The sequence below is a fragment of the Narcine bancroftii genome, chromosome 14 (assembly GCF_036971445.1).
Source record: "Narcine bancroftii isolate sNarBan1 chromosome 14, sNarBan1.hap1, whole genome shotgun sequence".
NCBI lineage: Eukaryota > Metazoa > Chordata > Chondrichthyes > Torpediniformes > Narcinidae > Narcine > Narcine bancroftii.
The window spans coordinates 68,587,975-68,648,922 of NC_091482.1; the positions used below are offsets into that span (position 1 = coordinate 68,587,975).

Below are 60,948 nucleotides of genomic sequence, written 5' to 3' on the forward strand. Positions count from 1 at the left end.
CTACTTAAACCAGACACTTTTCCTCAAAGTCATCCCTCTGCCAGGTGGCAAGTGGGAACATAATTATTAACAATTAATTACATGGAAAACTCTTAATGATACCTGCCCTGCAGACAATTTTAGAATGTTGTTTGGTCTCCTCGCTAAACTAAATGCATCACTTTACTTTTGATCTCTCGCCCCAATGCCTTTAACCAAAAATAACGAAAGAGTAGTGGTGGTGAGTGGATGAAAAGATGGGAGAAAGAAAAACGTTCAGAGTTAATTTTTCCTCCTCAGGGAACAAATAAATATTTGGATATCCATTTAATTTGTCTGTCTCCGCACAGTGCATTGATTTTTTTTTTCTATCCCTGACCTATGGCTATCTTGGTTCATGTTTATTTTTGAGGGAGGAGCTTTTCTCCTGCAGTTCCTTGCACAGTCAGGCCACAGATATATTTAAAATAATCCTGGAAAAATTGCAGGGGACCTCTCAGTGGGAGTTGTTTCTGATTGGTCAGGCAAGGAGTGACCTATTCAAACCATAGCCCAGAGACCACATGGTGGAGGTGACTGCTAAGCAATGCATAGTTTGAACTTTAAACCATTTAGTTCAGTTTTTGCATTGGTTTATTCTGCTTGAATTGTTGAGTCTGGAGGTTGGAGACATTGTTTCTTGCTCAATATGATCCATGTTCATGCAAATATATGACTTTTATCCCAGCTCCGAGTTCCAAGAGTAGGATTTCAATGAGAAATAATTGCCCTCTCCCAAACACGGCCTACCCACCACCTCTCCCGTACACTGTACAAACCCATTTAGTGAACGTCAGTCTGCACAATAACTATTATTTTAAAAAAAGGATAAAAGCTTTGTCCCAGATTAAGGGACCAGAACTTTGCAATTTCACCAAGGCAATGTATATGTAACATATTTGGCTGTGTGTGGGTTGATAAATTACTAAATTTATAACCTTTATTTAACCTTTATGAGTTTTAATGCTAGCAAATACTCTTCAGGTGTATTCGACAGATGGCTATTTAATTTTGGACAGCAGAATTTCTCTGTAATTTGAACATGAAGTTGTCATGGCAACACACCATTATTTTGATGGGGGTGAATTTTTTAAATTAACAATGATTATAAATGATTAACATTGCACAGGTGGTTTAACAGAATTTTTCTCTCTTATGAAGTAATTATTTCAAAATAATATGGTAATCTTTTAACAAATACACAGTTTATCATTTAGAAAATGTTTTACTCCTGCAACTCTTTCCCGTGAAGTTTGTGTCAGTATTATGCACAAAAATACCCACCCAAGATTCATTTAAGAACAGTCTAATTAGAGACACTGCTTCAACAGACTGGTTTTTAACAACCCTTTCAATTCAATTAGACAAAAATCACATCAGCGTGCATGAAGAGTGAATGTTAAACAGGGATATTCTTCCATCCTGAGGTAGTTTATTGACCATAGTTTGTGGTCGTTGCATCTACAATAGTTTCTTTCACTTATGAGGGATGTTAACTAAAGAGGCTAGGATGAATTAATTTACAGCCAGGGAACAACAGACAAATAGGCTGCATGACCAGACTGATTTATGCTTCTCACAAGCCTCCTCTCTCCTCCCAACACTAGCAACATGTTCTATTTCCTTTACCCTACATTCATCTCGATTCCTCCTAAATGGGTCCAGGCTCATTTCTTCAGTTAATCCTTGTGCATTTTTATATTTTTGATCCTGTGGAGAACAAACATTCTCCTGGATGTTCCATCAGATTTATTAGAGACTATAAATATGACCTGTAATTTAGGATGAGACTCAAATCCTCTTCAGCACCTCAATCAAGTGATCCCTCACCCTTCACTTTTCTGAAGGCTTTTCAACTTTTCCTGATAAAATATCCTGTCTTTCAGCACCTTTGGGAATGCTTCTTCAGTGTAACACTTCTGTTTTTATTTAATGAACAGCACTTGTGGCCTAAACAAGTGCCAATGCAAGTCTAACATAATTTTCCCACCCTGCCTCAAAAAAGGGAATTCTACTGATATTTATGATAATACATATTTATATTAATGATTTCTACCCTCTATCCCTTAGTCCCTTCACCCCTCCTGTGCTTAAGCACGCCACTTCTTCATTCTCCTTACCAATTAGAGTGGCCATTCCAAAAGGAGGACATGGTCATTGGGTTACTATACACATACACACACACATACACACACACATACACACACACATACACACACACATACACACACACATACACACACACATACACACACATACACACACACACACACATATATACACTTAATACATACATACACACACATACACTTAATACCTACACACACACACATACACTTAATACATATATACACACACATACACTTAATACATACATACACACACATACACTTAATACATACACACACACATACACTTAATACATATATACACACACATACACACACATATACACTTAATACATACATTCACACATACACACACACACATACACATACACACATACACTTAATACATACATACACACACATACACTTAATACATACACACATACATACACTTAATACATATATACACACACATACACACACATACACTTAATACATACATACACACACATACACTTAATACATACACACACACATACACTTAATACATATATACACACACATACACTTAATACATACATACACACACATACACTTAATACATACACACACACATACACTTAATACATATATACACACACATACACACACATATACACTTAATACATACATTCACACATACACACACACATACACATACACACATACACTTAATACATACATACACACACATACACACATATACACTTAATACATACATACACATACATACACTTAATACATACACACATACATACACTTAATACATATATACACACACATACACACACATACACTTAATACATACATACACACACATACACATACACTTAATACATACATACACACACATACACATATATACACTTAATACATACATACACACACACACATACACACACACATACACTTAATACATACATACACACACATACACATACACACATACACTTAATACATACATACACACACATACACACATACACTTAATACATACATACACACACATACACACGCACACATACACTTAATACATGCATACACACACACATATATATGTATATATATATTCCCAAGATCGTGTTATATGGCGAGCTCTCCACTGGCCACCGTGACAGAGGTGCACCAAAGAAAAGGTACAAGGACTGCCTAAAGAAATCTCTTGGTGCCTGCCACATTGACCACCGCCAGTGGGCTGATATCGCCTCAAACCGTGCATCTTGGCGCCTCACAGTTTGGCGGGCAGCAACCTCCTTTGAAGAAGACCGCAGAGCCCACCTCACTGACAAAAGGCAAAGGAGGAAAAACCCAACACCCAACCCCAACCAACCAATTTTCCCCTGCAGCCGCTGCAACCGTGTCTGCCTGTCCCGCATCGGACTTGTCAGCCATAAACGAGCCTGCAGCTGACGTGGACTTTTACCCCCTCCATAAATCTTCGTCCGCGAAGCCAAGCCAAAGAATATATATATATATATATATATATATATATATATATATACACATATATACATACATACACATAATACATACACACACACACATACATATACATATATAACAAACACACACAGACACACAATATTTGCATTTGTTGTTTTTGCAATACCATTTAAATCTTATTAAAAAAAAGTTTTTGAAACACACTGGATATATATGGTAACCTATGACCATGTCCTCCTCTTGGAATGGCCACCCTATTATCATATAATCGTATGCACAGATAGATAGTGAGGTTTGTTTGACAGTTACAACCCCATTTGGCAGGCTTTTCTCAAAGTCTTTTATTTTTTCATATTCTTTTTAAACTACTTAATTTGGTGCTTTCCATAAATTTTAAAATTGCATGTTTGATTCCCTAGTTTAAATTACGACTGATTTCTGTGCAACAACGTTTTCCTGCCATCCATCTGAGTAGGCCACCATTAACCTCTACTCTTTGTTGTCTAATATGGTCACTTGAGTATTTGAAAAGTGATTGATACCATATACAAAAAGCCCACCTGGAACTAATCTCTAGAGACATGGAAATGGTTCACTCCTCCATGAGCAAGTGACTCGGAATTTGATGGCAATTCAAGAGTGAGGCCAACAAACAACTTTTTGAACAAAAGTTTAAAATATTCCCCAGCAAAAAGCTGTCCAGCCTGGGATAATTGAAGCTTTGGTACTCTGATAACTGAGATTGTTATTTTTAAGTCTCCCTCAACATGTGCAACCTGGGAGAGTGCAATTTTGGTGCATCTCTTGGAATTGCCCATTTTGCCCTTGAGACTTGCTTTGTCATTCAGTTAGATCCAATGACAAAGCAAGTTTGAGGACCTGAATGGCAAATATCCCAAATCCAATCTCCTTGTTTTCCCTCTACATATCCTAACAGCACTAACTCGTTGGTGTCTAGCTTGAGTCAATGGCTGCCCTCTGCAGCATTCCAAAAATGGCATCACACTTCCACTGCTTACTAATGTATTGAATAAGAGGTGTACACCCTGTCGACACAAACTAGTATGTGCCAGCATTTCCATCACACTCCAGCTGAAATTATAGCAGACAATCAAGAGGATAAGAATTGAATTCCACCAGAAAAAAATTGCCAATTAACAAATGAGAACCTATAAGAAAATATTATTTTAAAAATTACTTTCATTCATCATAATTAGCACTTGATTTGAATATGTTAAAATCAATCTTTGAGCCTGCTGTCACTCAGCAACCCACCAAAACTATGTAAACTCCAGCAATTTTGCAACAGGAATAGAAAATAAGAGCAAGGGATATGATGTGAAGGCTTGATAAAATGCTGGTGAGACCTCGTTTAGAGTATTGTGAGCAATTTTGTACTCTTGATTTGTGCTGACTTTGGAGAGGTGTCAGAGGAGATTCTCAAGGATGATTCTGGGAATGAAAGGGTCATCATATGAAGAGCTTTTGACAGCTCTTGGCCTGTACTCGGAATTTAGAAGAATGAGGGGATCTCATTGAAATATTTCTAATGTTGAAAGGCATGGAGTAGATATTCAGATTTCTTGTCAGAGTATACTTAACATCACATGCAACCCTGAGATCCTTTTTTCCTCCAGGTGAGGCAGAAATATCACTGTAGAAATAGATGTAGAAATGTAGAAATAGTGGGAGAGGCTCGGCCTGTAGTGGTTCTCAAACTATTCTTTTTTTCTGCCCACTCACATCACTTTAACTAACCCCTTACTTAGGTTGCCATTGATGCTCTGAGGTTTGTAAGGAATTACTTAAGGTGATACGTGAGTGAAAAGAAAAAGGTTGAGGACCGGTGGTTCTATGACAGAAGAGCACAACCTCCAGAATAAAAGGCATCCAGTTAGAATAGAGAAGCAGAGGCATTTCTTTAACCGGAGGATGGAGAATCCGTGGACGTTGTTGCCTCAGACGGTGGTGGAGGCCAAGACATTTGGGTGTATTTAAGGCAGAGATTGATAAGTGCTTGATTAGCCAGGTTATGGGGAGAAGGCCAGGCAGTGGGGCTGTGGGAAATGGATCAGCTCATGTAAAAATGGCGGGGCAGACTCAATGGGCTGATTAGACTAATTCTGCTCCTATGGCAGTGGCTTCTCAACCTTTTGTTCACTCACGTACCACCTTAAGTCATCCATAGGATGAAATAGGGCTCTTATGGTCTTAACGGACAATGAAACTATTTAAAATGGAAGCCAACTTGGATGAAACAGTGAAGGTTTTTTCCCCCTCTGACTCTAGCAATCAGAATTATTCGAGATCACTCCTTACCTTCCCTTTGTTTGGTGATCCGAGTCAGAGAGTTTAAAAATCCATCTTTGTGCAGGATGGAATGTTTACTTAATTACAACGGTGACTATACTTCCAAAGTATTTCATAGGCGGTTATATACATTAGGACGCTATGAGAGGAAGTTGAAAAAAGCAAGCTGTTCTTTCCAATTCAAGGGATTTAAATTTTGCTGCATTTCGAAGGGAACTTTAAACAGAGACATGTCCAGAAATGTACTTAATGTGTTTATAAACTATTGGAAAGATCACCCTGAGTATATTCTACTTTCTTCACATTATCTGCTGTTTTTTCAATATCCAGGTATCCCATTGCACATCCTGCCTGCCAGAAGCTTTCAATAATTAAAAACATGTATCCTGAAACTTAACATCATCCAGGAGCAGTTTGTAATTATTAGAAAATGTACCTTCAGTTAAAGCCAACAGTTAATACAAGATATTTAATAACAATATTTAATAATATTGATTGATTATGTTATACAAGGAGGATTCGGAAACAAAAGCTCAGTTTTAATTTTGATTCTGTTGTAAATTACTAAGGGTTACTACCAAATCATCTCCCCGAGGTATCCATGCAGATTGCACACGTTTCCACGAATAAACAACCTTGTTTTTCACATTGCTCCAATTGTGCAGAATGAAATTTTTGGCGTCTTCTTACTTCATGTCAACAGATTCCAAAGAACTAATAACTGGCATTAAAATCTTCTATTTGCTTCCCCCATTTGTCATTCTTAATACTGCCCTCCACAAGATTTCTCAATTTAAACTTCTTGACAAAAAGTATGGTGAACAATCGTTAATGATCAGACACCAGTTATGGACATCTATTTTCCAAATTTGTACAGGCCTACTAAAAACCTAATCATCTTCCATGACCTAATGGTAACTGATAAACAGAATCATCTTTTTGCTGTTTTTTTTATATATATATGAATGCCTTCCACAGGGAACTAAGCAGATTATCTCTATTATACTAGACTTCTCAGCATAGATTTTCCATTTGAAATAAAAATTGAGGAGGAAGGTTCCTTGAAATACTTCTTTCTGTTCAATCAATAAAGTGTCAGTATCTGGCATTTTTAGGTTACATTCCAGATTTCCAGCATTCAAGGCTTTTTACGTTTCAACTTTATTTCCTTCTGCTATTGGCTTGAGGGTTGCTAAGATTGTTCCGCTATTGGCTTGAGGGTTGCTAAGATTGTTCCGCTATTGGCTTGAGGGTTGCTAAGATTGTTCCGCTATTGGCTTGAGGGTTGCTAAGATTGTTCCGCTATTGGCTTGAGGGTTGCTAAGATTGTTCCGCTATTGGCTTGAGGGTTGCTAAGATTGTTCCGCTATTGGCTTGAGGGTTGCTAAGATTGTTCCGCTATTGGCTTGAGGTTTGCTAAGATTGTTCCGCTATTGGCTTGAGGGTTGCTAAGATTGTTCCGCTATTGGCTTGAGGATTGTTAAGATTGTTCTGCTATTGGCTTGAGGGTTGCTAAGATTGTTCTGCTATTGGCTTGAGGGTTGCTAAGATTGTTCTGCTATTGGCTTGAGGATTGTTAAGATTGTTCTGCTATTGGCTTGAGGGTTGCTAAAATTGTTCTGCTATTGGTTTGAGGGTTGCTAAGATTATTCTGCTATTGGCTTGAGGGTTGTTAAGATTGTTCCGCTATTGGCTTGAGGGTTGCTAAGATTGTTCCGCTATTGGCTTGAGGGTTGCTAAGATTGCCTGTGTTGCTATAAGATGATGGGAATCTTATTGCTAGCAAAATGTTATTTGGCATGAGCTCCTGCCCACTCCTTTGAGGGTTAACTTAAATGAAATAAATAAGCAAGCCTTATAAAATTTATAAAAATGTACAATTGTTGATCCATTTAAAGATATTCACACTGAATGCATTCTTGGAAGCGGCAGAAGGGAAAGGGAGCAGGCATTGTTGTGTTGCATGTGTATGGTAGTATCACTCACCATGCTCTGCTTACTGACTCACACAGAGAGAGTGAGAAGCTTCTCAAGAGACCAGAGGGGACACTCGGAGCTGAACAGGGCCTCGCCACTGAATAGCCACAGGGAGACATTGTTCGGAGCACTCTGTTCAATCACCAAGCTTATGCATGCGTGCATGAGGTGTGATGAGGTATCAATTCAGAGTGTGGGCCGCTCTGAAGACATCCATGAATGTGTCAATAGAGAAAGAGAGAGAGAGTGGGAACAGCGGGGCCCCCTCTCACTAATGATTGTCAAGCCTGCCCTTGAACCTCACCGGGCTTTGCCATTCCCAGGCTCTGAACAAGGGCTGAGGTATGCGTGAGCCCAGCTGTGTGGGGGACGCAGCTACGGCTGAAGTCAGACAGTTTGACAGGCCCTGCTTTTTCACAGCATAGCACAGGCCCGGGCATATTGCTCCTGGCAACAGAACAGTGCAGTGTCTCTGAACCAGGGCCTGTCTGAAGCACAGAAAGGCTCTGCAGAAGAGAGTAGTCTAACTCTGGCCTCCTAATTGCTCACAAACTTTGCCCGTTATTATATGAAGCCAGACAGTGCTCACACACTCTGCATAAATAATCAAGGATCATTCAAATGAAGGCCAATACTGGTGAAAACAACACTCTCCCAGTTTCCGACAAAAAATTTTACCCTCACAATCAATTATTATTTCCTTCACCAGAAGAAACCCATATTTTATGAATATTTTTCTTATCAATGTTTTAAAATTATTTTTCTTATTCATTTGTAAAGAAGTACTTATCTATTTATAACTCACATCGTGGCTCAAAGGATCTTCTTGAAAAGAAGCCTAAATCTTTGCAGCTATATTACAGCTTGACATTTTTGAGGCAGAGCTTTGTGCAATAGGAACGCTGAGGCTATTTTAGCCGAAGGTTAAGTGGCAAAGAATTGCACCGGCCGTTGATCACACTGCTGATGCGTGCAATTCTGCAAGCATGTGCGGTTTCCTTTCGGTTTTCACCAAAGTTGTTCCATATTTACCCCAATTTCCAAGTCATTCCTTTACCAGTTCTTTTGACCCTTGAAATCTGTAAGTCTCTTCCCCAATGACGCAGTTGAGACTGAAGTCAATAGAGTTTCTCTGTCAGATATCAAGGGACAATGATGTTGAGGTGACATAAAACAAGATCTAAATGCACGAAGAAATAGGCCAAAGGGGTTGAATGGATTTTTCCTGTTCCTAATTTTCCCAATTAATACAATCTTACTTTTAGTTCTTTGTATTCAAGGAAAGTAGTATGACTGCTTCTTTTGCCAGTGGTCTCCTCTACTTCGGGAGACTGGGCGCTGACTGCGAGATCGCTTTGTTGAGCTCCTTGGCTCTGTCCGCTGCAATAGTGTGGATCTCCCAGTGGCCACCCATTTCATTTCCCCACCCCATTCCCATGCTGATATGACTGTCCACTGCCACGTGCACTGACAGACTGAGACCACCTGCAAATTGGAGGAACAACACCAAATCTTCCAACTGGGCCCTCTCCAACTGGGTGGTATTAACATCAACTTCTCTGACTTTTGTTAATCCCCCGCACCCCCCCCCCCACTTCTTCCCTCATTACCTTCCCCCCAGCTCTGCCTCTCCCTTTTCCCTGTCTTCTTTCACACAGACATGAGTTCTCACCTCTCCCCTCATCATATCCTTTTGTTGGTCTGGACTCCTTCCCCAGCCGGCACTCTCTGAATTCTGAGATTTCCTGCTTCTGGATCATTCTGCTTATTCCCCGAAGAAGGGCTCAGGCCCAGAATGTTGACAATATATCCTTGACTTTTCTGGATGCTGAAAGACGGGCTGAGTTCCTCCAGCATTTTGGTGTCTTTTTACTACAGTCAGTGTCTGCAGACTTTCATGTTTCACATAATTCAGCTTAATTCAGTTTAAGTTTTGTCATCTGATTGTACCAGAGCAACCCAACGAAACAGCGTTCTCCGGTACACAATGCAAAAAACTTTGCATGCATTTGAGATGAGACCCTTTGTCAAGATCCAGTTGTACCTGGAATATTTTGCTGCCTTCATCTCTGAGCTGCTTTTCATCTTCCTTGCAAAACTGTGCTTTGCTATGAAGTGGCATCTTGTTTCAAACTTAATGGATGGATATTTTAATGTGCTAGGCCCTGATGTTACTCTGTGGGGTGCAGGCATGCTCCTCTGAAGCTCTTCTCTCTGCTATTTTAATGCAGCCCTTAACCCATTTTACAGAGAGAAGGCCTTCCATTAACCATCCATGAGACTGTGTCCCATGGTGTAGTCTCAGGTTCTGTGGTTTACTGATGAATCAGTGCCAAGAGCCCTTTCCTAATGGCCATGCTAGAGTGTGCTTCCAACATTATGCTGGCATTTTGCGGCGTCTATTAACTGTACTGATTTGCATGATTGCACTTGCTGACGACTTCAAAGCATTTGGGGTTACACTGGGGGGCGGGGGGGGGGGAAAATACATACACAAATGTCAAGCCCCCTCTGATGTGCACCTCATGCTCTCAAGTTTGAGAAAGGAACTATCCAGGAGCAACATCAGTTTTAAGCTGTTCCCTTTTAGAGGGGAATGGGGCATTGACCTTCTGAACACTTTTGTCCCATGCTCTAATTTATACTGCATGTCTAGGACACAATGTTACACAGGCCTTTTTTAACCTGCAGTCTTTAATCTGTGCCTGGCCCCAGTGCCCTCTGATTTAATTATCACCAAACCCCTTTGTTTATTGTACTTTCACAGCAATCACTGAGATCCATTCTTTCACCACATTCTCGTGCACTTGAGATTTTTCCAGCCTTACATCTTTGGAGAAAATGATTTTTATTTAACGGAATCTCACACATCGCAGTCCCTGTGGATTCAGCAAAAGGAGTTGTTTTAGTGTTCTAAAAAATCAAGATGGATCAGATCAATTGAGCAAGTGCTTCTCTTACACAGTAGCACATGCTTCTTACAGGAAGGTTTTTTTATTTTATTCCTCCTTTTGTGCATAGAGAGAGAGCACACAGCACAACAAAGAGAAAAAGGAAAGATAAAAGCAAGATTCTTGCCAGGGAGAGCAAAAGAGATGCAGTAACATGCCCAAAAACGTATCCGAGGCATTGAAAAAAATCAGGACAGCACCACCACAAAGACAGCATCAAAGGTTCCTTGTAGCCAATACAAAGCCTCAACAACAGCCATTCCTGGGATAATCATGCTTATCTGAAGATTAGGAGTTAGATATGCAGCTGAAGGGAGTCACATGAGTGAGCCCAAGGAAATCTACTTTAAACAATCCCTTCACAGGCATGACCTCTCACTTTGCTTGGCCCAAGTACGAAATGATAGCCCTAGTTGAATTTCCACTTCTCCACAATGACAGGGCACATCAGGGCCACACAGTCAGATTATCCTTTGGCCTAGTAGCTGGATTGGGCTTTCTTTTTCCTTAAAAACAATCGACATGCACTGCAAATCTTCAGTGCACAGTGATTGATATTGGTCGTTTTCAAAGGAAGGGCAGAGAGACACAACTTGCTACATTTTTTTATCACCCTTTTTCCAGAACATCCTTTCCAGAAACAAAGCTTGTGCAGAAGGACACCATTTGCCACAAGTTAATCATTCAGTGGATAGCATGAGACGTCCTCCAAGCTCTGCGATAAACGAGGTGGCTGGGTTTTTTCCCCACAAGCAGATTGTCCAAGTCATTTGTCACAATCTTGCATCTCAGACAAGCACTTGGTTGGTGTCGATCAGAGCCCTCCTGGTCAAACCCTTCTTGCATGACTGGCATCTTTAGTGCCAACAAACAGTGCCCTCATGGTGGCTGTTGTTGGCAGTGAGGTTATAATGCATCATTATCTGGAATGCATAAATGCCAAGAAAGACTGGAAAGAGATGCAACTTTTTTTTTCTTGTTTGGGTTCATCCAAACACTCAATGGGCTGCTCACAAGGACACGACCCCTCACTAATACTGAATGACTATCAATTCAGTGAAAGATGCTTTTATGTTGGCCCAAAATCTGCTGGTCTTCTGGAATAGCCACTCTCAACAATCCCACTGGGGGTCACAGCACATTTAAGGGGTGCACAGACTAAAATCATAAAATGTATTTTATGTTTTTATGTAGGAGAGAAGTTCGGAAGTAACCAACTAAACTTGACTGCTTCACAGGGTAAGGAGCCAAGAACTTTGAGCAGAGTTCTGAAGGGGACACAGCCAAGATAAAGTTGAGAATGACTTTTCCCAGAATAAGGAGCCTGTGGACAGGCCAATTCAAAGATTAGGAATTTGTATTGGGGAGCACATTGAAAAAAATTGGTGCAGCCACAACAAAGGCTGTTGAGGGAAGGACTGGAGTTTAAGATTCTCCAACATTTGCACCCTTAGGAAATGGAACGTCTGTAAAGATAAAATTCTCACACTGCTTCCTCGTGAACTTTGTCCTGATACTATGTAATGCATTTTTAAAAAATTTAGACACAGCATGCTAATAGGCCATTTCAGCCTCTGTGCCCATGTTTCCCAATTACACCTATTTGACCTACAACCCCAGCAAATTTTGGACCATAGAGCACCTGAAGGAAGCCCACAGAGACTCAGGGAAAATGTACAAACTCCTTACAGATGGCACTGAATTGAAACCTCAGTCGCTGGCACTGTAACAGCGTTGTGCAAACTGCTATGCTAAATGTGTCACCCTGTGCTAACCATGGCATCATGTTAAAGACATTGCACATTTTACAAATAGAGCAGTAGATCTGAATTAAAATATTTCCCCTTGTCAGCATTTAAGCTATGAACATATGCAGATTTGGCACTTTCAACTAGAAATCTATGGTACCAGAAAAACCTTTCATTGAAATAGATTTTGAGAGTCATCTTCTCAATTGGATCTTCACAGCATTTTCCCTTTGAAATCATTAGGAAACTGGCATTCTGATCAGGAGACTGACCTCTGGGATAAACAGATCCATCTACTGATGGCCAACCACTTTGTTGTTGCAGTAAGTGAAACAATTGAGACAGCACATTACAATTCCAGAGGGAATTTATGGACATTTTCAAACCTTTGAGAAGTGTTAAGTTTGCTGCACTAATAGGTTCTGGAGAACAGACATGGCTTTGAAACCATACAGGGAAGAAAGAGCATTGGTGATGACTACGGTAGAGAGTTCGCCACTGTGACACTCACATGGTTACCAAAGTGGAAGCTTCTAGAATTTTTACATTTAATGAACAGAGATAAGTCTATATAGGGGCTCTGGACAAAGTGGCGACTGTCTGCCTTGCGGTAGACAAAGGTTAAAGAATTTCATGTAAGTTACATTCTAAATGTAGTATTACATGACAATGGTGGAACTTTTACCTTTATATACCTACTCCATCATCAATCTAACCCTTCCCAGCCTCATACCTATAACCTTCCTTTCTTTTACATGTGCCTGTCTAAGAGACTTTTAAATGTCCCTATTGTACCTGCCTCCAGCACCGTCCCTGGCAAGACATTCCAGTTACCCACAACTCTGAGTAAAGCAAAAACTTTCCTCTAATGTTCTTAAACTTTCTTCCACTCACCTTAAATATCAGAGAGACTTTGGACATTGACACAAGAATACAAGATTACTTATATTTAAATTAGAAAATTCAGATGGAAAAAAAATGAAAAAAGTGGGAGATAAGAATTAATAAACCTGGAAGTATTGATTAGGTTAATACCAAGTGGTAACTGCACCTCATGTGGTCCAAGACCTTGGAACATGCCAGTCCATAACATTCAGTTGCAGACAACTCCTTGCTTTGAAAGACCAGTGAGATTCAAGCAGGCAAAGTAAGCCAAGGAGGAAGCAAAGTATTAGGGAGGTGAGACTTTTCTTAATTAAGCAGTTTCAGGACAGAATAAACATTCATATATCCCAAATCTATCCTAATGTTTTTCAGGAAAAATCCTGCAAAAGCAAGTGGCCTCATCCCAGTATCACAGGAAAAACTCTCCCTCATGGAACATTGCTGTCAGAGACCAACATCATTTATCAAAGATTCGCATCACCCAGGCGTGTCCTGTTCTCACTGCTGCCATCAGGAAGGAGGTGCAGATGCCACAGAACTTGTATCACCAGGTTCAGGAATAGTTGCTACCCCTCAACTATTGGGCTCCTGAACAATAGACCCATTCAGAGACTCATTTAAGCCCTCCTATTTTGCTCATTTATTACTGTATATTTATATCCACAACTGCTTTTGCACAATTTATTTCCAGTTCTTTCTTTTATTGAGTATGGTTTACAGTTACTGGTATAGAAATTCTGCCTGGCCCACAGGAAAAGAATCTCAGGGTTGTATGTGATGTCATGCCTGTACTTTGACAATAAATTTGTTTAAATGATCAGATTATTTTATCTCGCAACCTTTAGACTTATCGACATGTCATTAACTATTTTTGTAAAAATAATCTGAATTAAGACTAATCCATTTAATTTAATTTCTGACATTTCTTGCACAAAGTTTCTAAAACAATAGACGAGTTCACAAATGACAAGAGATTTCCAAACCTGTAAATTTGATTGTTCACCAAGATGTTCATAGAGCACAGTTTTAATGAATGCCATCCCTTCCTATCAACACAAACTAAGATCAATGATTTTTCTAATCTGCTGAATAATTTGTTTCAATGGCAAGTTTTTTAAAAAAATGCTTCCTGTACTAGTGTAACTATTTTTCCATTTTGCATCCAAAATTTTATTAAGCTCAGCTGCTCAGACTTTAAGGACTCTGGGTGCTAATGAAGCATCAGATTGGAACAGGGCACCTTGAGCAGGAGAACTCCTTTCACCTTCCCATGCCACCCTCCCACCACAATCACCAAGAAGTAGGAGCTTTAGTCAGAATCCTACAAGGTAGGAAATCACAGCAGAAGACCAGACTCCAGCTCAGGACTTAGACCAGAAGCTCTCCTCTACATTGGAGAGACTGGGCGCAGATCGGGAAATCACTTTGTTGAGCACCTTGACTTTGTCCACCACAATAGCACAGATCTCCCAGTGGCCACCCATTTCAATTCCTCATCCCATTCCCTTGCTGACAAGATCTCATGCACCGCTATGCTGAGACCACCTGTAAATTGGAGGAACAACACCCAATTTTCCATCTGGGCACCCTCCAATTGGATGGTACTAACATCGACTTCTCTGGTTTCCATTAACACCCCACCCCAAATCTTCATCCCCCTGACTCCTTTCACAGATCCCAAATCAATTTTCACCTTTCCTCTTGCTATACTTTTTGTTTGTTAGTCTGGACTCCACCCCCTCCCATCTTTCTCTCTCAGTCTTTATTGAGACATCTGCCTGCTTTTTGCTTATAGCTTGAGGAAGGGCTCAAACCTGAAATGTCAGTAATACATCTTGACCTCATCTGCACACTGTGAGACCAGCTGAGTTCCTCCACTATTTACTGTGTGTTTTTACCACAATGACATCATCTGCAGACTTCACACCAGGCCAAAGGCCAGAACTGACTTCTGGGAACTACATGCCAGGCCCAAGATTGGTGAGGGTACCAATGACCGGCACATTTCCTAAAGAAACGTGTGGACAGCTTCCTAATGCTTCAGGGTCAAGGAGGAGCAAATGGGTAGCTCGAGCTCAGGTTCACCGCTGGAGGTCGGATGACCACAGAGTTACAGGAGGAGATGGCATCTGAGGAAGTGGGGGAATCTGGGGTCACGAAGTCCCTGAAGGGACTGTCTTTGGCTTCCCTTTCTTGTCTTGATAGTGGTACTGTATCGCTAACACCTCTTGCTGAGTAAACAAAAGGAAGACTTTGTGTATTTCGTGTACAAGACAATAAATTTGTTTAAATGATCAGATTATTTTATCTCGCAACCTTTAGACTTATCGACATGTCATTAACTATTTTTGTAAAAATAATCTGAATTAAGACTAATGAACAAAATCTTAAACTTGACCTTGAAGTTGCAAGAACAGGGAAGGTTGTTGGAATGGAAGATACACAATGCAGCTCACAACTCATGCTTTTAGCATGGTTTAAATGTGTTCTCCAAATCTCAGTTCCTTCTGAATCATCCCTGTCTTGACTCTTTATACTTCAGTACAAGCCCATACTGCATCAAAGCTGCTCCACGCTCATTAACCATCAGACACAGTATTGAGAGAGTGTTTGGATCTTGTCAATCTGGATTGAAACTCAAAACACATTGGTGAATGGTGAGTGCACAATTCACCATTAATTATGTAAAAATCCTAAAGCTGAGTATACGAGGTAGAGTTGGGATAAAAAGTTACACCTTGAACATTCCTCAAGCAATCAGTCTGGTGTATCATTTGCTAATCATCAAATACAATATATGACAAAACAACTTGAGGTAGAACAATACTCTTGTGTAGAGCAGATCTAAGGATAGCAGCATAGATTACGTCACTAGAAAATCTCGTGTGCTTCAGTTACTCAACTACTTCTGCATAAGTGCCAACAGTTGGGAAAACCAAGAGAAAAACAACCAAAAAAAGTTATGATATTTAAAATTGTTTCTCTTTAATTTAAACAAAAAATCCTGTCTGACCAAAGCACCAGGAAATAAACCTACAGTAACAAATATTGTTGCCAATGGCCAGTTCACATCACCCACTTAGAACTTGCCATCAATGCATTATAATGCAATTTCCATATCACATTAATAATCCATTAGCTTCTGTTCAGCAATGGGAACGGTGTGTTCAGGAAAAGAAAAAGAATTTGACAAATTTTGTTTATCATATTTGCACATTATGGCTAAATTGAAACTCATGGGAAGGAAAAAATGGAGTAGGAAAGGGAATTCTAAAACAAACCACTTTTTAATGATATATAAAAATCAGATTTAAATCTTTGGTTCACACATTTAAAACATATGGAGCAGTTCACATGGGCTACTTCTCTCAGAAAAACCAAAAAACATTTTACTTTGCAAAGCACTCTTGTCACAACTGTTTATTTCTTTGCTCCATGTACAATTAAATATATTTTCCAATTTCCAAGCTCTTCTTCCAAGAGACCTGGATTCCTTTTAAATAACTTATCAAATCTGCTTCAACAATTGTGATACAAAATCTCATGTTCAAATAGAAATTCTAGCTTTTTGTTTTCTTTTTGTACTTACCTTAAATATTGCTCCCTCTTTTCATAGTCTTACAATAATCTCTCAGTACTTGTCCTAACCCTCTGTCAATCAAACTGCTTTTCAATCCCAAATGCAATTAAAAATAATCTAATGTATCAAAAAAACAGTGAAGGGTTTGAAATAGGATGGAAGTTGTTTCAAAGTCTCAGAATGGTAAGTGTTTGGAAAATTCTCCCACTTGCACTGTTGAGTCACAGATTCAAGATTCCTTTATTGTCAACTAATTGTACATAGCATATAATATTACACAAAATTGCATCCTGCCTGCCGTAAGGCCATTAGTGTTGCCTGGTGTCCCTTACAGTAAGAGAGGAAGAGAAGCAAAATAAAGGTCTCGCAGAGACTCTGTGTCCGTGGACTTGCCTCCACATTTTAAAGAGGAAATTACATGAAGTAGGGTGGGGTTGGAAGGAATATACATACTATGAGATGGTATGTGAATACTGGGAGTATGAACCATTCAGACTAAGTATCTTATTTCATTGAATATTTCAACTGTTTGTATGTAATTGGAGCTAATCATCCCAGATAATAAAGAATGATAAAGAAAGAGGCTCTTCAACCGATTGTGTTTGTGCCAATGTTGAAGGAAAATTTCAACTGTCCCAAAATGCAACCCTTAAACTGGGATGTAATGCTCTTCTAGCACTGAAGTAATTTTTCCATCCAAATTTTCAATGAATCTGCTTCCACTTCCCTTTCAAACAATGCATTCCAGTTCACAACAACTTCCTGCTTAATCTCTTTATCATTATGAACCTTTAGCTCTGTCTACCCTGGATGCTATTCTTCTGGATGCAAGTAGTTTCTCCCATTTTTTTCCCTGTCAAATCTCATCATGTTTTTGAGCACCACTGGCAAATCTCTCCTTAACCTTCTCCGTTTTCAATGAATGTGTTCATGAATTTAACCAGTTCAACCACAACAACTTACATTTATCTTGAGCCTTGAACACAATAAATCATCCCAAGGGGCATCATGAAAGTTCAATCAGACAAAACTGAAACCGAGCAAAGGAACGTGTGATTTAAAAGCTTGGTCAACGAGGCCATTTTTAAAGAGCATCTTACAGCCTATATTGTCCAAAACTATACACAATACTATGACTCCAATCTTTGCGTTTGTTGAATTTACTTTCCTGCCTCCAGCTATAAACCCAAGACTTCTCTCTACGTTTAAATGGCCTTTTATACTTGCCCTACTGTTTCGACGAGAGTCGAGAGGAGGAGTATGGAAAGAGTGCCCCATAGGTCATTCTTCGACCAGAAGTAGTATATTAGAAATAGCAGGAAGATATTTAGTGAAAGTGTGCAGTTGAGCATGTATGTCTGCAGATAGATAATAGGCATTAAAAACCCAGTAATCTCGCCAACTGATCACGGTGTTAAAAATGAAAATACAAAATGTGAATGTCTCAGAAATAGATTCTGCAGCCAAATCTGCACAGGCTGGCTCCCAGTTTATCATTTCTCCCTCTGTTTGACATATGTGCTGTCAATCTGATGCCAGTACTGTCTGTCTGCCTGATAGAGGCCCTGCACTTGATTTTTCCCTGCGGCCGGCATAGCTCCTGCCGCAGAAAGCACAAGTTCAGTCTCCATCACATCACGGACAAAGATTGTAGAATAGGAGCCTCTTGGAAATTATCCCGTCACGGCACTAGGCTGTGGCAGCAAGAATAAATCAAGCTTGTTTTGTTACTTGCACAACCTTTTGCTAATCACAGCTTGACTGTTTAAATATAGTGATGGTCTGCACCACACTATTGTCAATCATCTCCCTGTCATTTTCACACTGTCTCTCCTTTCAGCTTATTCCCTGTGAATCTTTCCTACTATTCCTTCCATTTATGCTCTGTTTTGAATAGATTTTTTTTATATTTCTTTCCTCTGCCTCACTCCAAGTCATTTTTTTGGTTTTTGTATTCTCAGTAACCCTCTCCTTCAATCTGCTCAACTCTGATCATTAGTTAATCAGCTCTGTAAGTAATGCTGTTTATCGCCCAAGTTTCTCACTAGCTAACACATTCTTGGTATTTCCTAAACTGTTTTTATTTTACTTTCTTTCTAATATACAGTTGGGAAGCTGCAGCAAGACTTCCACTGCTTCGGCACTCTGTACTCGTGTATTACAATACATTTTCATTCATTCATTCTCTCCCTCCTTTGATTCAAGGTGTACAACTGTACTGATCAAATCAGGCATGCATGAGATACTATTGTTAGTGTATGTTTTTTCCTGCCTACATACAAATTAAATCTAGCAACCTTCCTGCTGCCCCAACAGATCTAGGGCTGACTACGGACAGAATCTAGGTTCCTGGCTCCATAACAAAAATGACTCAGCTGGCAGAAACAACTTTTTCTATTTCAAATCTGTTAATCAAAAACAATGATATGTTGAAACACACAAGATGGCTGAAGAGGGGAAATATAATCTCTCTATCATACTTGGATGCCAGTTGTGTTGTGCCCATCTGAATCTCAGGATATAAAACGTAGCAGATTAGAGCACACACTGGGCTTGGAGGCCTGTCTGGAATATATTTGCTGCAGATCTGGCTCTAAACTGCCATATGGGACATGGGAGAGTCTTTCTTAACTCTAAGCTGTCGTCGTAATAAATTAATTTGCTTTGTTCCTTTCTGCATTTGGAATCAAACAAGCCATAAATTCAGAAAGGCCATTAAATTTATTACTGGGTGTATAAATGGAAATGCTATCCCTTTTTTCCTCACACATCCATCTTGCTTGCTTATAGACCTGCTTTCTGCGATTATTTTATAAATTATACTGTTACATTTCACAAAAGAACTTTTATAGGATTTTAATTTTTAAGTATTTCAAAGAACTGTCCAGAGAAGCAGCCAAATGCTTCCTTTGTTAACGATGTTTTCAAATTTAAATATCAACACAAATCATGTAACAATACTAGTGTAAAAAGTTAAAAAGGAAAATGTGAAGATTTCACAAATATAATGCTTATTGCTGAAACAGTTAATATCCAAGTGCGTTATTATCTATTGATGCTTAAGACAGAAGTAGGTAAGGGGAAAGGCATCAATGGAGAAACAAGCAGGCACTAAAATCAGACACAGAAACAAACAAGAGGGCAGACAGACAGAGGGACACACACACACACACACACACACACACACACACACACACACACACACACACTCATGCACGCAGAGAACCATACATGCATGCACACACACAAGCACACATAAACACGCACATGCAGACAGAAACACACACACTCCGATACAAAGACTCAATCAGTCTCACATGTACACATGTAAACTTGCATCGCAAAAGTAATTAACACAGGCGCATGCACACAGACAGACCCCAAGATAGCTTCACCAAGGAACAAGGAAGCCCTTGTCTGTGCCAACACTCAGTGCCTTTGTCACTGATGGGCATCTGTTTGTATTCGACCTCAGCCGTGGTCACAGCCGTTTCCCAGCTCCTCCTGACAATGCCAAAGCTGTCTCTCCAGACTACGAATGAGGATCCCAGCACAATACAGCCATTGTCAGAATGAGAAGAAGGGAAGGGGTGGGATAATGATCTGGGCACAATAAACTGTTTACTAACACAACTGCTGGACCTCCTCTTCAAAGGTTGTTTGTGCTTTTCTGTTCTTATCCTCTTTATTGGATGGGGAAAGATCAACATTTATTTAGAGACTGGAGAGTCACTCTCTATTAAAAACTGTGGTGCTGTTTTATTGTCCAGTTACATTTGAAAGCCAAGTGCTCAAAAAAAGATAGACATGGGAGTTTTTATTATCTAATGAGCACTGAATTTAACTGACTTTAGTTGCAACAAAATCTGAATACAAGCAGGACACAGGGAGGAAGAATATGATTATTTTTCTTCACAGGATGTGTAATTTAACTGTCCAATGCTAGTTTGCTAGTGAATAACTGCCTTCCTATAGCTGAACAACTGTGCTCTCATCAATTAACTGTCCTAGTGCGAGTTTTTCTCAATTCTATAAAGGTTTCATCTCAGCTTTCTTAATTAGTTATGACCAAGGATTTTCTAAACCTGACTGCTTCTCCTTCCGGATGCTTGTGCAACTGATTAGTTTCATGTTGAATTTTCTGCTGATGTCAAAGTAGGTTTTCTCTTTAGTTTAACATCTTCCTCTTCCTATGGGGCTTTCTTGCTTATTGGAACATAAAGATGTAAACTCTGAACAGTTCATAGAAAAAAGATTTTTTTTTCTTGATAAAGTTTACCACCGCAGCGTGGGTCCAAAAGCAAGGAGTCAAGGCAACAATGAGCATCTAACTTGTTGATGCCACTTCATTAAATGATCATTTCTTACGGTTCCCAAACGTAGCTTTATTTACATGCTTTGTTGCAAAATTAATTGAAGAGAAGTTTGATTTTTGGATAGTTGGATGCCTTTTTAATGAGCTTCTTTTTTTTGGAGAGAGAACCATAAAAAGGCAAAGAAAATGTGGGAAAAAAAAGGTTTTCATCTCCACCTGAAACCTTTAACCTACAGCTCTCAGCTCAAAGAAAGATTAAGCTGTGACACTCACCAATGGCTTGATCAGTTTATCCAACTTCTACACTAGGCAGACCTGAGAATCTTGACACAAGTCGAGTTGGCGCTCTGTAACTGTCTTGCTGAGGCCAGTATGAGAACCTTGAGGGTCATCCGGAAATGTGGGAAGAACTGTTTCAATAATAAAATCAAACGGCATTTCTTCTCCTGAGCGTTAACTAAGGCTTTGCTGGAAAGAAGATTTCTGCAGACCTTCAGTGATGTTCAGTTTTGATCTTCTCACAGACAAATAGCCTTGAGCATAAACAATGAAATATTTGAATGAGATCATGAGAAATCAGCCCAATCCCCTTGGGAAGAAGAAATGACATTTCTTTTGCTTAATTGCCCATTTTGTCCTTCAAATTAATTCTATCAGGACACAGTGTTGGTAGCACATTTATGTTTGCTTTTGCACATTAAAAGTTGGCAGCTTATCCTAATCCAATTTTACCTTTGAAGTCAACTGAAATAAAACTCAAGATTCACAAGATTTACATCTTCATGTGCTGAAGATCTTCCCCAATATTTGGTGACATTGTCAGATCCATTCTTGTGCAGAGCACACGATTAACTGTCCACCAGTCTCTCTAACACAAGCAGCACTTCCTTTTGAAAGGTGCAGTAAACACTCACAATCCAGATCATGTGAATGTCTTGACCAGTCTTGAACAGAATTTCCTTTGCATTCTCTTTCTATCACTAAGATGGCCTAACTTCATATCATACAATAATGGCCCCTGTTCCTACCTTAGGTTATCCTTGGCAGAAACTCTCATCTCCAGATTCTATGCTTGTATGACCAATGCATATTTAATTGTATTGCTACCTGAAGTTTACTTCATCAATTTCAACTCACCTCAGTTTATAGCCTTGATCCTATTCTACTCACACTTAGCCCTGGCTTGCCTAAACAAAAAAGTGTTAAATTCCCTGTACCAGCATTTGTAATTTAAATTTCTCCTTGATCTTGCTCATCCTGACTAACAACATCTTCCCACCACCTTCACCAAACAATTCTGAGCCAAGACCTTTGCTGTACCCACACACTAGTTTGTTTATATCTTCAGGTATCCAGGCCTTGAGCACGGAAACCTCTCTCGGTCCCCTGCCTCTCCTGTTCCTTTCCTCCTTCTGAGACTTGCCTTGAGATATCTTCATGTGCTTTTTGGCTGTCCTTCCTAATATGGTTCAGCAGACATTTCCCTTCGTCCCTCCTCTGTCATAACTCAGTGGACATGGGTACTGCCTGACACAGTACTCAAGCACAGGGTAATGACAGGCTCGGCCTCCATAAGGATTTAAAACCCTGTTAATTACAGAGTGATCCTTACATGAATGGATCGTGGCTAAAGACAGGGGCCAAGACAATCTGCTGTAATTAAATGCCTTCACACGTTGACTTTCTGCAACCAAACTGGGTAATGTGTGAATCTCAGAATTCATTGAAAAGTGAGTCAGTTGGATATGAGGTCTTTAAAATAAAAAAATGAGGTAAAAAGAAATGGTATAAATTTACAAAATAAAATTTGAAATGTAGACAACCTCACGGTCTCAAAATTTTAAACCAATCAGAGCTATCCTCAGGTAAATCCTAAGTACTTTATTTTCCTAATATCCCATGAGGTTTACTCTTTAAAATAATGGGAAGGAAATTTATGAACACAAAAAGGCTGCATGTTGTATTGCTACCTGAAGTTTACTTTCAAGTGCCTGCCTGTCTGCTTTTAACTTGAGGGAGGGTCAGGCCAGAAACATCAGTAGTACATCATTACCTCTTATGGACACTGTGAGATCGGCCGGGTTAATCCAGCATTTCTGGGTTTTTACTACAATCACAGCGTCTGTAGATGCTTGTGTTTCACTTCTCTTTTGACAAAGTCAAACGCATATTCCTACCCTCTTATTTAGTTTGACAGAAGCGCTATTTTCACCTCATGAATAGAAAGATGGAGGCAAAAAGGCTGAACTTTTGAGTCTGGCTCTGTTTTCCACAGGCTGAGTTCAAGTCTCACTAATGTCTTTAAGACATGGATCAAAGTTCTGCCCAAGGCTCCTGGACCTGAACAAGGTCTCAGACGGAAATGCTTAACTGTTTCTCATTCACACACAGCACAATTGGTGTAGCATATAGTGCCGTAGCCGACAGCGCTGTGCTGTTGCAGCGCCAGCTACTGGGGTTCAAATTCCACACTGTCTGCACAGTGTTTGTACGTTCTCCCCCTGGCCTGCGTGGGTTTTCTCAGGGTGCTTCAGTTTCCTCCCACCCTTCAAAACATAGGGGGGAGGGGGTTTTAGGTCAATTAAATTCATTTGGGTGACACGGGCAGAAAGGGCCTGTTACCATGCTGTATGATTAATTTTTTTTAAATTAGACGTGGCTGATCTGCTGAGTGTTTACAGCTTGTTTTTGCTTCAGATATATCCCCAATATTCTGGCCAGTGTAAGCTTCATTAAAAACAAATAATCTCCCTTCTTTACAATATAGTTCATGGAAAATTGCTGTGTGAACATTGGCTGACCGTCCAGTGCAGTAACAAGGATACTCTGCGATGTTAAAGGTGCTACGTTTTGGCTGCAGTATTAGAGATGTGTCTGCTTTCCAGTGGGCACAGGAAAATACCAAGATGCAATTTCAAAGAAGAGAAAGGAATGGATCACTAATGAAAACCAAAAGATCTGAAATAGAAACAGAAAATGGTGTCACACTCAGCAGGTCAGATAGAATCTGTGTGAAAGGGAAACGGTTAGTATTTCAGCCTGAAACCTGGATCTATTGAATGCTTTTCTTTAGACAGATGTTTCCTGGCCTGGTGAGTGTTTAAAGCTTTTTTAAAAATATATTTTTAAATGAAGCCATAAAGGCTCTTTTGGCCCACGAGCCTGTACTGCCCAATTACACCCAATTGACCTACCACCCCAGTATGTTTTTGGAAGGGTGGGAGAAAACTGGAGCTCATGGAGAAAAACCACGCAGACGCAGGGAGAACGTACAAACTCCTTACAAACAGCGCTGGATTCGAACCTGGTCGCTTTGCCCTAACTGCTCCACTAACAATGCCTCCCCTATTGGTTCAGACATACCCTGGCCAGTATAAGCTTTACTAAAAAGAAATATTCTCCCTTCATTACAGTACAGTTGATGGGAAATTGCTGTGTGAAAATGACCCACCATTTCCACGCCGTAAACAGTTATATGGTTATGTTTCCTATATTGCAACAATAACTTGACTTTAGAAATGTTTCACTGGGTGCAAAGCATTGTGGGATGTCCAGTGGTCAGGAAAGGTGCTATATAAATGCATGTCTTACCAAATAATGACCCACCAGGTTATCTGGAGGCTCGGCTGTGATCCCCTCCAAAATGGAATAATTTGCAGGGGATTACTGTCTAGACAGATCTGAGGGTGCGAAATGGGTAACTGCCAGCTGTGAATTTTAACCTGGTAGAAACTAACACCTTCAGTGGAGGAGGGGAAAATTGGAGCAGGGATGAAACAACAGGCGCCATAAAGAAATACTGTAGTAATGTAGAAAGTCCAGAAAGCACTTGCAATCCCAGGGAAAATAATAAAGCACCATGATCTTGGTGCATTATGAATCCAAGTGCATATAAATGCAGCTGTCCCACTGACTGGGTGAGCATTAATCTGTTGCTATGCAACCAGCTGTAAAAGAAATCTGGTCCAGCAGAGAAGGAGTTAACTATGCAGATCAACGCTCAGTGACGGCCTTGTTAGCCATCTTGATTTTTGTTAAATCACTCCTGCAGGGTTACAAACAGTAAGCCTTGGCATTATAGCGAACAGAAGACCAGATGCCCATCAGGGGCATCGCTTCTCTCTGCCTATGTAAAAATTCATGATGCTTTAAATCATTTAGCAAAAGAAATATTTCAAGATATTTAAATAATAAAGTGATTCAATGACAGAAATATTAAAACACCTTCCATTTCAAATTTCCACCTACCATCCCCCATGCCACGGCAAATAGAGCAATCTTATAAATGGTCATCTGTAAATCAGTGGTTTGAACAAATCATCTCAAGCACAAAAGTTAAAAAAAAAATATTTGATTCTATTATTCCAATTAAAATGCAGAGGAAGCATTTTAAAAATCTGATTTTGCACTGTGAATTTTTTGGTGTTACAAACAAAGCAGGAATGTTTAGAAAGTAGTGTAGTTGAAGCTAAGTGTTCACATCCAACAAAATATTGGTGATATTTACTGCAAAATTATTCTCAGTGCCAAATGACACTGAGAGTTAGTTACTACAGAACGATTACTCAAATCAATGAATGCAAATGAATTACCGTGGGGATAACTCTGGGCTTTCTTTTTGCAGGTGATCAGGTACTATTTTCTCTTAGTTTTGCTTCCAGTTAAAGCTTTTTTATTACTGAATCCGGATCTTGGAGTGAAAATGACAAAGTTCTCTCAAGGTATCAGACTTCTAGTTGTGATTTAAAAAGGATCAATACAGACCCAACCCACACACAATTGAAACCCATGCATCAAATTGCAAACTACCACCTAGCAATGCTCTTATGCCCTTTCATGTAATAGTCCTCGTGTAGTTACATCTGAGATATTTTCAGCCAGCAATAATCTATTATGTCGTTTCCCAGACAGCCTTCTCCATCTTAACTATTGTCCAGTTCAATCTGTAATTTTACATCAAGCCAACAGCAGGTAATGTGCATTTTATTTCATGGTTTTTTACTTAAAATAATAATTTTCATTGTTTTATCATCTGAAATGTCTATCGTCAGGGTTTCCTTTGAACGGGAAGTCCAGTTCTGTTTTTGTGCAAATCCCAGTCGACAGAGAAATTTAAATACAGTATCAACAGCTCATCCCCCCGAATGATTGTGCATTTTAATTGCAACTTAATCCTAGTTTTTATCCATCCAATAATGTTGAAGATATCACCTGATGAAAACAACAACCACTCTTAAAAAGGTGTAGAACAAAACACTCTTAACTTGCCAAAGTTCCAAGCAAAGATTCTTTGAGGCAATAGTAAAATGTCTAAAATATTAGTGATTAGAAATAAATAGATGCCACCAAGCTGAACTGCTTCAAACATTCTCCATAATTCCTTCTCCTTCCCTCCTGAAATATATTATTTCTGGAATCACAAGTGCAAAGCTTACCTCATTAATCTATTTCTAAAAAGCTCAAGACAATGGTAATATTTTGAAAATTTGTCTCAGAAAAATTCCTCAGTAGATGTTACATAAAGAAACATGAAGACATGTTTGATTGCCTTCAGAATGCTTCATTTCCTTTACCATATTTATTTGTACTCTGATCGCTTAGTGGTTGCAAACCAGGGGTTGCAAGTTCATGCCTTGCTGAGGCCTCATTTCTGTGCTGGCCAAAGTGGTAATGCAGTATTACAATACAGGCGTAACTGCCTGTGAGGAGGTTGTGTGTTTTCAGCAGAAAAATACAGGGATTAAAGCCCTTACCTTAGTGAATCGTTAAAGCCTGAGACTATTTAATAAAAGACACGGTTTCACTGGTGTTCATTCAGCTCACCATTGGTCAGAAGTTACTTTGGTCACGGTGTGGGATGGGTCACTGAATCACGAGAATCCACACTCACGTGTAACTCCATAAATATGGTGCCTTATTCACCTAAATCATTCCATTCTGTCCATCTCTGTATCCGCACAAAGATGGACAGAGAGACAAATTGCTATCCTAAAACAATTCAACAGCTTTTTCAACTATGAGAAAAAAAATGTCCTAGTCCTCAGTCTTTTGATTAATCAACTCTAAATGCAAAAGCAAGGGACTGATATTCTGGGGCAGAAGATAGTTTGATTTATTTTTCTCCTGTGAGGAAAAATAATGAAGTTTACACATCATCTGCTGAAACAGTTCAAAAAAAAGATCAAATGCTGGTGGATGGAATGGGGGGGGGGGGGGGGGGCGGGGGGTGTTGGGGAAAGCCTCACAGCATTTGCATAATAGTTATAAGGGAATATGAAAAGCATAGAGGCAGCAGGAGCATCAGCTGCTTTAAAACTAACAGTAAGAGCAGGCAATTAAGAATAATTATTCCTAATGATTACAGGGAATCGATTGGGAAGGTGGGTTTCACTGCTTTGTGCTGAAACCAATAGGTTAGAAAACTCGGGGCTTAAACAGCAGACCAACAGTTCGTCTTATCATAAAGCTACATTCCATGGATATAGTGTAGATTTAAATGGACAAAAAGGGATTTTATCAAGAAAAACATTCCTTTCCAAAAGAAATTACAATAACCCAGTTTGGCACAAACCAAACTGCATTGACTTCCTTTTGCAAACATTCTTCCAGCTTTTAATCCTGACTTTAAAAAAATGTTAAATCTTTTTCCAATCACAAATTGTTTATTGTAAAGACCTTTCCAGCCTCTATTTATTCTAAAATATTTCTGTCTTCTATTACTAATGTCTTTATTGGTTAGGTTCCCAACAGTAGAAGATAAAAAGAAAATAACAGCTTTTATTTTTTGAAAAATCTATTTTCACATTATTATTAAAATTTAAATTTTAAATAATTTCAGAATAATGCAGTGCTCTAAAAAAATCATATTTGCCAAGTTTATATGAAAAGGATGACAAAGGAGGTGCTGTTGTTTTAATTGTTTGTGCACAATCTGCTCACCGGGGCTCCAAGCTCTCACTCCATGTAATTATGTTAATGTACAGCAGCTTGTCAGGATTCTGTTCATTAGAAGCAGTTGTTTCATTGCTTATATTTCTCTCTCTCTCTCTCTCTTTCTCCCCCTCCCTCTCTCTCATGATAATCTCCGTGAGATCAAGGCCGATGTTTACAACCTTGGAACACGGATCAACGCTTCGTCATCCCCGTTCGTGCTGGGAATTCTCGCCACCAGGATTGACATTCATTAGTTTTCCATTTCTTTGTTTAACAATTGCAACAAAAATAAATTCCTGCTCCCCAACTAGCGGCAAAAGAAATATGAAAATGTGCGAATTGTTTTCGACTCCTTTGCAGACATTTTATTCTTTATTTGCTATGATTCTATTCCAACTTAAAATGTTACGTTTTATGGAGAAGCTGGGGAGTGGACAACAAGGAAACTCCAGAGAACACAGACTCAATGAATCTGTCCGTTGCTACCGACAAATGGGGAAAGGTTTTGTCCATTTCACTGAAAGCAAAAATTTTGCAAAATATTTCAAGTGCCTTATTGGCCCAATCTTTTTGACGCCTCCACATCGTTCCTTGGAGCTATCAGGTGGTATTTACACGGAAACATATGCTGATAGATACTGTCTAATATAAGAAAAGGTGAGGTTATTGAAAATAGAACTATGCCCCAGCTTCAACCTTGGCATTTTCGGGGGACATTTTAAAAAGCTTGACAATGAAAGATGCTTTAAAAATCACATATGGAAAGGTTGATGGATACTTGACTCCTGCTGAATCAGACATGCAGCAGTTTGGTTTCTAGTGGATCTGTAAATTCTATCTATAACATTGCACCATAACTAATGGAGGTAAATTCAGCTCTCTGGCATAATCAGATTCCCACTGACCATTTATTAATTGTAAACAATTATCAATGAATATTATAATTCATTAAAATAGAATGATAGCTGCTATAAATAGAGAAAAATTCTGAGCACCACGGTTTGCAAAAATTGATAAAGCTTAATGTTGGTCATTTCTATGACTTATGACAGATTTTTGCTACTGGGAACCTTAACAGATCACACACACTATCTCAACTGTGCCATCTATGATGACAATTACCATGCAAATAAAAATAAATTATAATCAAATTGTTCATGAAATGATCAGTGCTATGAAATATTTCCTTTTGTGAATATGGAGGCTTCAGGCCAGCACAGTTAACGCAACCCTATGACAGAGCCAGTGACCCAGGTTCGAATCTGGACCTGTCTGAAAGGAGTTTGTACATTTTCCCGTGTCTGCGCAAGTTTCCTCCAGTACTCCAATTTCCTCCCACCATCCAAAACGTATGGGGTTGTAGGTGAATTTGGGTGTAATTGGGTAGCATGGGTTCAAAAGGCCGGAATCGGCTTCTACCATGCTGTGAATAAAATTAAAAAATTTAATCTCCTGTGTATTTTTTCCAACCTCTAAAATGTTACTTTTGTAGAAAAATATTTTCTCAGTAATATCAAAACTCTAGTCAGTCAAAGACTGTAAAACTTTAAATCTATGGGTGCTGATGTAAAGATAGAATTGTTCTATCTGTCTAGATTTTGAATCCTATTATTTACACTGAAGCGACATGCCAAAATGCTCTGATTCATCAAAAGGAGGTATTAGTTGATGAAATGTAAAAAAGCAGAGTACCCCAACTTTTTGAGCATGGTAAACCTTTGGCTCTTACAGACAACTGATCACGAAAGCAAGTTGGATTATATTAATCCTACAACAACATAGAGACACAAGAAGGTTTCTTCCTCTTCAGAAGATTTTCTCTTGCTTCAGTAGGTAAATCACAAATTATGGCCAAAATCTTAGAAGGGTCTTCCTCAACATGGGTCAAAAATCACAAAACTATGAAAATGTAGAAAAATCTTTTCACATTAATACTGTCAGAGCATGAGTCGAGTTCAATCCCCATTTTCATTCACAAAATATTGAAGGATTATGTAAACTCTTAATAGTGTCAAATTTCTATTTAATTTTAAGAATGATGACATTTTGTCTTCCATGGATTTTAATATAAGGTTTTTCACAGCAATGCTCCATTTGAAAGGAGTGGGCCGATAAATTAGGATGATTCAAGTTGGTTGAGCTTTCACCATTTTCTATATAGGCCGAACCAAACGTGCCAAGACACAGCAGGGTACACTTTGCAAGCAGCCTGTTCCTGATATTATCATTGTGCCCTACCCAGATTGAAGAGTCTGACATTTATTTTCAACTCCCTGTAAAGATTTTGTTGATATGACACATTTGTTTCTCTTAGATTACAAATTCTCTTTCTTGAAGGTGATAGCTTGTTCTGACTGTGGTTCCAAGGCAACAATCTCTAGTACCTCCTCCAAATAGGGAGCTCTGGAACAGAGCACTGTCAACCAACTAATTTTTAGACTGAATCCAATTCTTTGCTCACCCACCGCCCACATGATGTACCCTGACTCTTCTTCTGAGGGCAAGATGTTATTTCTGTTAAAGCCAGCCCGAAGTTGCTTGAAAGCAAACGCAAATGCAGCTGCAAACACAAACTTTTAATCACTTTGCAAAGAGTGAAAACTCTGTTACAGCAACAAGCACTGCCACGAGCAGCTAGTCTTACTCCAAGAGAGTCTGCCTCATGGCTTACAAGTCATGAATTTCATACCTTCAGATCCCTAGGTCCTTTTGAACAGACTACTCCGCACAAGTACACATTGCTGAGAATTCTCTTGGGATTCATTAATCCAGTGGTTAATAGTCTTTTACTACCTTACCAAATGAAGAGGTTCTTATCAGCTCCGGCTGACAACAAGAAAGAAGAGAATGCAGCTGGTTTCTATCTTCCAGTCAGCATTTTAGAATTTACATTCTCACTTCCTAAATGCATAGGAAATTCACATGGAGAATGGACATTTGAACAAGGTTCTACAGACGGTTCCCCTCATGAACTAACCCTTTCCAAAGAGATGTGGCAAAAAAAGAGAGCAAGAAAACCCCAATAAATTTAGCAAAGTTCAGGACATAACTGGAAAACTTTGAAACAATAGAGAGTCACTATTTGTGAAAATATGACCCATAACTGAGTGTGATTTCTAAATGTCCATAAAATAATGGGAAACCATTCATATTTTCACTGTGCTAAAGTCAGCAATATTTAAGTATGCTCCCCCCAAAATATCAGTCGGTGCAGTTATGGGTCCTTCCTTCTATAAACAGACAGTTATCTCTGCTCAAGGTTAAGTATTCAAAGAGTTAAAATTGACAGCAAAACAGATGATTAAAGTTAACAAAGAATTTCAGGGGGAACAGAATCCATTTTTTGTTCAGAATCTTAGTTTTGATAAAGGGTTCAGCCCCAAATCACAGACTGACCGTTTCTACCAATGGATGTTGTCTGACCTGCTGAGTGCCTCCAGTAATTCTTGGTCTGCACAAGACTTCACCACCTGAAGCTTTTGAGATTCTTGGCATGATTAAATCAACTTAGTTCAATACATTCTGTGGAATAATTAATTGTTGTAAATGTTAAAATCCAACAATTTCATAAGAGAAGGAAGGAAGAAAACAGCATTACAAATTTAGGAAGTGGGACATGCAAGTCAGGGCTGGAATGGCGACAGAGCCTCGCAGTATTCCTGACTTTGTTCTCTTTCCCTGTAGCTCCATTCCAAAAATTCTACAGTGCTAAATGTTTGAATACACGTGATGAGCCAATGGTTGATTACCCTGGTGCACGTGGCTGACTACTTTGTACCCAAAGGGTACCATCTAACCAAGGCCCCAGAAAAAGGCCGAGTCTTGGAGACCAATAAAGAGGTTCAGTAGATAAAAGGAGTAAAATCAGCAGATAGAGAAAATTCATACAATGCATTGGAAAATTATTCATAAAAAGTAAACTTATTCCTGTAAAAATACGATAAATCCAGAAATCAAAGTAATTGTATTTTCTTTCCTATTTCTTATTAATCTTTGTTTTTGTTTAAAGTTATGCTTACAAAAGAGAAATGTTTGATGTTTTTAATGCTCTTTTTAGAATTTGTCTCATGCAAATAGAGAAGGGAGGGAAGGAATATAGAACATTGTTTTTTTTTAATGTTATTTGCATAATATCAGTTAATCTCCAAATCAGTTTATTTACTGCATTTAGAGAAGAGATGCCGGCCACGTTCTTCATCACCAATCTATAAAAGGATGGAAGGAATGATCAAAGAATTCTGAAATATTGTTAATTAAATTAAAATTGAGGGCAGATTATCTGCTTGAAAGAATACGAGAGACGGGATTGGGTCACCCGAGCTACATTTATCATTCCTTCCTGAGGTAATTAGTGTAATGAGCAAAGTGGAGGGGGGGGGGGGCAGGGTTTGTTGGAGGTGTCTGAAGAGCACTATAGTGGATCTGAGAACTGAGTTGCCTACCTTATACCACAAAGAGTGGCGATACGTCCATTTTAGTAACTGCAGCCCCCTACCCTCAAGATGGCTGCAGTGTACAGAGTAAGAAGTTCTCTTTCTCACAAAATGGCTGCCAATTGGCCATTCAGGCTGGCATCCCCCTGCCTTCCAGCAGGATGCCCTACGTGACTCACACTGACAGCTTCCCATCTTCAGAAGTACTGCCTCACAGTTGAAACAAAAGAAATTGCAGTCTTCAGAGTGGATTTTGAGGCTTATTTTTTCTTGATCGAAGGATTCGCTGGAAAATAGGAACAATGATGTTGTTATTCTTTCAAGCATTCACATTTTCTCCTGGCTCTGTTAAACTGCTCTTTCATGTTTCGTTAAAACAGCTTTTCTGGTAACAAGTTGAAGAAAGTGAGGAAGAAATCAAGATTGGCTTCTTCTCTTTATCCTTCCATCATTTCTCATGATTATTTTTGTTTAATAATTAATAATAAAGTTTCGTTCAAAAATCTGGAATTCAGACTGCAAAGTTTAGATTGTTCAGAGGGTAAAGAAATTGTTGATGACAGCAATCTTTAAATAAAAGAACTATGGATCTGTTTCAGTCTTTGACCTCGAGAGTGTTTTGAGTGATAATATCAATAAGGAAAATAATTAAATCTATGCCACATTTTTTACATCCCACTCAGGACAGCCAATTAAATACTTTAGAAGGTTAATCACTGTTGTGGATGTGGAAACTGTGTTGACAATTGCTTGAAGCAGTGTTGCAGGTTCAACCATCCTCAAATCTTTGGGAATGATTTCCTGTTCTTGAAGATTAGGTGTGGAGTGTTCACTGATCATTGGATGTTAATCATTTCCATTTACACTTCTCCATAAAATGAAGCAATCCGTGCCTGTAAGCAGCAAGACCCAGAGAAGTGGCTGAAACATTCATGCTTCACGAGTGACAGAAAATGATCATCTCCAAAGTGAGAGGGTCTCTGACGAGCTAATGAATAGTAGCACTATCCACTGGCTCCCCAATCATCAATATCCTGCGAGTCATTGTTGAATGAAAGCTCAACAATGTGGCGCAGTTAATGTAGCGGTTAGCACAATGCTGATACAGCACCAATGATCAGGACCGGGTTTGAATACCGCGCTATCTGTAAAGAGTTTGTATGATCTCCCAGTATCTGTGTGGGTTTTCCCTGGGGGCTCTGGTATCCTCCCATCCTCCCTCCAGGGTTGGAGGTCAATTGGGTGTAATTGGCGGCATGGACTCGTGGGCCAAAAGGTCCTGTTACCATGCCGTATGTCGAAGTTTTTAAAAAGTTAAATTTAACCACGACAACAGATCAGTGATTCACCTTGCAAATTTCCAAAATCTTGGCATTTAACTTTGCAATGTCAAGACATATCAAGAATGCAACTTAAAATCTCCATATACCTTGCTCTGTAAACATTCAAGAAGCTTGGCACCATCCAGAACAAACAATTTGCTTGATCAGCGCCCAATCCTCTATTGGAAACATTCAACTCATTGCTACGGTTCACATTGGCTGCATCTGTAGTTTGGGTGGAGACACAAATCTGTCAGTCTAAATGTGTGCAGAATAGTGAGTTGAACATTTTCCCTCATTCAAACCACGAGTGTGGATGTGCATTTTATAGGGATCTATTCCACCAGAATTTATCCATCTTCAGCCCCCCAAAAAATCCAAGCTGATTAGGGCGGAGGGAGGTGGGGAGGAAATGGGGGGAGGATTGCTGGAAATGTAATTCTTTAGATCCACGCAGATCTTAGATATACACGCAGGAGACCTACCCCTCAGCACCAAAATTAACTTATCCATTCACTGTCACATTTTGGTCATGTGTGAGTTTGCTGCGCATCAACTGACTCTCATTGTCAGTGCATCACAGCAGAGACTAAATTTGGTTGGTTGTAAATTGCTCTGGGCCTATCCAAAAGTATGTAAAGGTGATATTTAAACAAGTCTTTTTTCCACACAGATTAAAGCTTCAATGTTCGATGATCAGAAGGTAAGTTTATCTATTTGTTAATTCGACTACACCATGATGTAGAATGAATGGGCACATTGGGTGGTATACTGGAGGATGTCAGGTCTTCTTGGAACCTGAGCACAAATCTGGAGAGGAAGGGATAAAAGAAATGTAAAAAAAAATAAACAAAACACCAAAATCCTATTTTTCTAAAAATAAATAGCTATAGTTCAGATCCACATTACTCATCCTACTGTTTAGAAAAATTAGGGTGGTGCTTAGATATTAGTCTAGACAACAGCTGCACAATGCAGTGAAACAGAACTCAGTGGGGAAGTGGGGGGAAGGGGGTGCTTATGAATAAGTCTAGGCATTTGATGAGAGTCACCGTTGGCCATTTATTAAACCCAGCCTTTGAGTTTCTTACCCGGTGTAATGAGCAGCGATGTCATTTATATTTATGATTGAAGGTCACCACTGTCAACCCTCCAGTCTTTTCAAGTTTTGCTCAGGAAGCCTATATCAGAGGAAAAAAAAACAACAAATGCCAAAACAACTAGTGAGGCTCACGTTGATGTTGAAAGCTCAGGTAGGAAAGGGAAAAATGAGTAAATCTGACAGTGAAAGCATCCAACCTCTATCCAATAGGGAGACACTGCATAGAATTAGTGCAGACAAGAAATCAAAATGGAGAGGGAACATAGAAAACAATACATGGACATTCCTTGGACCTATGTTTTTTGTCTTCATTTAAATTTCAAAGGGTAGAAGTGTTCAAATCGTGTTTGTAAAATTTGCGCAAGATGGGATTTGGGATACGACTTGAAACGTACCCATTTCCTATGGGTTACTCCTACAAAGACACCTCCTGTCAAATCCATCCAAACATCAAGTTAGTGCAACACCTCTACAGCACCAGTGATTGGGTTCAAATCCCACTCTGTCTGCAAGGAGTTTGAACGTTCTCTCCATGTCTGCATGGGCTTCCCCCGGGGGCTCCAGTTACCTCCCGCCCTTCAAAAACGTACCAGGGTGCAGATTAATGGGGTGCAAATTGAGCAGCATGGACACATCGGGCCAAATTGACCTGCTATGGTGGTGCATGTCGAAATTTTTTTAAATTAAAAATAATACAAATTCCCCTTGGTTTTTTAAGCGCATGATGACATCATCAGCGTACACCACTCATGTCAATTATTTATTGACAGAAGTTAGTGATGAACTCAGAAATGAATAAGTAGGGCAACAAATTAAAAATAATCAGTCCTCCACTGCTGTATTAATAATGCATTAAAAATTATCTCATGTAATTTTTATGTATGTGAAATATCTTTGTTTGTCACCCTCTGTAAAGATTGATACTTCCGTGCTTGCAACTGCAGTTCACAGAAGCTTCGATCTATATCACCCTGATCAGCTGCTCAAGGTAAAAGGGGTGCACGCAGTCTGCTCTATGCCTGGGAGGGGTCCAGCCCGGACAGTTCATCCCACATCCCCCACCCACATTTGCAGCCCAACCTCTCCCCATTTCCTCTTGCTGCCAGCTGATGAGCAAATAGCCATAAAGATGAAAACAAAATGTGGGGTAAAGAGGTTATAAGGAAAATTAGTGGAGGAATAAGATTATGGCTTCCTTTCTATGCTGTAAGGTAATGTGAAAAGTGAAATAGAGATTGGGGTTTAATGCTACTTTAAAGAGAGTAAACCATGAAAAGATTTCTCAGAACAAAATGCCCCATATTTATGACATTTGAATGACTTCAGATTCATTCACAACATCCACTTAACACAATAAATGTGGGTTATCCAATGTCGAGGCAATGGCATGAATTAAACACACATGATATCACTTGAGGGCTTTTGCTTTTTTTGTTATTTTGTGGAGTCCATGCCAGATATGTCATGCCCTGCATACTGCTAGGATTGAAGAAACAGTATCGGCCCTCCCCAGCACTTTAGATCCTCAGGCTCCAATCTCTGAAAGCTTTAGCCGAGTTCAGGAATACATAGATCTTTGATATTGTGAAAATGAAGCCATTTAATGTTCTCATAGCGATGAGGCCGCTGCAACTTTGTACAAGATTGCATGCCGCATTTATGTTGCATTCTCTACACATGAGCTGTAGCATTAAATTAGCAGAGAAATCGCAAAATAACTGCAGCCAAATGCACCTAGCAAGATTATTCAGCATTTCCTCCCCCCCCTTTTTTTTTGAACCTAGCCGCAGAATCTGACACCTTGGAGTTCTGGTTCAAGATCATGCCTATTTGCCAGTACTTCAATCAAAAGAAAGCACTCGAGGTGCCAGTCTAGATCATAACATATATGTATGGTATCAGTAATAACCAGAGAAGGCACTTTGGAGGAAATAAATCTTTTATTTATTAATTTTGAAACTTTGATACAGATAGATTCCTTTCAAGATCAAATTGTAGTAAGTAAATACTGCCTGAAATTGGAATTTTGGAAGTGCTTCCCAATTTCATTCGACAAGCTTGTGTAACTTGGTTTCTTTCACTTTTAAAATGATTGCACACAAAATTTAGTGAGAGACAAATAGCGAAATGTACATTTATTTTCTGGAGAGACGAGTGTTCCTTTGGGAGATCCGCACAGTCGCAAGGTGACAGTGGTGAGCAATTCTCTTTCAAAGGAGTTTAAAAACAAATCTGCAAGAGGTCTTTGAAATAACAAGGCTGAGAACAAGTTGTAAAGTATGACCAAGTTTGATCAGCAAAGATACCATCGTTATAATATTCCAATTTTGGGAAGATGTGTGTAATTCTTTTCGATCCTGTAGATGATCTCATTACCATTCTTCTTCAACCCAATTAACAATATTTCTCATTATATTCTTATTATAGCCATCTCTTATTTTCATTTTTTAAAAAAATCATAACATATATTGGCCTGTTTAAGTCAATCTATACGCTAAAATGTTTTATACTTTCAATTTTGTTCATATCATGTCTAAAGATGAATTGATTCAATACGATCAGAAGTTGCCACTACTCATCTTTAAAATCAAATAGCTTGATGGATGGATGGAATTAAATAATTATGTTCCGCATTAATCATAACTGCATTTTAAGAGGATTGGGATAAATCACAAAGGGGTTTTTGTGCCTGAAGTTCAAAAAAGAGAAAGGTCCAGGTAATAGAAAAATAATGAATGGAATAAATGAACATTTAGGTCAGTTGGGCCTCATTTATACATATTTAAATTATTTTTATGGGAGAGGTGATTTAGCCCAGTTGAATGCAAAACTGCTAAGCAATTGGATTACATCTCATTAGGAGTTTGCATACTTCAATAGAAATTGAATAAAAAAAATAAAACATTTTGAAAACATCAAGTTGCACAAAATGTGTAATTTTCTTTCCTGTTCCTCCATGCATTTGACCTGCAATTGCATGGGAGGATGTTGAACATGCAAAGTGCTTACCTAATAATTTGGTGAATAGTGAGTGGCCCGAAACCTGTGGCCAAAGAGGACATTCTCTGTTAACCAACCCTACCTCCTGACAATGACCCAATTGTTAGAATTCATGACCATTAACCCTCACCCCAACAGAACAATCTTTGATCACTCTTCATCCTGCTCTATTCTAGGACTGCCTTCAGCATAGTCCCATTTTCTTCCCCATAAAAATTACACCTGCATACTTCATGCCCACCAACAACATCTTTAGATAGAGCTTCACCACCCTGTTCATGGAAGTCTCCTCTGCCTTACATTAGGGACACACAGAGCCATTTACTTGCCACCCAAAAAATATTGATTGAGTATTGATTTTCTGAGATGCTGAACAAATGATTTATTGCTGACTTTCTTGGATGGAAGATCTCATGATTTAATTTGGTGCAAGAATAGAGAACCTTCCCAAAGTTGTAGAAAATATTCATTTGTTAGACAAAAATTGTAAAGAAAGGCACAGAATTCAATGATCTGATTTGCTGCTTCTGTAGACTAACTGTACAAAAATAGGTTGCAATGTAAATTGAATAGCAAAAAAATAAATTCTGAAATAAAATACAATTGTTTCAAAATGCTTGGGTCATGATATTTGACTAATTAATATAAGATATTTTACAGATAATGAATGATCCAAAATTTCCAGGAATATTCAATCAATTGCAGTGCAAACTCTTAATTGCCTCTATTACGACTTGCACTGAAACCTCCAGCTGAGGTTAGGTAGTCACAAGGTCAGGTTAAGTTTGCTGCCCTAATCCAAACATCATTGGGACTTTCCCTCTGCTCTGACTTATGGATTACTCCTCTTCGCGTCCAGCCAGTGAAATCATAATCCACATGCTTTCTGCAAGCCTGCATCACACCACTGTTCTATTTCAAGACTCCAAGCTTCCACTTCCAACACATTTAAATTGATTGATAACATAGCAACCTGGTGTGCAAGCTTCTTTGATTCCCATATTCTTCAGATTCTCACATTCCTTCTTTAACTCCTTTGTGTTCTTTTCTCTCTCTGTTGATACCATATTCTTCATTCACAAACTCACATTTCTCAGATCATTAATTTCCCATTTCCTCCAAATCCCTCTCAATCTCCAAATTAGCAGTCTTTTTGCCTACTTCGTGGGAACCCCCATTTCTCAGCATATAAACTGTACAGCCAAACTCGTCTTGATAAAGAGTTCAGACCGGAGATATTGGCCATTCTTTTTCTTCCATTGATGCAGCTTAACCCGCTGAGTTCTGCTCCAGGTTCCACCATCTTCAGACTCTCATGTATCTCCTTTCAAGCATTCTTGTTTGTATCCTTTGAAGCTCCTTTCAACCTTATAGCCCTCCTACCCAGTATAATGTCCCCTTTGTGATACCCTTAAGACAGAGTCTACATCGTGTTAGAAGGAGTATTATTTCCATTTCATACTGTGCCTGCCCTTGAAATACTTGTGAAGGGGAAGCTGTCGTTTGTATCTAATCCATATTATCCTTGAGAAGCCTTTTGGAAAGGCTCATTGATGAGCTGCATTGATATCTCACCTTTCACATTCCTTTCAGGATATCCTAATGAATTTCTTTTAGTTCAAATGTCATCACTGCAACAATGGAAACTACTTGCCAATTTTGAGATGGCCTTCGCAAAATTTAAAAACAGAAAAAACCTACTAAATGAAAAAGGAAATGCAAGCATAGGAATCTGGGAACATGAGGCCTTATGAGCCTCTTCTTCCACTGAAGCAATGACGACACCCAAATTCAGACAGCAGACTTTTCCCATTATCTAAAATGTACCATTGATTCACCAATCTCACCTTTAAAATTGATTATTGACATTGAAATACTAAAATTTGAGTTGGACTGGCCAGAGAAGAAGAACCTGACAATTTTTTTTTTTTAAAAGACCGTGGCCCCCCCGCCACCTTTGGATTTCTCAAAAATACAGAAAGGATTTTTCTTTATCTGTCCCATCAGTTCCTTTTTAATCAAACCTTAAATTTCAGGGAATGCAATGTGACTCTCTTTTTAATTTAACCCATGGCATCACTGAACTCCATTGCTGAACTCCTTGCAGGTTCAGAATTATTCATGACTCTCTACCTATGGTCTAACCAGCACTTGGTAAGGTGTATTTAAGTAGCACTTTGTAAAGTCTATCCATCTAATTATCAAGCCCTTGTTTAGGGGTTCCCGTCTGGAATATATTTATGAAATATATTGTTTTTGTGTTCCCCTTTCACACCAAAGTCTCTATTTCGGTATGGTGAGTGCTGGACCTAATTTGATAAATTAAGACAAAGGTGGGAATCAGATTTGGGAATAGAAATTAATCCATTTTGCTGGTCTGACTTATGTCAGGACAGCATGACTAACACAATTAATGCAAGGTGTCGACTGGTGCAATATAACTTCTTGCATCAGCTATACCTCACTCCACAAAAATTACAAATCGGAAATATCAGACCAATCTTTTCAATGTGGTGAAGAAATAGGTACTTTCTTGCATTCAACCTGGTCATGCCCTGAAGTGACGATTTTCTGGGAAGATTTTGGTTTTCTCCTGGGAAAAAAAATTACTGGAATTCAGGCATCTGAATTATTTTTATTGGGGAATTTAGAAGATGTAAGACCTAAAATGAGGCTGTCGAAATATCAATTAAAATTCATTAAGTTCACTTTACCAGTGGCCAGGAAATGCATAGAAGTTACTTGGTAATCTGATTCCCAACTAGGTTAGACCCGCTGGAAGATAGAAATGTATAACTGTGTTCCCCTGGAGAAGATCACCTATGACCTCAGAAGCAGGTAGGATGTATTTTCAAGAATATGGAATTCATACCCAAGGTATATCGGGGTAAATCTTTAATGATTCCCTTCTCCTGTCTCTTCCCCCCCCCCCCCCTCCCGGTGCTCACAGCGCCAAGGACACTCGATAAGTCAGGTTATTTGTCTCTTGATGGGAGTGGGGTTTGTCCGAGGTGAAGCCAATCTTTTCCTTTTCTTATTCTTTCTCTTTTCTTCATTCTTATTGTTTCTCGAGGGTGGGAGGGTCCCTCTTTTGTTCTTCTTTCTCTCTATTATCTTTTTCTCCCTTTGGATCAATATGGACATTAAATTTGCATTTCTGTGGTATTATTGTAATTTTTCTTTCTTTATAATAATTGAATCACATGTTGACTCTTTTTTTTCTCATTTTCTTTAATATCGACATGCAGGCCGATATTTATACTATTTTGTTATTTTGTATATTGATGCTTTTCTCTTAGATTATTCTTCATTTTGACTGCATGTTAATTGAAAATTCTTAAAAATATTCAAAAACCCATATAAAAAATCATGGACTTTTGCAACTTTATGCTGAGTGATTGGAAAATGATTACGAGGTTCACAACCGTGGCACAGTTAGTATAGCTATTAGCACATTACTGTTACAGCACCAGAAACACAGGTTCGAATTCCACACTGTCTGTAAGGAGTTTGTACATTTTTCCCATGTCTGCGTGGGTTTCCCTTGGGTGCTCCATTTTCTTCCCACCCTTCAAAGCACATGGCAGTTGTAGGTTAATTGGGAAGGACAGGTTCATTACTGTGCTGCATGTTGAATTAAATTAAAAATTTTATCACTCTATGAGTTGAGGAACACCATTGACTCTTTGCCTTCTCCAAGTGTGACACTATGGCTTGATGGTTTCCTTTTCAATAATGTGGGCATATGCCGCACCAAAGATTTCCAAACTGTACATCAGCAAAATGGAATTGTTCTAGATGCTAGAGAGTTAGCCAGCAAAATTACATTTTAAATTTAACAGGATATTGCGGCCCATGACCCTGTGCCACCTAAATTCCCCAATTAACCTACAATCTCTGTACTTTTTGAAAGATGGGAGGGAGGAAACCCATATAAAACGTTAAAAAAAACTCCTTACAGAGAGGAGCCATCTTCTGCAAGACCAGTTCCCAATCACTTCACCTTTAAATGATTCCCCTCTAATCTCGTGACTCTGTCCCTTCATTTAAGATTCTTCGACTAGTGAAGAATTGTACAAGATTTATTGAAAGATTGAAGTCAGAATGCAGTCAGTCTTCTCTTTTTCTGTTTTCCAGTGTCTTTTACGCTTCTTTGGTTTTAAATTTAGTCAAACAGCACAGTAACAGGTCCCTTCGGCCCATGAGTCTGTGCTGCCCCAATTAACCTACAATCCTAGTTTGTTTTGAACAGTGGGAGGAAACTGGAGCCCCTGGGGGAAAACCCACGCAGATACAAGAAGAGCGTACAAAGTCCTTGTAGTAGTAAGCCCTACAGGTTGCTGTTATAGTGTTGAGCTAACCACTACATTAATCATACCGCCCCAATCTGTTAAACCAATTAAATTAATTGATTTTTTTTAAAAAGGCAAATCCCTAATTGCCAAAACTGTAACCATCAAAGATGTTTCCTTCAATGGAGATAAATAACTGACCTAGCACGAGACCTCAATATTATTATTTTAAAATGTAGATTTGAGTCGCTCTTTAAATTTGATTTAAGTTTGAGGCTTTTAACTAGAGGGTGCACCCACTGAATCAGCTGGGAAATTTGGTGCCTATGTTATTTGCATAGACATACAAACATGTGTCTTAGACAGGATCTAACTGGTGCAAGCCCGTCTGGTGAGAAAATATCATTAACAAGAAATTCGTAACATACTTAATAAATGGACAGAGACTCTTGAGTTTTAAGCAGTTCTTGTCAGTGAGAGCTAGATGAAGTGGACACAATACTACCATTCAGCACAGAGGCCAAGAGATTTCAATTGAATTAAAATAGCACAAAGAAGCCAGATTTTCACAGCCTCCCCCTTATTGATTATTAAAATCTCCTCACAGTACAACATAGAGGGGAAAGAAACTCATTATTGTGCAGACACTGGGTTGAAGTGTTAAGGAATGTGGGCAAGAAACATTCCAATATTGAGCTCTAGGCCTGAGGGGGATTATAAGCCAGCAGTGAGGAAAAAAAACACATGAGAATTCACTCTGTTTGCACAGTAGGGTCACTCAATTTCCACAAAGAAATTAGCTTGCTTTCTTTTTCCCCTCCTGTACTATTCCAAGGTCCCTAATGACATCCAGCTATAAGTGAAGACAGTGACCATTGATTGTGGAGCAAGGAGGGAGGTAAGTGAGATCTGGACTAGTCTGAGCAATGTTAACACCCCAGCAGAATTGCACCACCTTGCACCCTATGTCAAATAACTAGCAGATGAAAGTAAATGGACCATATAAAGGAACAGAGTTCAATCCCAAAATCTGATGCATTTTCCTCATGAATGATCTTGGGCTGGGGACAAAGGTTCCATAGGTTTAAAATATATTAATTCTAGGATTCAGTGGTGGTCTCACTCATGCCTGAAGAGTGAGTACACATTGCAGTGAAATTTACATTGATGCCAGAGCAATATTTGCTTCAGCAATTCAGGGTTCAGTCATTCAGTGTCACTATTTGTTGAGGGGTTAACTCATACCAATGGCCTCCGACATTTCAGATGCCTGTTTGCCTCCTGATCAGCCTCAGATTTACATAGGAGTAAATGCCTCATGGACTGTCAAACCCAAAGCCAGCTGTAAATTGGAGGAGCAACACCTACTATCCCGTCTCTCCAACCAGATGCATTAACATCAATTTCTCCGATTTCTGCTAGCCCTCTCCCCGTTCTCCCTCTGCCTTCTTTCCTCCAGCTCTTCACCCCCTTCCCTCTCCATTCACAGAGCCATCCCCCTCCTGCCCCTGTTTGCTGGTGTGCCCTCCCCCCTCTCATCCACCTATTACCTCCTGTCTGTGGGACTGTGCTACTCCCCCTGCCCCTTCCCCCACAAAATTTTGTTTGGGCACCTGCCCACATTTTGTTCATACTTTGATGAAGGGTCCAAGCCCAGAACATTGGTTATATATCCTTATTTTTGCTACATAAAGTACACTATTGGACTGGATGAATTTCTCCAGCCACTAGCTAGGGGGTGCGGACCACACCAAGTGTCACCATCAGAAAGGTGTCACTAAGATGACTGACTAAAAATATTTTTTTTGCAATTTCAGCTGAAATGTATTTTTTAAAAAAATAAAATATCCCTGTCTTTTGTTATAACAGCAAAAACATTTTCCGTAAACTCAGCGTACATGTATTAATATATCTACAAGGCTAAAACTCTATGCTAATTTACTTTTTGAACCTTCTAATGTGCTCCGGTCAGAGCCGTCATTATTACCCAATTACTGTGATGTCTGCACGCGCTATAAGCACGCGCTGTTGTTTTTGCTGCCGCTGGTGTTTTTATCGTTGCTGCTCATGTCCAATTTTCTGGTGTTTTAGCTACTTATTTTCTTCTTCTTCTTTGGCTTGGCTTCGCGGACAAAGATTTATGGAGGGGTAATGTCCACGTCAGCTGCAGGCTCGTTTGTGGCTGACAAGTCCGATGCGGGACAGGCAGACACGGTTGCAGCGGTAAATGTTGTGGTAATTAGTATTTGCGATTTACAAGTAACATTAGTACAAATAAATTATGAAGGATTCTGTGTGGTCTGGTATGGGACACCATGAGTTACTGCACCAGGTTACACCATCCCTAGTGACTCCACTATGTTTTTACTTCAGATTTACTTCATTGTGTTTTTACTTCAGATTTAGATAGGATGTGTATGGAAATAGCAAAGACAGCACCAAGTAACTGATCTCGGTCTCCCCCCGAGTTGCAGATTGATCTCATTGCAGATATTTCCCAAATGATGCCTTGGCGTACACGAGTTTCTGTATTTCCCACCATCCATCCATCCATCTGTGAATGAGGATAGAAAGAAGTGATTTGGGGGGAACTCCTCCTTATGTTGCTGCATTTGTTCTCAACCTTCAGAGACAACTCGGAACAAGAATCTCAGAATCATTCACCTAACACATCTTTGCCAAACCTTTCTTTTCACAGGACATGACACAAATATCACCTGAAAGGATATTAAAATCATTAGGTGTCACTTTGTGAAAGGAATAAAAAACTTTTTCATCTTGAACAAAAAGATGTCGAACATGTTCCTGTGGAAAAAGACAATGATCTTCTGGAGGAGCCCAGTGGGCCAGGCAACTGACTGGATAGCTGATGTGTAGGAAAGGTCAGTCAATGTTTCGGGTTGAGACAAAAGATAAACATAGCTGATAATGTATTTATGAATGGAGAAAGAATCTAGGTAAGGGCCAAAATTTTAAATTTAAGTTTGAACATACAACAGCCCTTGAGCTCGTGCCACTCTAACTACACCCAATTGATCTACAACCCTGTACATTTTGAAGGGTGGGAGGAAACCAGAGCACCCAGAGGAAACCCACGTAGACGCTGGAGGTGGAAACGTACAAAGTCCTTTGTACAAAGACATCGCTGGAATTGAACCCTGGTCTCTGGAGCTATAACAGTGTTGCTCTAGCCACTACACTAGCTATGCTGGTGTTGGGTGATAGGATATTGGGCAGAAGGTGGGGGAGATGGAGAGATAGACTGAGGGAGAGACCACTGTGAAGGGGGCGGGGGCATGAAATACAGGGGTAGCTAAGGAAGAGGTAAACAATGGAACTAGATGGAGGTGAGAGTTATCCAAATTTAATGATCGTGCCATTAATTAAATTTTAATTCAGGGATTTAGCGTAATAACAGGCCCTTCTGGCTCACAAGCCCATCCACGTGACCAACTAACCTGCGAAGTTAACCTAATAGCTCTGTACATCTTTGGAACGTAGGAGAAAACCAGGCGCAGGAAGAACATACAAACTCCTTACAAACAGAGGCAGATTGCTGGCACAGTAAAAACATTGCGCTAACCCTTATGCTGGCTGTGCCACCCATGAGGTTTAAGGCTGTGTACAAGGAAGATATGAGTTGTTCCTCAAGCTCTACACTGGCCTCACCGTGACAATGGATAATACCAAGGGCAGATGCATCTGTATAAGAATGGATGGAGGAACAGCCTGTGAACATTGTGTCCCACTTCTCACCTCTATTTTTCTCCCCAAATACATTTCACACATATACTATTCTCATGATCAATCAGCTGTTTATTTAAAGGATTTAAAGATTTTGAATCAAGGTAAAAAGATCCTTTTGAATTGATCTGACTCCTTTTTAACACTTTGCGATGGCTTTTTTGAATTAACCAGCTTGGGAAATTTAGACATACAGCACAGTAACGGGACATTTTGGCCCATTAGTCCGTGCCACCCAATTAACTTACACCCCTGGTACATTTTGTATAGTGGGAGGAAACCAGAGCCCTCAGAAAAAACCCACTGAGACACAAGGAGAATGTACCAACTTCTGAATGAAAGATTAAGCCTTTCGTTTGTTCCATCCCCAAATCTAATATTTTTCAATCATGGTTTCCTCTTTATCTTTCTCGAACATTATATATTTGAGAGATTTTAAATACATTCAATGTCATATTCAACAGGAGTCTCCCTCGTACTCGAGTGAGACCTACATCCTCAATACCCACACCATTACAAAGTGTTAACAAGCAAACAAGTGGCTGAAATCAATAAGATGTGATAAGTTTTATTTCATTTATTAAAAAATTGTAAATATTTAAAATAAATACATGATGTAACATGACATCCATCGATTGACGGAGGACCTCCATGATTGTACGCAAATTAATCACCCCGAAATGAGTACTAAATATTACACACATTTCTTGCCACCTTGCACCAGTGAATTATTTATCCTGATTTTGGAAAGACTTTTTATTTTATTCCACAACATGGCTTGATCGGAAAATAAGGCAAAATCAAATGCAGCAGAAAGAATGCATTTGAATTTCCAGTCTCTCTCACTTTGCTGATCTCAAATAACACTGGCTCTGGCATTCATGGAATAGAGGAATATATATATATTCCTGCTCCTTCTATCATTCAACAGTCAGCTTGGCTCAGTTAGCATGACTCGGATCTATTAGTCAGAAGGTTAAAGGTTAAGCACTTCTCTGAGACCTGATCACATCATCTACCTTGATGCTGCTGTGCTCTTTTGAGGGTGCGCTAAAAAAATTCAGTCACCATCTTTCAGTATTAAGAGGAGACCTTGGAGGTCCTTGCTCCAGTGGTTCTTGGAGGTGGAGGAGGTCAAAGATAAAAGTGAATTTTGGAAATGCTACTGAAATCTTGGTCAAGACTCAAACCTCCCTGCAAGACAATTTTAGAACATCATAATAAGTGGTCACTGATTTTATTTGATGCCAGCTGCTATGAAGACCTACACATAAAAATATGGGCCTCAAGCTGCCCATCAAGAAACTCGTAAAATAAATTCAGGAAAAATATGTTAATTTTCATATTCTTTATTCATCAATTTCCAAAATTGGGAATACAAGTTAAAAATGTAAAATTATTTTTTATTAAATTCTCCTCCTTTATTTATGTGAAGTTTTCAGTAACTGGATAGGTGGAAGGCCCACGGTGTTGAAGGGTGATTCGTCGACCCATGGTGTTGGAGGGTGATTCGTTGGCCCACAGTGTTGGAGGGTGATTCGTTGGCCCACGGTGTTGGAGGGTGACTTGTCGGCCCATGTTGTTGGAGGGTGGCTTGTCGGCCCACGTTGTTGGAGGGTGGCTCGTCGGCCCATGTTGTTGGAGGGTGAATCATTGGCCCACGTTGTTGGAGAGTGATTCGTTGGCCCATGTTGTTGAAGGGTGGCTCGTCGGCCCATGTTGTTGGAGGGTGGCTCGTCGGCCCATGTTGTTGGAGGGTGGCTCGTCGGCCCATGTTGTTGGAGGGTGGCTCATCACAAAGATACTTGTTCTGATGGCAGAAATATCCAGGCTTTCTTTAACATTTTGGAGATGTACCAAGGAGAGTCAGAGACACACCATGTAAGAAAACCCAAAGCTGAATTCCAGTGTTCTCAAGTGTAACGATGTTAAATGTAAGTAATTATTTGCAGTAACCTGCTTTGCCTTGCCCCATGATGTATGAATATAAATGAAGAAAGGCTTCTATCCTATTTCACTTTTGGGATTTGTGCATTGCTGATCAGGCCAAAATTTAACATTTATCTTTAATGATGTAGTGAAAGTACCATTTGGCTACCATGTTGAGACACAGAACTCACTGGTGGAAAAGCTAATTTGATTGTGCCAAATAGGATTTGAGCAAATGGAGAGACTTGCTCTTGATTTCCACTGGCTTCATTTTTGTTTGGTTCCTTTGATGCCACACAAGTGCTCCCTTGTTATTGAAGACAGTCACTTTCTGCTCACCTCAACATTGGAAACACTTTGTTTGAACCAATGAAGTCCATTTTACTCATGAATGTAAACTGACCATTGGCCATGAATCACGTAGATTGAATTTTTGTGGACAGAACAGTTTTCCAAGATAGACACAGAATACCAAAGATCTTGGCTGGAACTGTCATGACTTGGAACTTCAGGAACACAAGTTCAGCATAACAGTGGGAATATTGCCAAAGTACAGACTATAAATCTTCCTACTTGTCACAATTACGGACAATACACTAAGCTTGCATGGATCGCTATTGAAACCACATTCAGAACATTGCATCTAATTTTGCTCTTACCACCTTCAAAAGAATTGTGCTTTGGAGAGGGTTGGGAGAATAAGGATCAGGATTCTAGAATCCAAGGGCTGACTTTTAAATTTGATTTTACTGCAGAAAACCAAAATTAGATTGAAAAGAGAAGGGATGGTCTAATGTGCCAAAATTTCAGAGACCCTGAGTTAGGATTGGAAATCATTTACTGGAATTCCTATCAATCATGTCACACACACACACACACACACACACACACACACACACACACACACACACACACACACACACACACACACACACACACACACACACACACACACACACACACTCACAACCCCACACACACACACTCACAACCCCACACACACACACACTCACAACCCCACACACACACACACACACTCACAACCCCACACACACACACACACACAACCACACACACACACACACTCACAACCCCACGCACACACACACTCACAACCCCACACACACACACACTCACAACCCCACACACACACACACACACACACACACATAACCCCACACACACACACACACACAACCACACACACACACACTCACAACCCCACACACACACACACTCACAACCCCACACACACACACACTCACAACCCCACACACACACACACACACACACACATAACCACACACACACACACACACACAACCACACACACACACAACCACACACACACACAACCACACACACACAACCACACACAACCACACACAACCACACACAACCACACACAACCACACACACACAACTATTGGGTGAACATTTATGGTAGCTCTAACCTGAGCTATCAACTGAGGATTTCCCCACATGGAATTAAAAGGAAACTACTTAAGATGGAACGCTAATAAGTTTAAAAAGAAATTGTGCACACATAATGAGTAACTGGTAAAAGTGAAAATATTAGCAGTTGTCAAGAGGTTTTTAAATAGGCTAAATATAACAACTAAAGCAGAAAGAATTTTAAAACTGTTTTGACTATTTTGGCTTAGTGAAAGCAAAATTGCCTCACAAACCTGCTGAAGTTGGAAAAATACATTTTGGTTTGTAAAGAGGATTGCCAGTGAACAATCTTCCCCTCAGATCTTTCTTCTTCCAATGCACCACCATCTCCAAGAATCTGCAGTTGATAACAATCCTGCTCTCCTTCCAGCATGCCTGATTGAAATCAGAGTGAAGTTAACTAATCCGAGCAAGCTCCAATTGGAATGTGGTGGGGTGGGGGGGTGGGGGGGTGTGGAAGACTTCTTCATGAAATTGCAGCAAACATTTTTGTTTTGACATATAGTACAATAACAGGCCCTTCTGGCCCACAAGTTTGAGCTTCCCAAATACACCCATGTGACTAGTTAACCTAACCCTGTATATCTTTGGAACACAAACATACTCCTTACAGAAAGAATGGATTCTAACCCAGGCTTCTGGCTCTGAAATAGCATCGCACTAACCATTATGTTAACCATGCCACCTTAGAAGCATTTCCTTCATGGGCAATATTTTTTCATTGACCCCATTATCTCACACCTCGAAGATTCATGAGATTCTGTGACATCTCCTAGAGCAGTCCAATTGAAAAACTGGACCATTTATTTTCAATGCCATAATCTGGCCAAAAATCATATCAGATTCATGATGGGAACAAACTCAGGTGAAGATCAGGCAAAAAGATCTTTGTAATTTGATGTCTTGCCACCCACGTTCTAAGAGTCTTTAGACTGTAGAACACTGAGGAAAGTAAAGCATTTCATAATTCAAAGCTGTTAGAAAGAATAACTTGAAGTGAAAGGAAGATGGTGCTTAGTTACAAGAGTTTATTTTAATTGAGGTAAGAGTTATGATGTGAAATGTTTTTCTGAATGTAAAAGAAACTAACAGGATGCTCTGAGAATAGTAAATGATCAATAATGAACTTCATCATGATGCAAAAGCAAGAAGAGAATCTGACAGAAGTGTAGAGGACGTGTAGAGGAAGAAGTGATGAAAGATAGAACAAAAGACATAGAAAGAGAGAGGAGTAATTTTAACCTAATCCGTTTGACGGTAAACTGTCACAATTTGATTGACCACCCATCACATACTCCTTCATAATTTTATTTTCCATGCAAGTCAAATTAATCCATCAGCTTCCCACCAAAACAGTTAGGCTAATATTCTGATGAAAGATCTTCATCCTGAAATGTTAACTCTATTTCACTCTCCACAGATGCTCCCCAACCTGTGAATTTTCTATTTTATTTCAGACACACATCGCCAGCATTTTGCACTTAGATTAAGATGATCACTTGAATGATCAATGGTGTGAGATATTCCAAAGTGAAAAGAAGGGAAGGATCTTGTACTGTAAAACACGTTTTGATGGCTGAATCACTTCTGAAGCTCACTCACCATTGCTACCTCCACCACTTCTACAGTGCAATTTCACACAATTAAACACTAACAAGTTCAATCAAAATTACAAAACTGCTGGAGGACCTCAGCAGGCCTTCCTGCATCCAGAGGAGGTCAAGATCTATAACCAATGTTTTGGGCCTTGGTGAAAGGCTCAAGCTTGAAGTGTTGGTTATAGATCTTGACCTCCCATGGAGACTACGAGACCTGGTGAGTTCCTCCACACTGTGTTTTTACTACAATCACTATATCTGCAGATTCTTGGGTTTCACTCCAATTGACCATTTTTTTGACCTAGTGTACATTTTTAGAGATACAAAGGACTTGTTGCAATTTACATTTGACATCTTATTCAAATGATAGATGTGTCACACCACTGTGCTGGGCAACACCTCATCTTACCTGGTAAAATACCACAAGCAAGAACTTCACTGTGCTGCAGGGTCTGAAATAAATTATTCCTACACTCACGGGCATGCGAAACTGCAGATCAGGGAGGTTCAGGGCACATTCTGGTACTTCTAAATATGCCCAAACAGAATTTCAAAATTTCAGTTGTTTTTCAACAAAACAAAATTACAGCTACATTTTGGCAACAATTCACTAATTTTCTGACTTCAGTTCTTTGGTAACAATGAAAATAGGTGGATACACTACTGAAAAAGAACATTAATTGTTGGTGTGAAGCTGAGTGAAATACAAGTAAAAGTTGCATCGAATCTGTGTACAAATTCACACATTAAATGTGGCTCAAATAATTAATCAGGAGTAAAAGGGCTAATAGTTGTATTTCAAAAACACCCATTGATATCCTAACTTCCGATCCAATGGATATACAACTCATCAAACAACGGTTATAGTTTGATTCTCTAGATGCCCTTCCTTCTAGCTCATGCCTCCCAAACACACAACATCTAATGTCGAAGAAAAGCTTTGATTTGTAAGGTAGAGCACCACATCTGTTCGAATAGTCTGAAAGGACTTCATGCATAAGAAAAGATTTTACTAGAGGAGCAATTGTCCAAACAAATATTTTACCTGCAGTTTCTTTTTTTTTAAAAATGATGTTGACAGAGAGATAAAGGTTAACCATGGTAAACGGGGAAAAGCCCTATTTGTCTTCCATGAGCGGGAAAAAAATGATTAAGCACAAGAACATTGAAACAGGGTCTTTGATTGCGTTAATCTTAAAGGAGAAAACTGCTCCCAAAGTAGATAATTTGAGTATCAAACTAGTTTGTCTTCATAACCAAGAATGGGGTGTGGCAAAGCACAGCAAGAGTGAGCTCGATGACATAGTGTGATGCTCCTTTCAAACTACAATTCTAAATTTACACAAAGCTCTTAAAACCCCTTTTCTCTTCATACTCGTTGTTGAAATTTACATCAGCTGAGAGAACAATAAATGTCACAGCTCCATAACTCCAAACCCTTCCTTACAAGAACAGAGTTCATCCACATATCAGATACAAAATTAATTAATCCAGTCACACCAAGCTAAGTGAATCCAGGACATGTTCAGACCTGGTACTTGAATTCACACCTTCCCAGCTGGATTGGGAATGCTCATATTCCCCAACTCCCAGGTCACAATCCTCTCTTCAATTATCCAATTAGTATTCTCTCTGCTTCAGTATCACAAAGCAAAACTGTTCACATGAAAGATAGATAATTTGATCTGCATTTTCTATGATTTGCAGATTTTCATTGAAAAAATTAGCCCTTCTTCTCTCCCAGGTTTTGAACTAAGATTAATATCCATAATTTGGCTTATGATACTTAAATTGTTTCCTATTTCGCTTGGATTTATTTCCAATATTTGAGTCAATTTAACTCATCTGAAGCTCAAAGAGGAACAGTATCTCAATGAAGTAAACAACAGGTCCTTGGAGGCAAGGATGACTCATTAATTTCCACATAATATTTTCCTTGGGGACAAATTTCTACAGCTTCCCCACTGACAAGATCAGGTCGACAAGGGTGCCCACTATCTCCAGCCCTATTCGTACGAGCCATGGAGCCAATGGCCAAAGCCATCCGCCGAGATCCAGACATCAAAGGTTTTAGAGCAGGCCAGGAAGAACATAAAATCAATTTATTTGCCAACAATGTACTGATGTATCTGGCAGCCCCAACAAGTTTGTTGTCCAATCTGGCACTATGAGGAAATTGCCAGATACAAGATCAATTGGGACAAGAGCAAAGCCACTTACTAAGGGGGAATTATAGTCAATATCAAGAAAATACTCATTTAAAGTGGCTGCAGAATTGGATCAAATATCTAGGAGTTAGAATACACGATGACTTGAATAATTTATATAAACTAAATTATACCCCCTTGATTGGGAGAATTGTGGAAAATCTAAATAGTGTTAAATGTGGAGGAGGTAAGGTGGGGGGGGGGTGCGAGGGAAAGGGGACAGAAAAAGCTTGAACTCTACAGAAAATCTGGGATAGAATTGATAACTGTAAATTATTAATCAATGTTGATGTTGTAAACAGTAATGTTGATAATATTGATAAGTTTGGAAAATTATATATAAAATATTCAAAAACTATTCCCCATTTTCATGGGGAAAATGGAAGCAGAACTGTCCAATATTTCGAAGTAGATGATGGCATTCCAATGCATTTTCATTCCTTGGCTGGAGACAAGTGAAGAATGGGTGCAGCGCTTGGCAATGGTTTAATGAATGCATAACAACAGAAGTCCATACTGAGGTAGCTGAGGGGTTTGACTTTAGCTGGGCATCCTCTAGAGTTCAATAATTGGTTTCAATTGTTATAATAGAGAGGGTAAAAGAAAACTGGAATTAAATATTAGGTCGGATTTCTGTTCTTTCTGGCTCTACAGTGACACCACCCTGATATAAAGGACAAATGAATGTTCATTAGATAAGGGCAACAAAGTTTGGATTGCTCCTCCCAATACATACATGCATAGTCTAGAAACCCAAACACTGGCCAATTAATAAAGTGCAGAGAGCATCATGAAGCTAGTGGTGACCAGTTGAGTTCCTCAGGGTTCGGTCCTGGGTCCACTATTATTTGTTATATATATTAACGATCTGGATGTAGGGGTAGAAAATTGGATAAGCAAGTTTGCGGATGACACAAAGATTGGTGGTGTTGTGGACAGTGAGTTAGATTACCGTAGATTAAAAGGTGATTTAGGAAGGCTGGAGGTGTGGGCTGAGAAATGGCTGATGGAATTTAATACAGATAAATGTGAGGTGCTGCATTTTGGAAAGGCAAATTTAAATAGGTCATATACATTGAATGGTAGACAATTGAGGAGTGCAGAGCAACAAAGGGATTTAGGAGTGATGGTAAATAGTACCCTCAAGGCTGATACTCAGGTAGATGGTGTGGTGAAGAAGGCATTTGGAATGTTGGCCTTCATCAATCGGAGTATTGAATTCAAGAGTAGGGGGGTTATGATGAAATGGTACAAGGCATTGGTGAGGCCAAATTTGGAGTACTGTGTACAGTTTTGGTCACCAAATTATAGGAAAGATATAAACAAAATAGAGAGAGTGCAGAGAAGGTTCACGAGAATGTTGACAGGATTTCAGGGTCTGAGTTACAGGGAAAGGTTGTGCAGACTGGGGCTTTTTTCTCTGGAGCGTAGAAGATTGAGAGGGGACTTGATAGAGGTGTTTAAGATTTTAAAAGGGACAGAGTAAATGTGGATAGGCTTTTTCAATTAAGAAAGGGGAAGATTCAAACTAGAGGACATGGTTTAAGATTGAAGGGGGAAAATTATAAGGGGAACATGAGGGGAAATTTCTTTACGCAGAGGGTGGTGGGGATGTGGAATGACCTTCCGGCAGACGTGGTCGAGGCGGGATCATTGGTTACATTTAAGGAAAGACTGGATCGTTACATGGATAGGAGTGGACTGGAGGGGTATGGACCGGGTGCTGGTCAGTGTGACTAGGAGGGTGGGGATTTGCTACGGCATGGACTAGTAGGGCCAAACTGGCCTGATCTGTGCTGTAAGTGGTTATATGGTTAACACATGTCAACAGCAACAGAAAGTACAACAATTTAAAATATGGCTGTGGAAGGTATGGAATATAATTAATAGTGCTTTCAAAGGATTCTTGCACTACAGTGAATCAAAAGGAGCAGCTGATCAAGATGGAAAGTCGATTTGAAGTTCAGCATTAACCAAGATCTTTGCAAATGCTTGAGCAGCAAAAATGGTCTACTCCTGTTCCCATGCATCTCCCTCTTGCATTCTCTAAAATACATTTTAATGATACTCAGATTTAATTGTGTACTGTAAATCTTCAACATTGACCATTACAGACAAAAATTAAAAGAGTAAAATACTTTGATGCAAAGTTATGGATCTGGAACCATAACCTTGTTCTATTGATTCAATACAACTGCGGGATCTGTTGGATTTTCCACCAGTTGCTAAAAGAGCTCTGCTACCGTGCAGTTATACACCACATAATTTTTAACCTGAGTGGTGCTCTCTTCTGTCAAAAGCCATCTGAAGCCTTTAATACATTTTACACACTTTATATCTTATTAAGAACAAAACATATCCAATTATAAAACAGAGATAATTGGAATTCAGAAGTTGAGTAAAAAAGGAATCCAACGGACTTACTAATAATTACAAGAACAATTAAGAAGTAAAACTCTCGAGACAGGTAGACAGGGAGTATACCATGTTGTATCAGTTCTACCGAGACAGCAGCTCGGGGCAATTGCATTTAGTTTAATTGAAGTAAATAGATTTTTCTTTATTCATCAGCTCCATTTTGAAGGCATCTTGCTCAGAGCTCTCCATCTTCACAAAAATCTAATCACAATCAGCGAATCCAACTTTTGTTCTAGTGAATCGTTTTAAATATAAATAATTTTTGGACTGAAAGTTACCGAATTCAGTTTTTTTTCTCCCCTCTCTTTTCAATCATTAAATTGTGAAGTGAATACAGGACATAACAACAGAACAACAGAGAACTATCTACGTTCGTCCTACATATGAATGTTGCAACTCTGTCATGAATATTCCACTTTTACATGCTATTTACACACAACTGTACCTTGTGGACTGCCTAAAGAAATCTCTCGGTGCCTGCCACATTGACCACCGCCAGTGGGCTGATCTCGCCTCAAACCGTGCATCTTGGCGCCTCACAGTTCGGCGGGCAGCAACCTCCTTTGAAGAAGACCGCAGAGCCCACCTCACTGACAAAAGACAAAGGAGGAAAAACCCAACACCCAACCCCAACCAACCGATTTTCCCTTGCAACCTGTCCCGCATCGGACTTGTCAGCCACCAACGAGCCTGCAGCTGACGTGGACATTACCCCTCCATAAATCTTCGTCCGCGAAGCCAACCCAAAGTAGAAGTACACACAACTGTGCACATTTATTTCAAGGCAAGTTAATTTCCTTCATTTTTTTCTTGACAGAGTGTGAAGTGTACTGTGAAATTTTCCCCTTCTCACTCACTCAAGTACTCTTCACATTTGATTAGGACCAATGGCTGGGAACCCTGATGAAACCGCTCTCAGATTCGTTCGCTGGGCATCATCTTAATGACCTGAAGGGTCCACAGGATTGGTTTTCTTGACCAGAGATACAATTTGACCTCCTGATAATTTCCAGCATGTTTTTTTTTTTGCTTCTATTTCAGCATAAAACTTCCCTCATCTGGATTGTACAAAGTTATACAATGATCTACTATTTCCAAAATAAAGTTTACTCTTCTTCAATACTCTAATCGCTGTGCCTATTGGAAGCACAGTAAAATGTTTCAGGCAATGCCTCAAATGTTTCATGAATTGGTTTGGAGCCATTTCACATTCAGGTTTCACAGTGTCACCTGATACCTCTGTGCAAAATTAGGAGGAGGAGAAATATTGGTGGAGGACGGGAGGGGTTATAAATATGGAATGAAATCGGAAAGAAAAAAATCAAGAGTCCACAGCTCACAAAGGCAGGCCGTGCTTAATCGCAATCTGCTCAGCTAAACTTGCACGTTTCTTCCCATGTCAATGCCAGTCCATTTAGTTCAGGCCGGAATGATATGTGAACCGCACTCTCTGAGACCCACGTCGCCCCCAACACATTGAATCCCCAGCATTTTCACCTGACGTCCATTGTCTGCCCAGGTTACAAATGATCGGAGGCATTTGCATCTCCGAGTACCCACCCCCAGCAATGACCAACCTTCACCTTTTCTTTTTGTTTTCAGGTCGCCTGCAATTTTACTTTCCTTCTGCATCCGATGTCAATTCGAAGTGGGGGCAACAACATCTGACCAGGGTCAAACCCTGGTTGGAAAACGTCTGACACCAGATACCATGAGAGGGGGACCCGGCTATTTTCAACACCTCCGATAAATGAGAAGGCTTCAATTAAAGGACATTTTCGGAAAATCCCTGCCGATGAAGAGGAACAGTTGCCCTGAGATGAGCAATTCGTAAAAGCGCATTCCACACCCGCCAGAATCTGGAATACGACCGATGCTCCCCATCGCTCCCCTCGGAGAAGCGCGGTGTCTTTCGGAGATCACCAGGAGGGTCTCTGGACCCCTTCCACAATATGGCGAGAAATGGGTGAGAACCGATTTTTCGAACGGGGTTTCCAGTCATTCGGAATTCGGGTCATGATGGAGGGTCGACCGGGATACAACACCCTCTGCTTCAGCAGAATTCTGGTCGCCCGGTGACCGTGCGGTTCCAGCTTTCCGCACTGGACCACACATTGGTCTGTTAGGGTACACTTGGAAGGTCAACACTCCAGGGTATCTCATCGCTCACTATCCTTCAGGGAAGGAGAACTGGGCCGACGCCGTCAGCGAAACGATAGAAGGACAGGTGAGCAGAAAAAGACGCGTCGAGCCCTCAAAATGAGGTTTTGGACGAACGGAAATAGAAGGACTCGGTGAGACCAAGTGGCCGGGAGAAATATTAACCTCTTTCCATGACCGGAGTCAACATTCCTGCCTTCTTTGACCATTTACAGGTGTTGCCCCCCCCTCCTCCCCGACCAACCCTGTAAGAAGCATTCTCTTTTTCAGATGCTTCCCACCGTCCTGAAAACTCTTCGAAATTCAACAAAAAAAAATCAGATTGATACAACCTAGAGGCAAATAATGAATATTTTAATTCAATGTTGTGGTATTTCTTTAAGGCAAATACCGTTAAATGATTTTTTTTTGGCATGGGGGCGCAATAGTTTACAGAGTAAATACTTACATTTATACAATTTTAAAACAATTTGTCGCTTTAGGATTGTTTGGTCGCTGTTATAATCCGATGGAGGCTTATATTCCATTTTAATTGACATAAAGTGGATTGATTTCCAATGAGCAGGCGAGTGTATGTCAATCAATCAAATTTCGACTGCTAAAGGTGAACCATATTAGGCTCCTCCAACATCAGAGGGCGCTTAGAGATGGTAGGGTTTGGGTCCGGGGATGGAAAAGTGAGAGAACGTCGAAAAGTGGACATCTCATTAGAATTCAGAACCATGTCACTGGCGGGGTTGAATGGGGAGCTCCCAATGTGGTCCGTCTGTATTGGAAAGAGGAGCGAGGGCCTCTGGAAGCCCCCGCCTCCTTCCACACACAAAAAAATAAAGAAAAGTTGGCGTTATTTCTGCTCCACTTCACCGTTCCTGGATACCTGGAGGCCAACAGCAAACAGCTGCCAACGTTGCCTGAAAAGTGACCCAATTATCGAGAACTTGACCTCTTAAAGGGGCCAACCTAAAACCCAATCAAAAAGGCTAATCTGCCTGCACATTCCGCGCCGGTTGGGGCTTGAGTCTCAAGGAATGCTTCATCTTTTTAAGACAAATGTCTCTTTTTCACGAAGCCTTCGCAATCAACGACCACTCGGAACCTTGAGAAAGGCCCAGCCACTTTTAACCATGCGCTCTTTTGATGTGATAAAAATAAGGGGGCAAACGCGATTTCCATTTGATATCGACGTTAACTTGGCCGCCTGGTTTCGAAACGAATTCAAATGGAATGGCAATTTGCGGGTTTTTTTTAACAATAACTCACTGCAGTGGAGGGACTTGAAACATCGTTCATCTTATACAGAAAGGGAAATTACTCACGTTGCTTGGAGGCCTGATTTGTGGAATTGTCTCCAGCCGAAATGATGACTGTGGCCGCGAGTTTTCTTTTCTGACTCTGCATTTTGGTCATCTTTTGTTCACTCCCCCGAAGCTCTGGAAGTGAATTCTACTTTCGGTTATCTAGCTTTATGATAGATCAGCAATACTCATACAGCTAGATAACCAAAGATAACAGCCAACTTCCGCTCCAAATCTCAGGCGATGGAACAGGGGTCAAGAAGGGTTATTTTTCCCCCATCTGTCAGAAGGAAGAGAACATATCAGCAGCGAGTTCCTCGGACCCTCTCCCTCTGCGAGCTGGGCTTTGCATTGCTACAGTTCAGAAGGAACATTTTTGAATTCATTCCATGATCTGACTCTCCCACAGCCAAGATAGAACGTTCTGTCTCTCTCCCATACAAGATCCACTGCTATTCACATGCTAATTGGTCTTTCAGTGGTGACGGAACCGCAGCCTCAGCCAATCCCTGTTTTCCATCGGCTTTATTCAAATCACAAACATTTCCCGCCTTTTTTTGTCTTCTGAAATGACACCCATTTAAAATGATATTTGTATCAATTCGGTTTCATCACACTTGGAATCAAGGGGTATCCGATTAATACAACCCTCAAAGATGGAATCAGAACGAGTGAGATTGTTACAGGAAATTCCACCAAATCCTATCTTAAGAATATAGTCCTGGCCAATCGGGAGCCAGGGTCCAGTGGTGCGAGATTTCAAATGAAAACTGAACCTTCTTTAAATTTTAAATGATGTCTTTTCACTAAATCCAACCACTGGCACATGAGATGATTCGTCAGAATTACCACGGACCTCACTCCGAACACTAGTTTTACCCCTCAATTAAGATCAAATTCTTCTGTGTTCAAAATTAAAAGGAATTAGTCCACTTCAATCTGGAGCTAAATAGTCATCTTTCTTTCAATTTTGAAAGATAGATTTTATTGAATTGCTGCAATTGCAACGGATTCGCATCTTTGATAAGTTCTTCGCTAATCTCCGCCGTTCATTTCATTCCTTCTCACGACTTTCCCCTTTGGCAGCGAAAAGTTCCAGGATCAGGATTAGGATTGGCAAATGAACAGACTCGTTAGAGAAGGTCTTCGATTCCCTGTCGAATCCAGAGAGCTCGGCTACAAAAGAGCGTACTCCAACATTTTTTTAAAAACCCCGTCAAACTACAGCACAGGCCATGTCCTCGGCACTCATTTTCAACCTGGGTCATGAGTGCACATTTCCTTCATAGAGTCTGATTATTAACCAGGGAGGATTATCCGGGAAGGGTGCACGAACATTAGAAACGACGACGAATGCCTTCATTTCTACCTTGTTTACAGCCTGCACCTCAATAATAATATCCTCCACATCATTTTGCTAAAAAAAAACCGCGGACCCCGATTCACCTCTCGTATTTTCTGCTTTTTGCAATATTCACGTGCAATCTAAAACCAAAATAAGGTTAAAGCAGGAATATTAAAACAATTTTTATTAAAAAATATATAGTCCGTATTCAGACAGACATGGAATTGTATCAAAATGATTTAAATTGTTGTATCAAAATTAATTCACGTGACAATGAAGTATTTTGTGCATTATTTTTAGTTGCTCACCGATTTGAAGCAATAATTCGAAAATTAAGGCTA

The 60,948-nt window shown here is 39.7% G+C and overlaps 1 long non-coding RNA gene across 1 annotated transcript; it reads right to left on the reverse strand.

Annotated features, from left to right (window-relative positions):
- Nucleotides 1-32,850: 32,850 nt before the first annotated feature.
- Nucleotides 32,851-59,574, reverse strand: LOC138749821 (uncharacterized). Its single transcript, XR_011348878.1, has 4 exons — nt 59,284-59,574; nt 35,154-35,243; nt 34,170-34,287; nt 32,851-33,026 (listed from the first exon to the last, which is right to left on the reverse strand). It is a non-coding gene; the product is annotated as an uncharacterized lncRNA (long non-coding RNA).
- Nucleotides 59,575-60,948: the final 1,374 nt, after the last annotated feature.